This window comes from Salvia splendens, chromosome 1, assembly GCF_004379255.2.
Source record: "Salvia splendens isolate huo1 chromosome 1, SspV2, whole genome shotgun sequence".
NCBI classification, from domain to species: domain Eukaryota; kingdom Viridiplantae; phylum Streptophyta; class Magnoliopsida; order Lamiales; family Lamiaceae; genus Salvia; species Salvia splendens.
The window spans coordinates 33,089,858-33,161,946 of NC_056032.1; the positions used below are offsets into that span (position 1 = coordinate 33,089,858).

Here is a 72,089-nt window from a genome sequence, read left to right on the forward strand (position 1 = left end):
AAATGTATGCAAACTGGTTAAATCCCTCTATGGATTGAAACAAGCGCCGTTGCAGTGGCACTTGAAATTTGATAACGTGATGTTATCAAATGGATTTAAAATCAACGAATGTGACAAATGTGTCTACATTAAGAACACTGATAATGGATACGTTATAGTGTGTCTCTATGTTGATGATATGTTAATCATGGGTAGTAACACCCAAGTGATTAACGACACGAAAGCCATGTTAAAGAGAAACTTTGACATGAAGGATAAGGGTCTAGCCGATGTAATCCTTGGAATGAAAATTCTAAGAACATCCGAAGGAATCACCTTAACACAATCTCATTATGTTGAGAAAGTATTAAAGAGGTTCAACGCCTATGATGGCATCCCGGCTAAGACGCCTATAGAGCTCAATGTTCACTTGAGCAAGAACAGGGGTGAGCCCGTTGCACAAGAGGATTATGCACGGGTCATTGGATGCATTATGTATCTTACTAATTGCACTCGACCCGACATTGCTTGCGCCGTGAACAAGTTGAGCCGTTATACGAGCAATCCAAGCAAAGAGCATTGGAAAGCTCTTGTAAGAGTTTTGAGATATCTCAAGTATACTCAAAATCATGGGCTACATTTTTCGAGATACCCCCCGGTACTTGAAGGGTACTGCGATGCAAATTGGATATCCGATAACAAAGACTCACTTTCAACAAGTGGATATGTCTTTACTATTGGGGGTGGTGCTGTCTCGTGGAAATCCACGAAACAGACATGTATAGCCCGATCTACCATGGAATCTGAATTCATAGCTTTAGATAAAGCACGGAAGAAGCCGAATGGCTTAAAAACTTCCTTGAAGATATTCCATGTTGGTCAAAGCCCGTGCCTCCAGTGTTAATTCACTGTGATAGCCAAGCAGCTATTGGGAGGGCAAACAGTGGCTTGTACAACGGTAATTCTAGACACATTCGTCGACGACATAATACCGTGAGACATTTGATCACAACAGGGGTGATTACAATTGACTACGTGAAGTCATTGGATAATCTAGCGGATCCGCTAACCAAAGGGTTAAATCGTGATCAAATGAATAAATTGCTAGAGGGAATGGGTTTGAAATCCACAAACTAAAGAATTGTCATAGTGGTAACCCAACCATGATGACTGGAGATCCCAAGAACTTGGTTCAATGGAAAAACTAAGCTATGAGAGTTCGTGTGAAACACTCATCTATATCTATTCCCTAGAAGAGCAATAGAGTGTTGAAAAACTTGCCTAGTGGTGAGGTTAAGTCTATGACTTTTAATGATCCCTAAAGGATCTCGTTGAGATGAAGTTCTCAAGGAGACCGAGTATGGCAAGATACTTAACGAGGAATCACCTATGTAAGTGTGAAGTGGGGCCGCTTCAAACAATACACTTATGAATCCAAAGTGGTGTCCAAGGCCTGAAATGGACACAAAACGTGAGAACGGATGAGGTTGAGGTGTTTAAGTGTTAACATCATTGTCTCGGTGCACGCTGTGGAGGAATAGTTCAAAGCATCGCGCTACTAGTCCGCATGTGTATCCGATGGTGTTGACTATGGAGGGTTCAAAGCCAAAAACTACATATCCTTATGCTTACATACCTCTTGAGGGTTGAGCTTGTGTCTGCATACATATGCATTTGAGCAATTTCCACTCATGTGGGGGATTGTTGGAATCGTGCTTAGTCAAAGGATTTTTGACTAATAATAAATGGTGTAAGACATTTAATTTTGTGAAATTAAATGCAATAGCGTCGATCTACGTTCCGAGTAGATGACCGTAGTATATTCACTTTCTCAAATCCGATTCCCGGTGAGTGAGAAATAATATATTAAAGTTGGTCACAATAAAGCTAGAAATGAGCTATGTGAAAAGACTAAGGGATTAATTAACTAGGTGTTAATTATCCCACATCGGGGATGATAAACTTCTTTGATGAAGTATTTAATCAGATGAATTATCATGTGTAATAATTATCGTGGAATAAGACGGGTGACAGAGCCCACACGCGCGCACACGCGCGCGCCGCCGCCGCCCGCCCGCGAGCCGCGAGCCGCGCACCGCGCACCGTGCACCGTGACCCGTGTCCCGTGCCCCGTGCACCGGGTGCCTTGTGCCTTGGATCTTGGCAATTGGTCTTTGGGTGGTCTTTGGGCTGGTCGTTGAGCGTGGTTCGTGCCCCGCTTGTTCTTTTTAGACCAATCCAAACTCCACGCTATCCCCGTCGGGTCTGGTCCACGTCATGGTCCCGCTGGACCCCGACGCATGACGGGAGACAAAAGGTTCCCGCTGGACCCCGACTTACAACGGGAGACATAAGGTCCCCGCTGGACCCCGACGCACAACGGGAGTCAAAAGGTCCCCGCTGGACCCCGACCCATAACGGGAGACAAAAGGTCCCCGATGGACCCCGACGGGTCCATGGTGTATCCCGTCGTGTAGCGTGTCCAGGTGCGTCGTGTCTCTTCAGCTCCCACTGGCTAGTGCACCAGTCAATAACCCCCGGCGGTTACAGTCAAGCCATCATGGCACACATAATGGCTGTTGACTCCATCAATGCCCTGCAGGTGGACTTGGCCTATAAATAGCCATGCATCCATTGCATTCTATACACAACATACTCAAGCATTTTGCATACACGCTCTCTCCCTCTCTGCATAAACTTCCCGTCGAAGCTCTGCCCCCGCCTCACTCCCGTTCGCCGGAGCTCTGTTGCTAGCGGTGCTGCTACTCCAGAGACGAAGCCGTTTTATCTTTGGGGACGACACGCCAAACCGAGAGCACTACCGGGGCGTATCTCGTCTTGCGGAAAGAGGACTCCTCGACTCGGCTTACCGCTTTCCACAAATTTTTCCGTGTATTTTGTTCAGTTATTTTCCGTGTAATTTCCTTTATTTTCCATTGTAATTTCGCCCGGCAAGTTGTATCTCGATTTTCACAACATATACTATTAATTTTTACTTTCAATTAAGCAAGTTCCATCCATTTGAGGAAATCAGGCATGAAAATTGAAAGGTACTGAATCAACAGCCACAAGCTAAAATTAGAGTACATTAAAAATTGGGTACTGACTGACTGAATTCTAACTGGCAATGCAATTTCGATTATTTACAATATCTAAATCTTAAAAAGAATGAACAAATTTTTAAAACATCATTTGACTAGTTGCCATCTATGAAGCGCCTAAGTCTGTGCTTAGCCGTCGAAACATCTTTCTCCAAACCCAATTTCTCTTTGAAGTTAAATCCACCAGCACTGTCTGAATCAGAAACAATCAAATCCTCAGGCCTAACCAAATGTGTCTCATTCTTCGAGCTTGGCGCTTGGCTAAAATGCGATGGCTGCGGACTATTCATGAAACCCACATGTGGCGCGCTGGGCTCGGGAGTGGTGTTAACCCTTTGTTGGTTCCCGGGATTCTGCAATTAGTTAACAAATGTTAGCTATGTAAATGCATTTGATCTGCACATTTTATATGTGCATACCTGAGTACTCCGTGAAGACACAAATTGCAGAAATTGGAGGATCTTGGTGGAGCCAAGTTCTGTGCAGTTCTGCCAATAGTATATTGCTAAGTTCCATGCCCTCTCTCTAAATTCGATTAAACTTCTATCGATATCTGTTTCGTGCCTTGACACATATGGTCGCAACAATCTATCATATATGTATCCGGATCCCTACCATAACATCAACAGCAATTCAATTTCACACCAATAATGAAACAATCAAATTAAGACTTTCTTACCTTAGTTTTGGGATACCATAGGTATATGAAGAGCGCTAATTTCATCTCTCCATACATTGGCAACCTATACAGAAAACAATTTTGATTTTGTGTCATTTTCTACTAACGTATAATCAAGTTAAGAGAGTAGATGTTGTCCAGCTCATACCATGAAATAAATACATCCCCAATCCTCTCAAGAATTGTGATAATCGCAACAAGTATCCTGAAAACATAAATTACTGGACATTAATATTTTTGTTTGGTTGAAAATTTGGAGTCAATTATTGCTCCAATATGAAGAGCAAGTCATTATCTTGAAAGGGAAATGGTGATTAAAGTGCTTAAACTAATTAGACCAAAGCTTGTTGGGTTTCAATTTTCATATTCAAGTGGTAAATATTTAATAGGAATAAGTTGACCAATATAATTAATCAGAAGCATGTGAGTAGTTCAAACTTGAAAGCATCCAATTACATTGTTTAATTTATAGGAGAGAAAAAGAATAGGACTGCAAGGATGAAAATTAAAAGGAAATGTTTACCAATATTGACACCAAAAGCGCAGTTCCGGAATCTCAACTCTGTTTTTCTCTACAGTCTTGAAACATTGAAAAGCAGGATATGCATATCCTAGTACCAATCTGCAAATTCCACAAATTGTTTCCAATCATTGCACGACGAATTTCATATTAAAGAAGAGAATATAAAAAAGTTACATTAAGCAACTGGTGACGAATTCTCCAATCATCTTCAAATCACTGATCGGAGTAGTTCTGAAATAGTCAGAGAAAGCAAAAAAACATTACATTCCTGAAATCTATGAAGATCAGAAGATACACAGTTCCTCCAATCGACACCACACCACACCACACGCAACTCAAACCCAATTTCGAAACTTTGCAATTATAAAAAATACCAAAATTTCAGTTATCTCTCGGGATTGAACCGTGGCGGGCTTCAAATTAGTAGTATGAATCAAAGTCGCAAAAAGTGGGGGAGAAGAGGTGGAAGTTAGTTATGAACGTGCGTATGGATGTATGTACTATGTGCGTTTATATATATATATAGAGAGAGAGAGGTGGTGTGTATGAGTTGGGATGATAAATAATACTCCACATGTGAACCAACTTGGAAGTTATAAGAGAGAGAAAAATGAGGGGATTTCTTGTGATGAATGCCTTATTATTTAACACGTAATTCTAGCTAAGATTTGAACAACTCCAATCTCTTCAATTCTTCAAACCATTCACTAAAACCATCAATTTTAGTGAAATTGCACAAACTTTCAAATTGTCTAAAATATAATAGATTTTATATTCGGTTAGGTTTGTTATTTCTCATTGCGGATCAGCTTCGGTTACAAACTTAAAAATTGTCTAAAATTTGACAAATCACTATATTCGTACACGATTCTATTTGGCGCTACTAATCAACTTGGGTTTCTACATGGTATCTTATCCTTGCACAAACTAAAAAGTGGTCCAACATATCGCAACGGTTTCACGGGTTGTCCACGAAAAATAAGTTTTAATTAAAAATGCCTTATTTGGATCGGGTTGGGAAATAACAAACAGAATGTAAAGTTTGTAATATTTTAGACCAATTTTAAAATTCGTAGGAAATACTGGAATTTGGCCAAAGTTCAAAGTTTTAGGACCACTATCCCTTTATTTTAATGAATTGTGTCATTTTAAACATTATTAAAACCAATAACGTGTATATAAATAAGAAAAATTGAAACTTTATAATTTAATATTTTAATTCCAAAATTTATAAGACTAATCCAAATTTAATCAAATTTTATAATTTAAATATCTATGAACCTTTTATTTTATAATCCATTTTGTAATATTTAGTTAAATCCATTGCACAATGAACACTCCCATTTTTTCCAGTCATCAAAAAATTAATGTGGCGTTCTTCATTGGAGAGAGTGTTGCCAAACTTGCTTTGACATTATCTCAGGATCTTCGATTTGCGTATGAGTATAACCGTTCAATTACAATCGTTTTATTTATTTAATATAGAGGGAATGTCATTTTTGGTCCACGAACTATGCCAAAGTATCATTTTAGGTCCGTGAACTTTGAAAATATCATTTTAGGTCCGTGAACTTTGAGTTAGTATCATTTGAGGTACTTTTTACTACTTCCAAGTTTTTTTGGATGAAAATACCCTCAATACCTTAAAGTGTATATATTTTTAATAAATTTATCATATACTCATAATTTTATAAATATCTTTACAATATATTTTTGACAAATTTTCTAAATATAATTTGACCTTAAATATTATCACTTAATTTTGTGACATGCAAGTAAAATTGCTTCTTCAATTTTTTATATTATTTTTTAAAAATTAAATAAAGAACTTTTCTTTAATAATAAAAAATTGAATAAAGATCTTTTCTTGCATGTCACAAAATTAAATGATAATATTGAAGGTCAAATTATATTTAGAAAATTTGTCAAAAATATATTGTAAAGATATTTATTCAATTTTTTATTATTAAAGAAAGTTCTTTATTCAATTTTTAAAAAAAAATTAATATAAAAAATTGAAGAAGCAATTTTACTTGCATGTCACAAAATTAAGTGATAATATTTAAGGTCAAATTATATTTAGAAAATTTGTCAAAAATATATTGTAAAGATATTTATAAAAAATATGAATATATGATAAATTTATTAAAAAGTATATACACTTTAAGGTATTGAGGGTATTTTCGTCCAAAAAAACTTGGAAATAGTAAAAAGTACCTCAAATGATACTAATTCAAAGTTTACGGACCTAAAATGATATTTTCAAAGTTCACGGACCTAAAATGATACTTTGGCAAAGTTTGTGGACCAAAAATGAGGTTCCCTCTTTAATATAATAGCACAAACAATTGTCATTCATCTTATTGTTGACCATAATGCCATCACTAGTTTCGAATATTACGGGTAATAAAATTTTTGTAATTTTACTAGTTTGACATTATTAAACTCTACAATAAGACTTCTCGACATATATTGACTATATGCGAGTACATATAATTTAAATAAAAGAGTATTTTTCCTTTGGGTGTGAAAACTTATTGTGGGTGAATGAGTCAAAAAACACAGGAAGTGGAAATGTTCGAATATACGATGGTGAGTTGACCTCAGAATTGGTCAGACTTTGGAAATTTTAAGGAATCGACAAATCACAGATGTGACGGTGGTGGATTGTAGTTGGAAGATGGATAAATTGATGAATGGGAGTGGCGAAGCTTCCATGGCGGCGACGAGTTTCATGGCGAAGCTTCCATTGTAAAGATCTATCAAGAAATACTACTCCCTCCGTTCCTAGTTAATAGAGACATTTTTTTCGGCACAGAATTTAAGAATAGTGTGTTAAAAGGATTGTGAAAAAAGTAAGAGAGAATAAAATAAAAGAGATGAAGAGAGAATAAAGTAAAATAGAGACTTACTTTTTGCTAAAACCATAAATGACTCTATTAATTTGTAACTTCCCAAAATAGAAAAATGACTCTATTAATATGGAACGGATGGAGTAGAAGAGAACATTGAAGCGTAAGTTTAGTGCTATGTAATTTGGAAGATAATCTGAATAGCAACAATTTCAAAATATTTAAAGACGAAATGAATCCTATGAGCACCGGTAGGGCTTAGGCCTATTTTTAATCCTTTTTTCAGGATTTCATTTTATTTATAGGGCCTATCTCTTTATAATAGAAGGGTCTATCTCAATGGGATTGGGTATTTATAGGAGAAAATATAGAACAAAGAAATTTAAAAAAATTAAAAAGAAAAGGACTGATGATTGGTCATATCCTTGCAATGGAGGGCCGATCATCGGCCATTGGAGATCGGCCAAGGCCGTGATATTGAGCATATGGGGGGAGGAGGAAGGGGTCGTTCATCGGTCCTTCTCCTGCAATGGTGAGCCGATGAGGGTCGATCTCAAGGCCTAGAGATCTGCCCTTCCATTATGAGTGCTTTAACTAATTAAAACTAAATATCCTAAACAATATACAACTGAATCATGGAAACGGATATCCTAACAAAATGGAACAAACTTGGACTACTTAACTCTACCAAGTGCCTTTGAAATTATGTCGTTAACTTGATCTTCAATTCTTATATTCTACAAATCGATCTCTTGATTCAAAATCTTTTCTCGAACAAAATGGTGATGTACTTCGAGCATGAAATACTCGATTTTCAGCAAGCTTAAAAGCACTTTTATTATCACAATGAATCAACTTGAATACTTCAAGGGAAAAAAAACTCTTGGACGAGCCTCTTAAGCCAAATATACTCTTGAATAGCCATGGAAGCTTCCACGTATTTAGCCTGACAACTTGAGAGAGCAACTGTTCTTTGTTTTTTGCTGCACCACGAGATTATTGTTGATCCTGTATCAGAATAATACCATGTTCTAGAGCGTCTATAATTATTATCATCAGCCCAATCTGCAAATCATAAAATCACTCAATAAGAATGATGTTCCTCGCTTATAATGCAACCCAAAATGCAGAGTGCTCTTGATGTAGCAAAGATTTTGGTATACTAGATGCAAATGTGTTCTTGATAAGTAAACTAGAATAAGTTTCAGAAGAATTCTAAACACAAAATTCAAGATATTGAGCAACTTTACGATATCAAGCACGCGAAGCTTGCTTGAGATCGTACAATGACTTCTTAAGACGACATACATAGTCTGGAAACTCTTTCGAAATAAATCCATCTGGTTGTTCCATAAAGATATCTCTATTCAAGTCTCCGTATAGAGAACTGCATTCTTCACATCTACTTGCCAAAGTCTCCATCTTTTAAAAGCATCCAATGAAATAATGGTTCGGCTTGTTGCCATTTTAGCAACATGGATGAACGTCTGATCCTAATCTAGACCATATTCTTGAAAAAAAATCAAGAGCAATGAGACATGCTTTATAGTGATCAATTGTGCCATTAACCTTTTTCTTCAATTTGAAAACCCATTTACAGTAGGCGGAAAATCTTTTGGCCTCTTAACAAGTTCTCATGTGAAGATTCTAATTAGAACCAGAATTTCCTCTTTCGTTGTTGCGACCTATTTAGGATTGCCTTTAGCATCAATATAGGATTTTGATAAAGCATCGCATGATTATTCCATTAGAAAGGTATAAATCAATAAGTAAAGAATTACATCAACTTCACAGTCAGCTAAATGATTGAGGGACCTTCTTTTGTCAATCATACCTTCAAGTTCCAACTTCTATTGTCTCATATTGCTGCATATTCTCTTCAGAAGAAGTAGCGATGTGCCCCCTATCACCTGATGCAGCATCGCCAAAAATGGGCTAAGATTAGATGAAATTTATCAAAACATCATATCACGATAGACAACAACTTTAGAGTTAATAATGGGCCGATCTGCATTGGATTTTCGGCCCAATACATTTTCATTGCCAATTCTGTCTGTTAGCCACCACCGACTCACCAACCGGATTTATTAAACTAATTGGGCTTTTCGTCATCACCTAGCGCTTAAAACAATTGGGCTTTTCATCATCAGATTTCCTGTACAAATCTTTTTTTCTGGCAAACATATTCCTCTCCCCTCCGATAGCCTCCCTCCTTCAGGTATTTTGACGGATCTTTTATTGGATTCGAGTTCAAAGCTTTTCTGCAGAGCACACTATGGAAATTTTGCTTGCTTTGATTTCAACATTCACTGTCTCAATTTTTGTATTTGGCACTGCTCTTTTGTAATGATACAGTTTCGGTTAACCGAAATCTTACCGATTGCTATTTTTCACTTATCCAATTGTATGTTGCAAATCGATTAATTGCATATTGCAGTGTGTGATGATATGACGTACTTCTTATATCCTCTTTCTGGATTCATTTCATTCATGCCAAGCTCAGTGATTCTTTATTTCCTTAACTTGTACTACCTCACTCCCATTTTTATGTTAGATGCTCATTTTATCTCAATTGCTATCACCCTAATTGTTATCAATTTTAAATCTCTCCTCCGTATGATTGACCCGTGATTCCTTGGTCTTGTATCTCAGTCAGCTGGTAGGCACACAAGCATACAAAAACTTATTTGGATAAGGTGAAGTGAAGGAATCCCACATTGTCTCCTGCCCCTTCCCTCGAGGCTCTGATTGGAAGCAAGAATGGGTCTTCTCAGCATAATCCGGAAAATTAAGCGCAAGGAAAAGGAGATGCGGATTCTCATGGTGTAATAACCCCTATCCCATCCATTTTTCTGTTTTCATTGTCAAGAAAGTATAGACTTGAACTCTAACATTGTAGTGATTCACTTACTATTCTTAATTTCTACTCAAGTGGTCTTGATAATTCTGGAAAGACTACAATAGTGATGAAGATTAATGGCGAAGATACTAGTGTAATCAGCCCCACACTTGGGTTCAACATCAAAACCATGGTTTACCAAAAGTATGCTTTCATCCCTTGCGCTTTATCATCTTGTTGTGCTTCATATCAAGATAGTGTGATTAGGAATGGATGTGATATTCTTCTTAGGTACACTTTGAACATATGGGATGTGGGGGGGCAGAGAACCATAAGGTCTTATTGGAGAAACTATTTCGAGCAAACTGATGGGTTGGTCTGGGTGGTGGATAGTTCGGATCTGAGGAGGCTCGATGATTGCAAATACGAGTTGGATAATATTCTCAAAGAAGAGGTGTGTATTCTCTTTTATTGGCCAATCATTTCTGTTGTTCATATCATGTTCCTCCAGTATCTCTTTGTCTTTGTGCATTTTATAGTGCTAAGCCTTTCTATAGTCAGTGGTTTGTCCACTAATCCTATTCCCCTTGAATCTAGAATGTGTTATAAGGAACAGGTTGCTTATTAAGTCCATGGATGCTGTTTGTACAATAAGATGCTTGTTCTAGCACTATGGCATCTCTATGTAACATAACATGACAGTTCGTATCTGCCAGTACTTTATTATACCTTATGCAGTCATCGTGTTTTCCATATTATGTGATCTCATCTTCTTCTTCCATTAGGATATAGCTTTAATTCTCAACATAAAATCAGAACATGCATTTCGTAGACATGCCTTTTGTCATGTTTTATGCCCTTTAACAAAAAGAATCTAGAACCATGTTTATCTTATTATATTTTGTTTCATCAAATGAAGTTCTGCTCCCTATTCGGATGTTTTCCTGATTGGTTACTTTTAATTGGGTTTTTTCTGTATCATATTTCTACAGCGATTATCAGGAGCGTCGTTGTTGATATTTGCAAATAAACAGGATATACAAGGTTCGCTGTCACCTGATGAGATAGCTAAAGTAAGGAATTTGCATCTGTTTGAATTTTAATCCATTTGTCTTAATTTTGATGCTTTTTCAACCGAACCGAGTATGTCTGCTTTTGGCACGAAAGGGGGCATGGATCTGATAATATTTGTGGAAGAATTCTTCTTACTTCTACTCCCTTAAGCAGTAAGTTTAAAGTGCTGGAAAATTAAGGAGTGTTTTATTTTCCTCAACACAGATATTCACATTAGATGTGATTATATTTTGCAGGATGATCTTTTATTCAGTGCTTTTTCCATTAAATGGTCTATGCACAGTCATTTTAGTCTGGTACAAGTAATAGGTGATTATCTCGAAGATCTACAGATGACTAACTTTTAGTTTATTAATTTTTCATATTGAATAATAATGAGCATCTGTTGATATGTTTTATTGCTAATTCTCTTGATGGAGGTCATCAAACGTCTTGAGTTTTACTAGAAATGACTATATTTCTTTATTTTTTTGGCCCTCGAGTTTTATTTTTTTTCTTGTTTCTGATTTGACTTAGATTTCATTGCTTCATTAAGGTTCTAAACTTAGACGCCATGGATAAAAACCGGCACTGGAAAATTGTGGGATGTAGTGCATTTACCGGGGAAGGGCTGCTCGAAGGGTTTGATTGGATGGTTCAAGACATAGCCTCGAGAATTTACATGCTTGATTAAAGGCAATTGCATCGACCTCTGGCCTCTCTGTTACTCGTGTGGAGTGCTACTCGAACCCACAGGTAGCGGCCTCAGATTCCTCAATACAAAAAAATTATGTTTCTGACGAGATTTGAGACATGTATTGAAAGTGGATAGAACCTGGCTTCTTGTTGTTTGCTGTAATTCAAATAGGGAAGAATGTAGCAAAGCTCCATCTGTTGAAGAGTTTGGTATCGTTTTTGAGTTTGAAACTTTAAAAGTGTTTTATCTGATTTTGGAGAAATGGAGGTTTTTTCTGTGATAATGCTACTTGAAATTTTGCACTTTGTAAACTCTTCATGATCATATATTCATAGTACACTCTCAATTTAGATATTTTTGTCTTAAAATTTTGGAATCTTAAAACACATTGGACGTCAACTATTAAGGTTATTTTTTCTTATTATGAGTAGTATTTCACTCCACTCTTCTCTCACTCCTAATTCCTAAAACCAACAGAGTTCTCTTTTTAGTACTATAATGTAATTTTTGACTGAAAACAAAACTCAAATAACAGTGTGTGACATTTCGAAGCCGCGCCAGGTTGTAAATTATAACAAAAAGAAGAAATTAAGAATAATCTTGTCTATAAGTTGTCTATAGAATAATATTATGTTCACAATTTCGTTATTAACATTTAGATTACAAATATTCCAAATGGTCACATGTTCCGGAAAAAATAATCTTGAAATCTCACTTGATAAGAGCATCCGCAGCGGTGGCGAAAGACGCCACCGCCGTCCGCGCCGTTGGCAAGGCGCAGGACCGCCGCCGCTGCAGCCGCGCCGCTGGCACGGCGCTGCTCGATGTATCGAGCACGTCCGTGCCAGCGGACGCAGACGTGGCGCGCTCCCATTCGTCAACGGCATAGCCGTTGTGTTTAAACTTTTTTTTATTTTTTTTTTAAAAATCGGTATTTAATTATAAATAATGCTAAAAAATAAAAAAAAAATATTTTCCAAATCCCAAAAATATGGCCGTTTTTTTCCCGTTTTTTCTGAATTTTTTTGTTTTTTTTTTATTTTTTTTTCCCCAAAATCATCTATAAATACACACATTCATCATCCATTTATCAATCCACAATGCGCGATACTCGAATCCACAATCAACTACAAGAAGACCTAATCAACCACATGTGGGCGAAATTCGGCAACGAGTAGTGTCATTTTTAATTTTTAGGATTTTAATTATGTAATTTTTAATTTTTAGGATTTTAATTATGTAATTTTTAATTTTTAGGATTTTAATTATGCAATGTTTAATTTTATTTGTCATTTGTAATATTTATTGTGGGTTTTAAATGAATTTTAATATTATGGAAATGTTTTTGTGTAATTGAATTTTATATTAATTGTGCTCGTCCTTGCGGAAGAGCACAGTTGTGGGTGTTGTGCTCTTGCCAGAGAGCAGGCATGAATAGTACCGCCCGGGCCCACAACCGTGCCGCTGGCAAGAGCACGGTTGTGGATGCTCTAAATTTTTGGCGTAGTGCGGTAACGTTTGTTTTTGTCGTAATTGTGAATAAGATTGTAAGAAATGAAGCTAGCTAATGCATAATAAAAATAAATAAATGACCTCACATAGTTGTATTTCCTGTGTCTCATTAGTATTGTTATAGTAGTATTTCTTTTAGACACCAAAACTAAGAAATACTAGTAACTAAGTAGGGAGGGAATCTAAGTAGGAGAATTGGGAAGGAGTAAAGTAAATAAAAAAAATAAAGCAAAAGAAAGTAATTAAGAGAGAAAATAAAATACTAAGAAACATTAAGTGTGTTGTATTTTGTAAAAAATGGAATTGATCCTTTTGTAATGGGATAGCCCAAAAGGTAATACTCTCTTTGTCCCACCATAAATGACTCGTATTTCTTTTTGAGACATTTCATTGAACGTGAGTAAATTCCTTTTTTTAGCAAAAAAATATAACACAATTACTCTCTCTTACTTAATTTCTTTCATTCTATTTTATTCTATCCCCTACTTTATTTTATTTCCAATTAACTCTAAATATATCTTCTTCACTCTCACATTTAAAAGAAATGTCTTATAGAGAGTATGACCAACAGCTTATTGGGATGGAGGGAGTACTATTTCCGCAGTTTATAAAAAGAAAGAATCAATTAAGACTGTGTATTAATTCCCAAAAACCTCATTACGATTAGAACCTTAAAACTGAGCGTTTATAAATTAAGATAATAAACATAATGTAATTGTGTTGTATTAGTGGGATTGGTGGCAGTGGCAGATGACAAAGAGAAGCTTCCTAATCCGTGAAATTAGATCCATACGTTGGTAATATTAATAATGAAATAATTAATCCAGATCATCATACCTTAACATTATTTTAAATCAAGTAGAGTATGTGACAAAAGAGAGACACCGAGTTTGAACGCATAAAATCCCCACATGTGCTCTATTTATACAGATGGATCCTCCCATATTTATTAAGATCCGTTCTTCCCCTCCATAAATCATAAAACTTATTAGGTCAAACCAATCCGGCGCCGCCATGTCCACAGGCAGGAAAAGGTACACGCTGAGGTCGATCCGCGTGAGCCTCGGGTGCAGCAGCAGCTGCCGCCGCGCCAAGGTGTTGCAGCCGAAGCCGCGGCGCTACTCTTGGCGGGACAACCACTCCCACACGACTAACACTACATTTTCGTCCTCAGAGACAAAGAGGCTGGGAGCGGTGCAGGGGTTCGGGGGGACGAGCGTGGCCGTGGAGAAGGAGTCGGACGATCCGTATCTGGATTTCCGGCAGTCGATGCTGCAGATGATTCTGGAGAAGGAGATTTACTCAAAAGATGAGCTCAAGCATCTCCTCAACTGCTTCCTGCAGCTCAATTCTCCTTACTATCACCGGATTATAGTCTGCGCCTTCACCGACATCTGGAACGGCCTCTATTCCCTCTCCGCCTCGCCCTGCCCTCACCATTAGCCTAGCCTAGTCTTCCTTTTGCATAAACACTTTCGGTTTTCACAGCCTTTTTGACATCACTTGTAAATTGTTGCTGCCTTGTCAAAATTTCTGTGAAAATTGCTTAATGTAATTTCACTCTGTAACCGACTTTGCTTCTCTTCTTTCTTTAATTCTACTAGTATTTCTCTTCTTCAAAGATTTAAATGAATAATAGTGTTTATACGTTAAGATTTGATTAAACGGTACATTAACTAATTACTACTAGTAAAATTTTATCCAAAAAAAACCAAAATATGATGATTTGATGAACATTTTTACATAACAGGTAAAAGTAAAAATTGGCTGTCGCCTGCCTGGCCTGTGTGGGATGGCTACTGTCTTCACCAATATTTTTATACACTTCTTTCTACACACAATCATTTCAAAACTTTGTCATATGTAACTTGGTGCTTAGAGCTTTTGACATAGTAGTAGAGTACTACTTCTACTATTTTATTCGATTTTCAAAACCCATTCTCGAATAACTGATGTTGTAGCAATTCTTTTCTTGGTCTCTGGTAATGCAATGCAATGCAAAAGAAATGTATGCCAATAATTTCTGTGGATTTGTCCATAACTTGGAAGCATTTTGGAAATACTAGTAGTAGTAGTAGATAATTTTGGTATTGATAAGGCAAATAATTAAATTTGGCGGTTTTATGCGTAGAAAATTATTCATCCTGGGTTTGCGCTCTATATCAATTTGTTTATGACTTTATGTAGTACCGACTTGAGTGGGAAAAGATAGACATTGGGATTTGGAATTTGATTGATTGAAAAGTAAAATAAATGTACTAGTCTAGCATCAATGGTCTATACATGTCCCAAAAAAATAAAGTAAGAAATGAAACGAAGATGAAAGTGTTTTCTTAGTAATAGATCTTCTTGATTGAGATAAATTAAAAAAAAAGTGAGTTATCTTTAATTGAATGGATGGAGTACTACAATACCGTTACTAGAAATTAAGATACTGACTCCACTTCTTGGATGTAAGAATTGAATATTCTTTCTTATTCTAATATGGTTATCAACTGAATATTTGGAGTGGTTGACAATTTTTATCATTTAAAGATAAGAGCAAATCAAATTAGTTGAAATATGATGTATATTTCTTTGTGAAAGGATAAATTTAGAGGCAAAAGTGGGTAGAACATAAGTTGAAAATTTAAATTTGTAACATAAATCCATATATGATGAGTATCATAGCACATTCACTCCCATTCTCCGCTAGTTATTATTGTTGAAGATTATACTCCTTCTATCCCATGTGAACATGTAATATATTCCTTTTGAGCATATGTTTTTAGATAATGGTATTTAATGATTAAATGAAAATAAATAAAGTATGAATGAGAAAAAAGTAAAAAGTAAAGTATAGGAAATGAGATAAAGTAAAAGAGAGATAGAGTATTACTTTTTCATCATAAAAGAAAATATCTGATCATTTGTAATATGACAGTCCAAAAAGAAATACGTCTTCCTCACTTGGAACTTAGGAAGTACTCTCTCCATCCCTCTCTCCATCTCATTGAAGATGACTCACTTTCCTTTTTTGATTTGTCTTAATCAAGATGACTCATTACTAAAAATATAAACACCTTTCTTTCTACTTTATTACCTCTCTTTTATTTTACTCTCTTCATTTTATACACAAAATAAATTTGCATAAATTGTTTAGCCATCCAAAGAAGGGTCTTCCGTCTTCCTGGCCGGAGGGAGTATACATGAAAAAATGTGTGTGTTCATTATACGAAGCAAAAATAATTATAAATCAAAACAGTGGAAATCTTCTTGCATCAGAGTCATATGATGACTGATATTGAATGCTTAATTCAGATGATGTGACGTATGAAATGGATGTGATGTACAACTAATTTAGAATTAAAGATTAGAAATCAAGACGTTCTGTAGAGTAAGTTTTTATTGGTATTCTAGTAAATACTACGTATCTCTCGAGTCAACTGTTCCTTATAAAATTAATCCATTCCACTCGAGTATTTTCTGCTCCAACAATTACTGCACTCTCCAATAGTCCTCCCCCCCCCTCCTCTTTTTATAGGAAAATGGAGTACTCTATAAAATTAAAGGTCTTATCATAATAAATTTAAAGATCTCATAAAAATATAAATATTTGAAATAGTATTAGAATTAATAAAACATTAGTAAATTAAGAGGGAAAGAGAATGATAATTAAATTAATAATTAGTGATGGATAATGAAACTCACATTATTATAAGTGTTTAATGACGGAATGGATCTCTTGCTGTGGCAAAATTACAGCACGGGATGTTGTGGAACAAAACGCACCCTCTGGAACATTAAACGCAGGTAAACTTCTTCTCCCTTCTTCTTTCATTTTCTATTAAGTGTTTATTATTTTTTTATATTTGCTAATATTCAAAAATAAAAGTATAAAAAAGATAAAATCAAAATGTTGAAAAATATAGACAAAGTCGGAATAAAAAGCAAAAGAATGTAAATGGGTTTCTAATATTTAAAATATAATAAACGCAAAGAATATAGTGCTTATCAGAAAATGATAATGACTATACTTAATAGAAAATGAAAGAAAAAGTTTACCTGCGTTTAATGTTTAAGAGGTTGCGTTTTGTTCCACAGCATCCCCTGCTGTGATTTTGCCACAGTAGGGGATCCATTCCCGTTTAATGATTGGTCCTAGTTATATAAATTGTAAATAAATTGTGTATGAATCCATAAATAAAAATGCTTATATTTTTATGAGAGGAAAAAAAAAGAAAAATACTCATATTTTTATAAGATGAAGGGGGTACTTTTGTACCAAATCAAACAAACTTTTTTTTTTGTTACTGCATTACCATATAACCATTGTTGCTTATTTATCAATTTTATTTCTTTTATTACTGCATTACCATTACTGTTTTTTATCAATTTTATTTTCTATTAATATATCAAGTACAAACACTCAAGGACAAGAAGCACAACTGCACAAGTCCAAGTACTTGAATACATTTCACTAAATTAAGACATATATCCCATAAATATTGTGTAGTGGTTAGCTAGTTATTGCTCCCTATAATTTTATCGTTCTTCTATTTATTGTCTACTTTCATTTTTATTATAAAAATGGTAAGTAGGTTTCATATTCCAATGACTCATTTTACTCACATTTTATTATACAACTAATATATAAAAAATTATTTCACTAAAAATTCACTTTTCTTTATATTTTTGAAAACTTGTATCCAACAAAGAGTGGACTAAAGAGGGATGACGAAGGGAGTAGTAATTATTCTACTTAATATACATATACCATGTACATCACCTTTCTTGTATACTGTTGTTTCTCTATGTGACAAGAGAAAAAGAAATAAACAACAATTACAAATTAATAAAATGAAAATTTTCAAACCACCATATTTGATCAAATTTTGGTTTATCCCTCACTTTTCAAAATTTATATGACAAATCAAGAAGTTTTAAAAAAATTCAAATATAAAAAAATGGTGTTTTGAAACAAAAAAAATTTGTGATGTCAATTAAGAATTAAAAAATATACAAAATAAAACAAATTTTTTTAGTCAACCGGAACAAAATGAAATTTTTTGAAACTTCATTATTTATTATTTCAATTTTAAAAAATACAGGACAAATCAGAACTCGATGAATATGTAGGCAATTAATGCTTTATGGAATTTTCTTATTCATAATTGGAAATATAATGGCTGGAGGATCAAGTGATTTGGTCCTTGGAAGCCATAATATGTAATAGGAGTAGTTTTTTTTATCCACTATGGACTTATTCAATTTATTTACTATTATTAAAAAATATCTGTGATGTAGATAAGTTGAAACCAAGATATCTATGTCTCACATGTTAAAACTTAAAAAGTGAAACTTTGTGAAACATGAATGTTAAGTTATAGTACAACATAACAAAGTTTGTATTGTAAAAGGTTTGAAATAACTCAAACAAGGAAAAAGTAAATTACTCAATTTATATGATGATACACTAAAGTTGTCACTCCACTATGTATTGTTGTTCATAGACATTCAATCTAAAAATCATATATATTAACCTATTTTAAAATTATTTAAATGACTTTTTTAGGTACTTAGTTTTATCAAGAACAAGATTCTCACGTGATCAAAATATAGTTTTAAAATCTACACAATATCTTAACTTATACTAATACACCATAAAGTTAGTTGAATAAACCCTAATTATAAATGATTCTCAATTATAAAAGAAATTGATGATTGGGTTGAATAGGGCATAGACGTTGAAAATCCCCTAGTACAAGCCATGGCCTAGATATAAAATAAGGTTCTATAGCATTATTAATTTTCAAGTACATAAACACACCATACATAGTAATGCAAAAGCCACTTTTCAACTGACTTGTTACTTTACCACCAATCAAATAAATCCCAGTTTGCTCACTTCTCCCCCAACATTTTGTCTTAAACATTATTCATTTACTATTAATTGTTGCAAAATAGAAAAAAGAGAGGGACTAAAAAAGGCAAAAAGTTGACAAATGTGCTAAATCTACTTTTCTGAAATGATAGTTCATTTCTTATCACATCTCTGTTCTAGCGTATTAGATTAGTTGAGAACTCATCTTGTTGGCTAAAAACTAGACAAAATAAAAGAAATCTTCTTATCTTAATCAAATCAAAGGAGATATAGATTGGTTAAAGAGATTATACTAATATGGGACCATATATATAAGGTTGCTTTGCTCTTATTTTTGTGAAGTGAGATGTTGTGACTTACAACAACATATCATGGGTGTGAATTTTCAAAAAAGTTGTAACAATTTATTCATCAAATCAAATCTTGTTATATATACTTTAAAAAAAAGAGTACTGACAAGAAAGATCATCCAAAATAGTGGAGTAACATTTAATATTGGGGAACAAGTAAACCCAAGTCTTTGTCTTCAATAATTAATGGTATTCAAACTTACTAACATAGTGGAGCCTTCAAGTTTGGGTTATATTGTACTATTCAATTTATGAGTTTTTACTTTTTTATTTTTTACTATAATATAGGATGGCAAGTAAACATAAGTACTTGGTGGTGTTGTCAATTCAAATTACAATTTACAAGCTGTAATAAATGTTTGTTGGAGAGAAATAATAAATGTGTCTGCAGCATATATGTGTGGTCAGTTTTATCATTTCAATCCTTCACTGATGAGGCAAACTTGGAAGTTAGAGAGCAGTGATGCAATTGAAAATATTGAAAGCTAAATAGATTTCATGATTATTATCTGCAGAATAATATAGTGATATATCTATATCGTTTTCACTTGCCAAATGAAGAGTATATTTGTTGCTTCGTAAAAACCATCAAACATGTCAAATATTTGTGATTTTCATGTTTCAATCTGTGCCAGTCCACACAGTAATATCATGTATGTACATATTTTTATTATTAATAATGTGTGAAGAACAATAGTAATTGTTTTAAATGAAAGAAACAAAATTTGAAAACGGTATACTATAGTCAAGGTCTACTCTAATTCTTGCAGAATGTGTCATCGTAAAATCGTGAAACACATAAATAACATGAAGTGGGCCTATTCTTTTTTTAAATTATTATTACTACTACTACTGCTATTATTATTATTATTATTAAAAATATTATTATTATTATTATTATTACTCCATCCATCCTATAATAGGAATCACATTTGATGAGAACACATGTTTTAGGAAATGTAAATAATAGTGGGTTGAAAAATTAATGGAATATAATGTCTATTTTTTTTATATTAGTTTTATAATAAAATGTAAGTGAAGTGAGTCGGTAGAATGTGCTCTTTTTGTGGAATGGAGAGACTATTTATTAATAGTCACTCTTTCTAAACAAACATCAATTTTGTGTTGAATTTTTATTGAGCCATGAAAATCTACTAGGAGTATTAAATAAACTTAACTTGTTTTCACGCAATTCATGTAGCACGCAGCACTTTATTTTGGTAGGACTCCAGACTCCAGTGCATTTTTTGCTTTGAGGTCACTAATCTCACGTGGAGATTCAATAAATGAACAGTATTATTAACTGCGTAAAACTATGAATACTTTTACAATTCATAAATTCAGATCTTTTGCTTGATCACTAAAGAAAAAAATATTTTAAAATCATTATTTAATGGACATCCGCATTAAAATTCGGCACTAGTTTTATTTTAGTCCCCAGTCCCAGTTTGAATGGGAAATTGATTGATGAATGCAGCATTGAATAATTTTATTTTAAAAATTAATAGTGTGCTGGGTCTCGGCCCATTCTTAGCTTGCATTAATTGCTCTGATAAAATTTATAGTAATGTCAAAATTACTGCTCTTTCACATTATAGTATGGGTCCAGTCATTAATATTTAAATAAAGAAATTAATAACTTTCTACATTTATACCATTATGAATGACAATTGATTAAATCCTTTGTTATCTTACGGCATTTAGAGTGTCCACACTAAGCGGAACAACCACGTCACAGTCACAAAAACTTATCCGTCTAGTCAGCACAGCGGCAAAAAAAATTGTCCGTCTAGTTATCACAAACTAAATTAAGAAAATGTCAAAAAAAAACATTTTTGACCGCCACAACGGTCTCTGCGGCTCACAATAGGCAGCCGCGGAATTGCCGCGCGACCGCCCCATCCTCGCCGCCTCCCCGGCGCTCCCTCGGGCAGCAATAGGCACTGCCGCACTGGTATTGTGGACACTCTTATATAAATATATGGTACTGCCCTCTTATTATACATACACACATGACATGAAATTAAATGGTCAATTAACAAAACTTTTCACTCAATTTGCAATATAATACTCCCTCGGTCGATAATAAATAGTTTCAATTATGAACTATACAAATTTTAATGAGAAATTTCTCAGTAAAATAAAAGAAAAAAGGAAAAAAAGTGGGTAAAGTATGATAAAGAAACTTCTTATTTTTAGAAATGAGACTATTTTTTGTGGATATCTAAAATTAGAATATTTTTTGTGGACGGTGGGAGTATGACTTTGAAGAGTTGCATTTTGCTATCTTTTTTAATATCTACGGAGTATAACATTTTGTATTTTTTTTTGGAGATGTAAAATTCATGGTCGGCGATATGCGAGTCAAACAATGCCGTGTAATGTGCATAAAACTGGCAACGCAGAATTTGGAGGGTGTGAGAATGCTAACTGAGGGCCGCTGGAGAGGTGGGGAATGCACTTGTGGTGGTGGTGGTGGCCGGTGGGTTTTGGGGGAGATGAGGAAGTGCGAACTTTTTTTTTTTCTTAAATAATTTCCAACTCTATAAATACGACTACATCTTCTCTTATTCTTGATTTACAAACTATTTTCTTAACCACGCAACAAAAATTTACCAGAATGATGTTGATCTTGACCTCGATCCAAATGAGCAACAACAACTCAATGATTTTTTTTTGCGATTTAGCGCGATTGGTTAGATGGAGTAATTTATTATTTACACTATTAATTAATTTTATTTTATAAACTTAATGACAATTCAGAAAATGGAAAACTAATTTAAATTATTGTATGAGTACCTTTATATAGAATTGTAGTGTATATATGAGGTTGCAGAAGTTTTGACTTAGTTTACATACATTAAGATTCAAAAGTAATGTTGATATAGTTGAGTTGGTAGCATAAATTGGGATATAAGACAATATATAGATTGGGGATAACATTACTAAAGAATTTTTTTTTGAAATGTTGTACTTGCAACAAAATAAAAGGACTGTGGTCAAATTCATTGAAATCACATATATGCCTAAACAATTAACATAATTGAATAATTTAAGGGTAGTTATTGATGGGTTTAAAGAGAAAAAAATGATTAATTAAAATAACGACAAATAAGATATATTTAGGTGATTATTTTGATTAATGAACAATAAATAATTTACATAAAAGACATATAAATCCTATTACATGAAATTCTACGGAGAGAAGTTCGTACCGTCAAGAATTCTCCAAATAATGGAAGTCACTTGCTACTTGTCCACGTGGTGATCTTTAGAACTTAACCACAAATCTTCCTACTATATTTCAAACTCAAATTGTGATCTTAGTGTGGAATGAGCTTGTTACACCCTAACCTTTCTGACATACTTACAACTTACTCTTAAAAAAATTATTTTTATTAGTGGTTTAAATGAGCCACAACTCAGCATATATAATTTCTACCTTTTTATTTCACATCACACAAATATAAAACACATTCTTTCACCAACATATATAACCATAAGCAATAAATATCATAATTGATTTCATATCCATATGCATATGCCTCTCTGTTCTTCTTTATTATTCTGTGACAAATCAAACATGGTATCTGCCCGGGATTTTCATTGTATACGACCCGAAGGTCACTTTTAATTATTTGACCTTTCCGCGAAGGCCCCTCTTTGCATTTTTGATCTTTCCACGAAGGCCCCTCTTTGCATTTTGACCTTTCCACGAAGGTCCCTCTTTGCATATATTTTCATTGGCCTGTAGGTCCATTATCATTGTGTATGACCCGTAGGTCTATTTCCATTATCATTGACATCAGATCATGGGCAACATTGTCACATCTCTCTTTAATCCAATGATGCAGATAATTCTAATGCTATATAAAAACATGTCCATTGCACCATTCACATATCCATTTCTCATTCCACCAAATGATTCCAACACAATATATAAAACATATCCATATTAGTTTCACACTATATAATTCAACTACTCATTCAAATTCAACACATAGTAATCAACCGCATAACACATGTAAAATTAAAAATATGGTTTATACATACCTGATAATCAACAGAAAATCAACTCTAACTCCCAATTCCTTCTCCTAATTTACAACTTTCGATCATATGCTCAAACCATGAATTTATTTCTTTCTGGATTCCATATTTTCTTCTCTCTGTCAATTTTCATTTTTCCTTTTTATTTTCCTTCCTCCTTTCTCTGGATTTTTCCTCCCCATTTTACCATTGAAAACTAATATCCATTTTTGTCTAGCAGGATTGTCCATTTTATAAAATATAAGACCGACTTAGTCGGTGTGAATGGATTTAATATATTTTTCATTTTTTTCTCTTCTTCAAGATTATATTAAATTATTACTTTATATTGCACACTAATTAATAAATATGCATACGTAGCCGTAGACATTTACCAAAATGTCATCTCATTTACAAAAGATGTGTATTAAGCATACATACATGTGTATAGATACATATTTTCATGCGCTCTTTCTTTTTTAAATACACATATGTAACTATACATTTAATATATTTAACAACCATATATATATATATTAGCTAATCTAAAAAAACCATAACTTGGATGCTTTTAATTTTAATTCCACGTCCTATTTATTTCACTGGGAAAAAGATGTGTACAGGTGCATGTATAAGAATTTAATCTCTACTATTCTTATTTTTCAACTTACTACACATTTACTAATATTTATTATTTTGATATTACTGCATGTTATAATAACAAATATTTTAATATATATAAATAATACACATTACTTAATTTCTTTATTAAAGTAATACATCTATTAATAAAATACAATATAGCATAATAACGTATCCTCTTCTGATGATACCCACTTAATATATCTATAATATTAACAATAACATAATATGCTATGACAATAAAATATGTCAATTTGTAATATGATACATATTTTGGGTTAGGGATGTCACAGAGCTTATAAGACGGAATCCCATCTCTAAAAGAAGAGGAAATTTAAACTTCTTCTGCTATAGGGAGACGAAATTATGATTACGAGTCTTTTCCATCTAAAAAAGAAGAGGAAATTTCTACTTCTTCTGATATAGGGAGACGAAATTATGATTACCGAGTCTCAGAGCTTCCGTCTTTCATGTATTCACATATTTAGTTACTTTGGTTGAGATTAGAGATCTATGGATGTTTGGACTTAGGTCACACTTGACTTTTAACTAATTAAATTAAGCCTCAATTGAATTCAAGCCCAAATACAATATTAGTATCAGCCACTACAGTGAAATAATATTGATTTATCGTCTAAATTCGAGATTATTATTAGACTGTTATTCCAACCTCTCGTGATAGGTTGTCAAAATCCATCTAGCTTGTGAAAGACTATTTATCTTATGCAAAGAGCAGAATGCATCACCTTCTGTGGTGACATGTTACTTATCGGTCTACTAAGAAGAAAAATTAGACTTGTTTATTTTTTATACATTTAAATATAATAAAAGATTTTTTATTCAGTAAATAGAAAAATAAATGAAATTCTTTTACAAAAATACAAATACTCTGAAACTGCTTTATATTAGTAGTATGAAATTGAAATAGTTACTTCCTTAATCCCAAAAAATAAGGATATTTGGAATGACACGATAATTAATGCATAATTAGTAAAGTAAGAATGATGAATATGGATAATTAGAATAGTGTTAGTGGATAGTGAGACCCTCTTTATTATTAGACCATCTTTATCGGTAGTAAGAGGCCGATTGCCACCTCATTTACATAGGGAGCATTAAAAAGAAAAAGAAAAATTGAAATGGGTGGTCTTTCTCTCTCATAAACTACGGTCTGTTTCATAGCAACCTCGAACCGCCTAGTTGCCTTACTATTTTATTTTATCAGCCAATGGGATTTTGTCAAATGGCACAATCTCATTAGTTGATAGTTTTTTTAAAAAAATCTATAGTATATCTTTAATATATTAATTATATTAAAATATTATAATAATTATACTAAAATTATAATTTTTCATCCTCGATAAATAGAGACCACATTTGCTATAGTTTGTCATAAAAAATATCATCTTTTCTCCTCCTATAATCCTTCTTCTTTGATACTACAATTTCATAGTATTTTTTAGTTTCCGTTGTTGCTAACTATGGAGAATGATGAGAATAATATATTTCCCGATTTTCCAAATTTCTATCCTTCCCAAAATATGTTTTTTATATGTTTATTTTTATAATTCTTAGTTTTTCATTTATAATTTTTTTATAAATTTTATTGTACGCTAATAAATATTTCATGTACTCCCTCCGTCCCTAATAATTAGTCACCATTTGACTCGGCACGAGTTTTAAGAAATGTAATAGAAAGTGAGTTGAAAAAGTTAGTGGCGTGTGGGTCCTACTTTAATATACTATAAGTTTTATAATAAAATGTGAGTGAGAATGAATTAGTGGAATGTGGGCCCACTACAAAAAATCGTAAAAGTAAAAGGTTTATAATTTTTTAGGGACAGACGAAAATGAAAATAAATGACAAATTTTCAGGGACGGAGGGAGTAAAAATTTTATTGTTAAAAAGTAAATATATAATGGTGTGGTTGGACGGTCATCGATAAATCTTTAAAAAAAGTGTAGTTGGGATGGATGAATATTGATGATGTCGATGATGATGTGGAGGAGATAGACATGAATTAAATATTGAAAAAAATGGAAGGTTGGGTTAAGTTGGGTGGTTGTTGATGAACATAGTCTTAGTGTTGAATGATGAGTTCTAATGGTATAAGTTATAAATAAATTAATTTATAAACTTTTCATAATTGATAATGAGATATTTTTATTGGACGAACGAAAAAGAAATATCATAATTTTTTATTGAACAATGGAGTATCCTTTTAGTTCGTTAGTGTATGTAGGGATGTCAATCCGGCCGGCCCACCGGGTTTCTTGCCAATCCTACTCGGGTTGCGAGTCAATCGGGTGCGGGCTAATCGGGTTGTGATATTTTCGGGTTACAAAAGTTCAACCCTAACCCTAACATCTCGGGTTTCGGGCTAGCCCGGCGGGTCAATCGGGTTGATGTTTGCATTGATGTATGTGTAACTTGATGGCTACATTGCCATATTTCCATAATAGGATAAAAAGGACATTCGAATTGATTTTATTCTGAGAATAGGATAATTGCTCTGGCGTTATCAAACAAACGTTACATTACATAGTTCTAAAACACTGTTTATCATCATTTTCAGTAAAAATAAAAAAATGAAATATTTGTTTCTTGGAAATGAAAATTTCATTAAAGAGTCATTACTGAAAATGACCCAAGCAAGTACTTAATATTCGTGAGAAATAATAAATATTTACTGTTTTCATCATTGAAATGACTACTTAGGGATTGTCAGATCTCAACTTGAAATTTTCAATGTGCTTTGGTCGTTTATTTTTAAATTGGAGAATTATCTGTGGAGTTCATAATTTACTGAGAGACGAAAGTTAGAGGGAAATTTAATAATTTATGAACTGTTATCATTGAAAGTAAAGTACTAACAAAAATATAAAAATTCAAAGAAAAGTGACTAATTACAACTCTCTTGTGTTTTTTTTTTTTGGTAACAATTAGGAGTACAACTCTTTTTTCAAATCGTCAGAATAATTGTTTTATTAATAAGTTTGGTTAGCCAATTAAACACTTTTATCAAGCACCACAGTAATCAATTAATTTTTAATGCTCGATCCGGAGAGGGGCTTTTATCCACTTAAATTATTTAAACAATTTCAAATAAATTTTCTTATGCAGAACCACACGCATAATAAATTTTACATTAACATTGTAGATTGGGCGATACATATGTAATGAACTAGTATTCAAATCGTGACAATAATGGTCAATAGAACAAAAAGATATATACTACTTATATTCTTTTACTACATTGTACATTAATAGATACACTTATGATTATTGAAGATATTTCATTCGGTACTTTATAAAAATAAGTTCTTGATATTCTTAACTTAGCCGTGTAAATTTCAAATTTAAACATGCTTTGTCTTAGTTTCGAACTAAAAATGAGTTTGGAACAAGTTCACATTAAATTTTAGATTGGGCGATACAAATATTGTGTGTTGGTTGCACCACTATATCTCCAAACAAGGTGAAAATTATACTCTACTATCTACCTCGATAAAAAATAATCATATTTGACCATTATGAGATATCCAAAAAAACAGTCTCATTTCTAAAATAGAAAATTTCTTTCTCATGCTTCCACTTTTTCTCCTCCCTTTCATATTTTACCTACTCCTACTCCTTTTCCACTCTCTCTTGTTTACCTACTTTTTCCCTCCATCTCTTACTTAACTAATTTTTCATTAAAATATGTGTCGTTCACAAATGAGACTATTTTTTACGGACGGAGAAAGTACGTACTATATACTATACTATACCACAACTATATGGAATGAAATCTTATACTACTAAATTAATTATTGTAGATAATTTTTTTACTCGTATTTGGTTACAATCGTGTTAATTTGAAATCTTTCTCAAAATTCATCCCAAGACTCTCTAGAAAAAAAATACTTCCGTTAATATTATCACTAAGGGCATCCACAGTGGGGCGGACGATAGGCCGCCCGATGCCTCGGGCGTGCCATCGTCCGCCACTGTGGGTGCGCGGACGATGGACGATGCGTCGTCCTCGCCCGACAGATAGTCCGCGGAGGAAGCGCGGACGATAGGGCATCGTCCGCGCCATCGTTCGCCCACTGTGGGCGACGCGGACGATGCAACGCGTTTTTATTTTTGTTTTTTTATTTTTAAAATTCGAAAAATTCATTTATATAAATACCCCTACCCCACCTTCATTTGTAACATTTTCATTCGCATTTTCACTCGCAATTTACACTAGAAAATGGATTTCGGTGATTACTCAAGTCCCAATAGTCCGATGTTTGGAGGTGGTGCATGTTGGCCGGGTACACAACCTGAAGAATATCGGTCGTTCGACCCCGACACGCAGTACGATCCCGAATTCAGTACGGATTCGTAGGGTCTGTCTGACCTCAACTTTTTTTTATTTCTAACTCGTGTAATTTTTTACTCAATGTAGTATTTGCCGTTTTTAGTTAATCGTTGTGTTTTTGTAATTAGTTTGCATTATTATATTTGAAAACATTTAAACTAATTAACAAAACAATAGTAAAACCTATAGGGCACCCCACTGCAGGTGAAAAGGTAGAAGGATAAAATGCTGACGTGGCGGTGCATAGGGCTGGCTTTAGGGCGCGCCTTAGGGGGCCCCACTGCTGATGCCCTAATAATAAAGAAAATTAAAAGATGGAGTATATAATATAGTAATACACATCTCACACGATCAACTTTAGAGCACCCACAATCGTGCTCTTGCCAACGAGCACGGTTGTGGGCCCGACGCCACTATTCCTGCCTGCTCCTAGGCAAGAGCACAACACCCACAACTGTGCTCTTCCGCAAGGACGAGCACAAGGGTCCCACCATTCTATTATTCAATTTAAATAAAAACATTTCCATAATATTAAAATTCATTAAAAAAACCAAAATAATATTACAAATTACAAATAAAATAAAAAAGACATAATTAAAATCCTAAAAATTAAAAATTACATAATTAAAATCCTAAAAATTAAAAATTACATAATTAAAATACTAAAAATTAAAAATTACATAATTAAAGCTAAAAATATCCACGTGGAAGACTATTCATCCGGCGGCACTACCCCCAATTATTTTTGGAGACCCAATATCATGGCCGCGTGCAATCGAAGTTGCGAGGGGGTCATAGTTGACCTATCGGCCATATTGAGTTGGGCCAAAATCCCCCACAACGAATTGGTGGGGGGTGGAGGTGGCGCATAGGGCACGAGAACGGGAGTGGGTTCGGGAGCATCGCCGGATGGAGTCGCAGCGCGACGGCGGTTGGCCGCCACCTTCTTCCTTCCTTGCGGTCAGCGTTGAGAACCGCTCGGGCTGGCGTCGGGGCTACCCAAGTTAGCTCCGGCGAGTTGGCTACCACGTCTTCGGAGCCGGCGTCGGATAGAGATACCGACCTTGACCGTTTGAAGGAGCCGCTAGAGGAGGATGTTACTCCTCCCCTATACTTCGGATGCGACCGCGTCTCCTGCCAAATGTTGAGGTACTTGAACGCCTTGTAGTTCATGGATTGGTAGGTGTTCATCGCGGCAGAGATGACGTCGACCTCGCTCCAGCCGCTCCTCGCCGACCGCCTTCCTGGAGGTAATACTCCTGGAACTTGCTAATTTCTTCGTTGGCTCTGTAGATGGCGTTGCGCACCATACTCTCGTTGCGCTCTATTATTCCCTCCGGTCGGTTTTCATTGTACCGACGACAGATGCACCACCAAAAGTGATCGCCGGATTGGTTCGTTCCAACCTCCGGATCTTCGGAGATTGACAAATACGCCTTGAACAATTGCTCCATATCCGCCGGCGAGTACTGTGTGCGGACACCGCGAGTAGGAGGAGTCGGAGTTTGGGAGGGGCGGTCGACCTCGCTCTAGGCTCGGGTGTCCACCCGTATCGCCCTTCGGGGGCATCTTGGTCGTCGATTGGGTATGACCGGTAGCCACCCGGAACGCCCGAACTTTGGGTTTGAGGAGAGGCCGAATATTCCGTTTCCGGACTAGGAAACGGTTGTGAACCGAACCAATCGGGGTTCCAACCGTGGGAGCCCGGAGGGTGATCGTCTTGGCCGGACATTGTTATGTTGTATGTGTGGAAGAAAGATTGAGAATGAAGATGAGAAAATGTAGATGAGAATGGAAATGAGAGAATGTAGATGAGAATTGTGTAGTGTGGCGTGAATTATTGGGTGTGAAAGTTGGGGTATTTATAGATGAAAATGTGTATTTTTGAGGGAAAAAAATAATAAAATAATAAAAAGTGGGTAGAAAACGGTAAAAACGGATATATTTTCTTTGGGAAGTGGAATTTTTTTTTTATTCGGCTTTTTTTAATTAAAAATCGATTTTTTTAAAAAAATAATAATAATTCAAAGGCAACGGCTATGCCGTTGCCCAATCACAGCACGACACGTCATCTGCTCGCTGGCACGGACGTGCTCGATGCATCGAGCAGCGCCGTGCCAGCGGCGCGAGCGCAGCGGCGGACGAGGTCTTCCGTGCCGCTGGCACGGACGAACGGACGCCGTCCGTCCACCGTTGCAGATGCTCTTTATGTATGTGATAATGAGTTTCATAAACTTTTTTCTTAATCGCAGTACTGCGGAGAAATTGAAAAATATATGATAAAGATCAGAGCAGAAAAAATTAAATAAAAATGTAGACCAATGAAGTGAGAATTTCCTACTGAAACTATATATACTTGATTGCTCTGTAATACGCAAAAAAAAAACAGCTAAATATTTATTTTATTAAATGAGTTGCAGAAGCACAAGGGTTTAGAAAGTTCGGCTCTCAGACAAGAATCTTAAGCTCGGAGATTGATGCCTTGTTTCCAAATATGCCAAAAAGAATTTGAAAATTGATAATTTAAAATGTAGTACTCCTGTTTACTAGTAATAAACTAAAAAAAATATGTTGGATTTTTTAAAGTGTTCTGATCACTAGATTTTAGGAAAAACAGCATAAAAAGTGGAGCATTTTGTGCTGGTATGTTTCCATGAAAATTCAGCTCTAATTTTGCCTCAACTTGTAATATAATACTATTACCATACAATCCTATCTTAAGTTGGCATATTTTAATTTTATTTAGTTCGTAGTTTTGGAATCATCCTAAAAATGCTATCTTCGAGCTTCTCTCCTGACACAATTTCTTTTTTTTTAAATCATGTTATCTATGAGTCATTTAATCTATGTATATTGATTTTGTTTCGTGTTGAGTGAAATTAGAAGTTCACTACTCCATATATAATAAGAAGATAAAAATTTGTCATGCCCGCACGGGCTTAACTCAGTTGGTTCCTGGGTGGTAGATTGTCCCTAAGCAGACAGGATCGAATGCTGGCAGCCGCAGTGTGGGAGTTTCACCACTGTGGTGGCTCCTTGTGTGCTGGTTACCAGTGTAAGTTCCTCCCACCTAATGGGCCGCTGAGGTACCGTGTTTGAACCCCTCCATAGCGATGTCGGGCCGGGTTATGGGGGCGCCTGGGGTGAGCGAATCACCTTTTGTCCCTAAGATAAAAATTTGTCATATTTTGATCATATACCTCCAAAGCTCGACCACTACAAGGAAAAAGACAAATACATCAACTATATTTTAGGGATATTGACATCTAATGTCATGAAACTTTCAAAAAATTAGGTTTTTCCCACGAACTTTAAAATTGACAAATAATATCACAAACTTTACCCGGGTTTATTTTTTCCCACGGATGAAAAAATTCATGTTATTTTAATAGATTGAAGAACAATTTTGAAGGGTGTGCTTCAAGAAAAACCATCTTCAAAGATTGAAAAACTTGAAGCTCTCAAAATTGTTGTCCAGAAATTACGAAAAAAATCCGTATCATAATATTATTTATGGAAATTTTTTCATTGGTGAGAAATAACAAACTCGGGGTAAATTAATCTAAACCATACTGTAACATATGACCGGTATCTCAGCAACATATAACTCAGGAGTGATTTTATTAGGGCTTACTGTTTAGAATGTAATGTTAAATTATGTATATAAAATTTGAATACATATTCACATGAATATAATTCAAAAACGAGAAACCAACAAAAATATTTATTGCATTTGCAGTATAGATCTGATCTCAGTTGTGTATCAAAATTTGAATTTGTTTTTGTCATTTTTATTTAAGTGGTGCAAGATAAATAAGGACCACCGAAACTCGACGGCAACATTCCCTCCCAATCCATCAAAACCCATTTTTCCTTTTGGAAAATTGTTTAACAATGTGAAATAATTGTGGACTTCAATTTGGACTTATTATTTAAATTAGCTGGGCTGATTTTAATTGATGGCCCGTTTATGTTTATTGGTGACCCAATCCGGATTTGGCTCAATACTTAAATGGACGTTCCGATGGCTGCCACGTATGCTATCTCACGCGGATCATGACAATGAGCCGTTGGATCTAGGGTGTGTTTGTTTGTTGAGTTATACTTGACTCCCCAGTCTATTCACTTGCCTATCTCTCTCTACATGCTTTCTCTCCGGCTTCTCTTTAGAACTTTCTCTTTATCTCTCTCTGAAATGGCTTCCGATCTTTCTTCTCCGGTGACTCCTTCTTTGTTTTAGTGAGAATCGAGTGTGCATCTCTCAACTCCTGTGTTGATTAAGAGATCTCTTTGGTTTCGAACGGTTGAGTTCGATTCTGGCTGTTTGGTGGAAGATCTTCGGTTGATTTCTTAGATCCATGGGATTTGTGTGTTCTTGAAGCCTTGTGGCTGTGGTGTGAGTCATTTGATGTGTGAGGTGGCGGCTACTGTGTTGTAGTAATATGTAACCTTAGGTTTTAGGGTTTGATTGTTTCACTGTGCTCCCTTGTGATTTGTTGGAGAAGATTGAGGAGGTCCTTAGCCCTGTGCAGTCGTGTGTGCGACCTGAGCCATATCCTAAATCTTCTGTCCTATTTTGTTCTTGTCTTTCATTTGTTGTTTAGATCCGTAAGGATCTTGGATATTGTGTTACTAACTTGTGTATTCAGTGTGCAGGAGATTCACAGTGTATAGCTCGAGATATTCGATCGGTTCCAGATCCTATATAGGCTAGGGTTTACTATAATCTTGTACTCGTAGCATACGATTCTAATTGTAACAAATATCTTGTAATTGGCTTGTTCTTTACTGAGATTAGCCATCTCGGTGTTGATCCATTAACAAAAAGAGGTCCCAATAATTAGTGAACCTGAGTGATCTGATCTCTACAAACAAAATAAAAACTAATGCAATCATACGAGTTCCGAACTAACCGGAAAAGGGAAACAAAACGAAATGCAAATAAATAATGTCATCTTAGCTAAAGAAAACAAGTTTGTAAAAAGGACGTCAGCTGGTCTCTTTGTTGGTTTCCATTTTATGGTATGACCTCATTTCTGGGTTCCCTAGTTTACATATAGAAACATACAACTGAATCTATTTTTTTCCAATAATAATTTTGGATATTTGGCATCTCAAATTGCTGGTTGACAATAGATAATGGCCCGAGATACAATCTCAATTTGAAGAGAGGACCACTTCAATTTCTAATGGGTAAATTGTCAAATAAATCATGAAAGATGGTTAAATTCTTGTTTGTCCCACACTTTTTAAAACATTAAAAACAAGTCACGAGAGATGATTTTTATCGCAATCATCTCATTCTTCTATTTTCTGGCAAATTACACGTTGATGTGGCAGCTAGCATAAAACAAGTAGAGAAAATGTCGTTTCAAACTTAATTACACAATATTGTTTTACCCAATGCCATTTTATCCACATGTTTGACATTAACTTCCGCGTCATTGATTGCGTAATTCACCGAAAAAGGGAAGGATATAATATATAATTGAAAATTTTCACTCTCACGATTTTTTCTTCATGTATTTTAAAATGTGTGCGACGAGACAAGAATTTAATCATGTTTCATGATTTATTTCATAGAGTGAACTACCTCAAAAGTCCCTAACTTTTCCGTTTGTAACACTGCAGGTCACTAACAAAAAAAAATAGCCAGACAACCCTGACCTTAAAAATAATCACATATTTTGTTTTTTCTGACAAAAATACCCTTAAGCCCTACAAGAGCATTCTGGTCATCTCAGTAAGAATGCTGACAGCATGCTGCACGACATCTATTGTTCACACAATGTTCCTGACATATGTGATGGTAGAGGATTTGACATATTTTTGCAGCATCCTTTCGTATTCTTCACCTCTACCTATTCCGATGCACATATACACTCCGTTTGAAACTTTACAAAATTTCAAACAATTCACAACTTCATTCCACACTTCACTCCCACACCCGCCTAAACACTCACTCTCTGTAAACCCTCCCTCGTTGAAGTCTCTTGCATGAATAGCGCCAAAGCGGAAGCGAGCTGGGTCCTCAGGCGCATCCTCCTCGCGTAATTCGTCTCGGCGTAAAAATGATCCTGCACCACCACCACCGCCATTGCCACCGCGACTATATAGACATGTACCGGAGGTCATCGATGTTGATAAAGAAACTTGGGATGCCCGAGATCCTGAACTGGATTTTTCTATATTTGAACAAAAGAACTTTAGAAAAATAAAATAAAATCTGATGAAAGATTGATATGAAAATATATACTATCTACAACCAGAAAATCAGTTGAGAACAAGATCACAGTATGTTAACGGTGGATGGATTTCTAGTTATTTTCACTGTGATTCGAAGTTACTTCCTTACAGTTAGATGTTGTGCCACTTCTAGTCGTTGCCCCCTTTGGTCGTTAGTGTACTTCGAATTAATTTTCCTTATCATTAAAATCTTGGTAGCTTCTTTCGATCCTCAGTTAAACTGCTGGACTAGGGAAAAGATGGCCACAGGACAGAGGCTTAAATACAAGCTCAGTATAGGTCTGTAAGTCTGGGTAGGTCTGCAAGTTAGTATAGGTCTGTGCAGAGTAGGTGTACAAGTTGGTGGCCATTTGACTAAAACTCCCTTAAAGGCATTCGGGCATTTTGGTCCGAAAATGGCTACAAATATACGATATGTGATTATGTTTTAAGGTTAGGGTCGTCTGGCGATATTTTTTTTGTTAGGGACTTGCAGTGTCACAAACGAAAAAGTTACAGATTTTAAATGTAGTTCACACTATTTCACAATGCCATTTCCAATGATACTTACTTGCCAATTTTGAAACTCATGAGATTTTACTATATTCAATCTCCCTATTCTTCTATCTATGTCTCACAATTTACATTATAGTTTCCAAGATGTTTTGTGTAATTACCAAACAATCTTGTGTGGTTGCGTAATTAATTATTTCGCCATATTTTAAAACGATAAATTTCCGTTCATTGAAATTGGACTTCAAATCATCCAATGCAAATTGCAGAAGATCTTAATCTCAATTTCAGAAATTAATAAATACTAGTATTACATTAAACACAGTCGTGTAATCTTGAGGGTTTGCAATCTCTCCCTCTCTCTAAAACTAAAACTAAAACTAAAACTAACTTGACACGCTACGCGTGACTAAATTCTGATCGGAAAAACATTCCGATGAGGCGTCGGGGGCGGAGACTTCGTCGTCGTTTTCCAGCGTAGACAAACCAGGACTGATCGACGAATACGTGGCGGTGGAGGAAGAGAAGGAGAGAGGCGACGTGAAGGAGTAATGCGCGGAGCATTGGTCGTCGATTCGCTCCGACTCCGACGCCTCCCGGAGAGAGAGGTGAATCAGCAAATCGACGAATGCTCCGACGATGTAGCCGTGATTGTCTTTCTCGTTGAATCTGAGGTAACACGTCAGCAGCTCCTCGAGGCATCCCCAGCTCTTGAGGCCGTGCGCCTCCACCATCTCCGCCATCGAAGATCTGAAATCGAGGAACGGATCGTTCGAATCCATCGCCATCACTCTCACGCCGTCGCCGTAGGGGAACGCCTCCGCCTTCGCCGCCTCCTCCAGGATCGAGCTCGTCTCGCCTGGATCGAAGAAGAGGCGATCGGATCGGAGGCCTCCGATCACGGCGGATTCGTCGGGAAATTCGTCGCGGCGGATGCTGAAGAAGGAGTCCGGGGTGGCGTTGTCGTCGAGATAGGCGGAGTTGATGGTTTTGTAGAGGTTTGTATCGGCGTTGGCGCGGAAGGAGAGAGTCTTAGGGCTGTTGGAGCATGGCCACGGCGAGGTCACGGCGGAGGCGGTGGTGCCTTTGAACAGAAACGGAAATTTGTTTTTCTTTACCATAGAGACAGAGAGAGGGAAGGAAGGAAGGAGGTAAGTTTAAGTTCAATCAATGGAAGGTTTTAAGTTATGAGGAGTGGTAGGAGAAGCTTAAGTGGGGTCTATATTTTTTGAATATTTTTTTTGTTTATCATGCTCATGTATGGATACAGACAATATTAATATCAGAGAGATTGTGAATACAGATTGATTTATAAATTTTGTGGATTAAATTCCATGAGATATTGATTTTTCTTAAAAAATGTGCAGTATGGTATTATTGGATATATATTACAATATGCATATGTATAGTGTATACCACACTTTATTTGGTTGAAAGGGAGAATACATAGTTTTCAGTACTTCCATCCATAAATTTCCAACAATTTTAAAATTTTGTAAGTCCACTAATAAGATGACCAAAATCCACTTTGAGGTCATTTTGGTATGTAGCAGTTATTAAAATAAGGAGTACTAGTACTAAGATTTTAGATTTGGACAACAGTCGTTCATATTATGTCACCATATGTTATGTACACATTAATTTCATGAAATACGAAAAATGATAAAAGTGGCGGCAACATTACAATTTAATTAATTATGACCAGTTACAGGGTTGTTATATAGTAATTGCATTTGTAATTCCAGAATTGCTAATTGGTGCTCATGTACTCCTCCGTCCACTATTAAGAGTCTCATTTCTTAGTGACACGTGTTTTATGAAATGTTAAGAAAAATGGATGAAAAAAAGTTAGTGGAATAGAAGTCCCACTTGTATATATTAGTTTTAAATAAAATGTGAGTAGAATGAGTTAGTGAAAGGTGGAACCCCTATTACCATTTATGATAATAGTGAACCGAAACTCTTATTTACGGACGAACTAAAATGAAAAATAAGACTCATATTTGCGGACGGAGGAAGTCCTGATTAAATACTACTAGTAGAGATTAGTAGTATTTGGTGAACTTGAATATATTGGTGTCAATCACAAAATAAATTATTGTCGATTTGATGATGTATGATGTCAATCACAAAATAAATTATTGTCGATTTGATGATGTATTATTGCTTGGGTCGGGTTTCTCCATTATTAAGAGAAAGAGGTCCAGATGCCTAATACTTCCTCTCCTCCAAATTTTGTCTCACTTTGACTCGATACGAGTTTTAAGAAATATAATGAAAAGTAAGTTGAAAAGGTTAGTGGAATGTATGTCCTACTTTTATATATTAATTTTATAATAAAATGTGAATATGAACGAGTTAGTGGAATATAAATTTCACTATAAAAAATAGTAAAAAGTGAAATAAGACAAATTATGTGGAACGAACGGAAATAAAAAAAATAGGACAAACTTTCAGGGACGAAAGGAGCATGTGAAAGTACTGAATTTTCCAGGTAGATTATGAAACACATATGGAGTATTAAATTGAACAAAAAATTGTCCGACTAAGGATAGTTCTTTACCTAATGGACTGAATTGCTACTTAGTCCCTCGATTGAAAATCTGTCACATTTTTCCATATCCGTCTGTCCCACAAAATTTATTCCATTTCAATTTTCCATTTCCGTTCATTCCATATTTCACTAACTCATTCCTCATCATATTTTATTATAAAATTAATATATAAAAGTAAGACTCACATTCAACTAACTTTTTCAACTCACTTTTCATTAAATTTCTTAAAACCCGTGACGGATCAAAGTGGGACAATATTTGGAGGACGGAGGGAGTATATATTTAAATGGTGAAGATTTGAAGGTATGTTTATTTTGGTGAGTATTTCTAAATTTGTGTATATAAGTAAAGGAGAGGAAGTGCAGCGGCAACTAAATAGTGAAAGCTTTGGTGAATCTTAGAGCATCCACAATGGGGCGCTCGAAGGCGCGCCCGATGCGTGCCATCGTTCTCGGGCCATCGGGCACTATTGTGCGTGCCCGGATGATGCGACGCCCTAAGCCCACGCCCTATGCTTCGTCCGCGGTAGAAGCGCGCCCGATAGGCCATCGGGCGACATTGTGGGCGACGCGGACGATGGCGCGCCCGATGGCACGCATTTTTTTATTTTTTTAATGCTAAATTCGAAAATTTTGTTTAAATACCCCTACCCTACCTTCATTTGTAACATTTCATTTCACAATTCCACTCTTGAAACTCACATTTACTACGAAATGGATTCAAGTCCCAATAGTCCGATGTTTGGGGGTGATGCGCGTTGGCCGGGTAAAGAACCCACGAATATCGGTCGTTCGACACCAACGCGCAGTACGATCCCGAATTCAGTACGGATTCGTATGGTTTGTCTGACATGGAGCCGTCTCCAACCCGACCCGTCGCCCCCTCCCGCCGCCCCCGCTGCCACCCCATCCGCCTCTGCCGCCCCGCCACAAAGAAGCGGAACCGGCACCGGGCGTACAAGGTGCCACCTCCGGAAACGAATGAAGAGTACGCCCCCGGGAGGACGAACTACCAACGGATGAAACCCTCGTCTTGGCGAGGTGTTGGTGGATATTTCGGAGGACCCGATAATTGCGAACAACCAGAAGCAGCTTGCGTATTGGGAGCGCATCGCCAAACGCTACAATAAGGCGAAGCCCTCAAGCGCGTACAAGCGTCATAGGGAGCAGCTCCGCAACACTAGGACCAGGTGAAGAAGCTAGTCAAATTGTTCGCGACGGAGTACGAGAAGTGCTCGAGGGAGCAGGGAAGCAGCGAGAGCTTGAGCGATGTGCGCGATAGACCGCTATTGTCGTACCAGTCCATATACGGCGACATCAAGCATTTCAACATCTGGGCGCTCTTGAGGGACAAACAGAAATTCCAAGGCGGGATTCTGCACACCGGTGCGACAAAGAGGACGAAGACCACCGAACCTGGTGGTTACACGAGCAGCGAAAGCAGAACTCGTCTGGTGGACCTCAACCGGACGTACGCGGAGGATGAGAGTTCCGGCACACCGATGTCCTCCTGGCGTCCCATAGGCGTCAAGGTTGTGAAGAACAAGGGGAAGGCGACGGCGACGGTGACATCATCCTCGACCGCCGCCGCCCCATCGCCGATCCCGGCCCCGAGCCCGACGGCCGCCGCGCATGTGGAGTTGGCAACAACCTCGATGGCGCGGACGTTGTTGCAGATGCACAAGGCCCTCGAGAAGTGTACGGACCCCGCCAAAGCCGAATACCTCCAGGGGTTGATCGATGAGTTGCGCCGGAAGTTGGGAATTTCGTAGATTAGCCAACTTGAATCGTGTAACTTTTGTTTAATCAATGCAGTCTTCACCGGTTTTTATTTAATCGTTGCATTTTTTTAAGAGCATCTCCAATGCCGGTGTCAAAATCGCGACGCCGATTTTTCACCGACGCCGGTTCTGACGCCGAACCATTGGAACCGGCGTCGGCGAAATCGGCGTCAAAATCGGCGTGGCCATGCCGATTCGCGCGATGACGCCGATCCTCACGGCGCCATTGTGGGTCCCGGATCGGCGTCAAACCGGCGTCAGATTTTATTTTTTATTTTTTATTTTTTTTCTTTTGAAAACACTATATATACGCGCTTTGAACGTCATTTTCATTCGCACCACTTGTTTTAACGAGTACTCTCTCTCTACCTTACTTTGTGTACAAGATCAATTTAAGAAATGAGTAATGCCGGTGGTAGTGGTGGGGATGCGGATGAGTACAAGCGTATGATCAACGAAGAGCTAGATGCCTATACGAGCCGTGAGGTTGATCGATGGATGCAGAGTTATATGCAGCCGGCGGAAAAAATCCCACGATGATCCTCAAGGCCGTAGCTGATTACCGGTTGTGGATTTGGCATGCGTATTTTGGGATAGCCGGTTCGAACAACGACCTAAACGTCCTCAACTCGTCGCCCCTTTTCAATGAGCAGTGCCAGGGCGTCGGTCCGGCCATCAGTTTTGTCGCCAACCGCAACCAGCATGATATGGGCTACTACTTGGCGGATGGGATATACCCTAGGTGGCCCGTCTTTGTGAAGACGATCCGGTGCGCATCAGATGCGAAGAAGGCCTACTTTGCGACGCGGCAGGAGTCGGCGCGAAAGGACGTGGAGCGCGCATTTGGTGTGCTTCAGGCTCGATGGGCTGCAGTTAAGGGACCAACGCGTTTGTGGAATGTCGACTGCATTGCTGATATAATGTACGCCTGTATTATCATGCACAACGTGATTGTCGAAGATGAAGGTGTACAACTGACTGATTGGGCCAACGACGATAATGAGGCCGGTCCAAGCCACGGCGTCGCCACCGCCAACATACGAGGTGGGGTACCTCACGATGAAGAAGCCCTCCTCCAAGCACATGCCGACATGCGTCAGACGGAGGCTCATATTCGACTCCAAAAGGATTTAGTTGAAGAGTTGTGGGCGCGGAGGATTGCAAGGCGTTAATTTTTATGTAAATTTATGTAATTTTTTTAAATGTAATTTTTTTAAATGTATTTTTTTTAAATTATTGTACTTTTTGAAATTTTAATAGTATTATTCAATTTAAATGTATTTGTCTCGTAAATTACATTCCGTATGTTGATACGAGTGTAAATTAAATTATATAATTGTTATTAGTGATGTGGATAGGTAGTGTGAAGGCTATGTGAGGGCTATTTGATGTCCAGTTGATGTGGCAGGAGAATTGTAGTGCTGATGATGTGGCAGTGTGAAGGCTATGTGAGGGCTATTTGACGTCTAGTCTTACTGGAGATGCTCTAATTAGTTTGCATTATATATTTTGAAAATATTTAAATTAATTAACTATATAATAGTAAAACCTATAGGGTGCCCCTTAGGGCGCGCCTTATGGCCTCCCATAGGGCGCCCCACTGCTGATGAAAGGGTAGGAGGATAAAAAAGATGACGTGGCGGTGCATATGACGCCTTTGGGTCCCATTGCTAATGCTCTTATTAATAAAAGTTAGTGCATGCATTAAATTGATTGCCCAAAATTAAGCAAAGTTTGAGGAAATGAAGAGTAATTGTTATTACTGCTTTAACAAGTTTGAACGACAGACTAATAAATAAAGGGCAGTTGAGATCTATTTAATTTCATCGTACTCTCTCTCTTTCTCTCTCATCATCTATTAAATGAAAATTTGGGAGGCTTTCAATTGTCATCAGTCCATTTATTGCCGTTGCCGCCAATCTCCAACGTTCAAAATCCGACCAAAATCAGAGATGGATTTAAATCTACAAGATATCACTATTCCAATTCCAATGCTAATTTGGTAATACAAATTCAAGTTGAGCAATTCAATTCAATGTCAACATTAGAGCGTCTCCATCCATCCATGCTCTTATCCGGACCTATTTTTATTCATTTTTTACTCCTTATTTTTTCCTAAGAGCACAACAGCAACATCCATACTCTTCCGCAAGGACATGCTCAAGGGTCCCACAATTCTATTATTCAATTTAAATAAAAACATTTTCACAATATTAAAATACATTAAAAATACTCGGAATACTATTACAAATTACAAAATTTTTTTTAAAAAAGTACATAATTAAAATCCTAAAAATTAAAAATTACATAATTAAAGTTCTAAAAATTAAAAATTACATAATTAAAGTTCTAAAAATTAAAAATTACATAATTAAAATCCTAAAAAATAAAAATTACATAATTAAAATCCTAAAAAAATAAAAATTACATAATTAAAATCCTAAAAAATAAAAATTACATAGTTAAAATCCTACAAATTAAAAATTACATAATTAAAAATACCTCCGTGGAAGACTAGTCCTCTGGCCCTATCCCCAATATTTTTCGGAGACCCCGTATCATTGCTAAATGTGGATCAAGTTGTTCGGGAGTCATCCGAGACCTATCGACCAAATTGAGTTGAGTCAAAAGGGTCCACAACGAGTTGGTGGGGGTTGAGGTGGCACAAAGAGAGCGGGAGCGAGGGCGGATGGAGTCTCGGCGCGACGGCGGTTGGCCGTCGCCTTCTTCCTTCCTTGCGGCCGGTGTTGGGAACTGCTCGTGCCGGCGTCGGGGCCACCCAAGTTAGCTTCGGCAAGCTGGCTAGCCACTTCATCGGAGCCGCCGTCGGATAGGGATAACGACCTCGACCGTTTGCTGGAGGAGCTGGAGGAGGATGATAAGCCTCCCCTATACTTCATATTTCTACGCACCTGATGCCAAGCGCCGAGGTGCTTGAATGGTTTGTAATGCATGGAATGGTAGGTCGACATGGTGGCCGTGATGATGTCGGCCTCGCTCATGCCGCTCCCCGCCGACCGCTGTTCCTGGAGGTAATACCCCTGGAACTTTTGGATTTCTTCGTTGGCTCTGAAGATGGCATTGCGCACCATACTCTCGTTGCACTCGATGGTTCCCTCCGGTCGGTTGGCATTGTATCGACGAGAGATGCGCCACCAAAACCTCTCCCTGGTTTGGTTCGTGCCTATTTCCGAATCTTCAGATATTTCGAAATAGACTGTGAACATCTTCTCCATCTCCGACGGAGTGTACGCGGTGCGGACCTGAACGTCACCGCCACGACTATGAGTAGGAACACCACGAGGATGAGGACGAGGAGCGTTGGGGTTGTCCTCCGGAGTTTGGGAGCCGCCGATCCCTCCCGATCCTTGTTCGGGTGTCCACCCGTATCGCCCATCAGTGGCATCTTGCTCGTCCACCGGATAAGGCCGATAGCCACCCGGAATTTGAGAACCTTGGGTTTGAGGAGTGGCCGAGAATTCCGTATCCGGATGAGGGAATGGTGTTGGGTTGAACCATTCGTGGTTCCATCCGCGGGAGTCGGAGGAGTGATTGCCGGAGCCGGACATTTTTTTTTGCAAGAGTGAAAAGATTGAGAATTGATGAGAGAATTTAGATGATAATTGTATAGTGTGGTGTGAAATTTTTTGTGTGGAAATGAGGGTATTTATAGATGAAAAATGTGAATTTTGGGGGGGAAAAATGAAAAATAAAGTAAAAGCGGAGAGAAAACGGATATAATTTATTGAGAAGTGGGAAATATTTTTTTTATTTAAAAATAATTTTATAAATTAAATTCGAATTTAAAAAAAATAGAAAAAGCCAACGGCATTGCCGTTGGCCAATAGGAGGCTGCCACGTCGACCTGCTCAGCGGCACGGGCGTGCTCTTATTATCGAGCAGCGACGTGCCGTCAGCGCGAGCACATCGGCGGACATGAGTGTGTCACGCCGTCGGCACGGACTCCGTCCGCCCGGGGATGCTCTTAAGTAGATATTTTTTTGACCACTGTAAGAAAACACAAGTTTGAGAAAATCCCAACTAATTTAAAATGGAAAGAAAATAGAGTTTATATGGTAGAAAGGAAAGATAGAAATGTGGCGGAAGAAGATACAAAATTAGTAATGAATGGATATGATGTGGTTAGGAAAGAGACCTGAAAGCTAAAACCAAATACATTTCTTTCCATGTGCCTTTCAATTTTGCAATCGGAAACATTCTTGCACATTAATTTTGTCCTAAGAAATCCCATAGATAAAGATAATACTATTTCTGGATCATAACAATTGGAGGGTCCATATTTATTTGTCTTGGTTGCATGAGCACGGTCCTACTTGAGTCGAGTCATGCCCGCTTGCTCTTGTTTCATTATATCAATCTGATTAGGATCGTCGTCCCTAGTTGACATAACTTAACAACACAAAATGACCTCCATGTTTTGGTAGTTTCAACCAACATAACAATAAAATGAAAACAGGGGTTGGGCTATGACAGATTAAGGAGCAAACTGTATAAGAAATGGATAATACAAGCAACCCATGCCTGGTGTTCTGTTCCTGCAATGAAGACACATTGGTTTCATGCAGATATCAGCAATCTGCCTACAGAAAACTATGTACTACTATTATTAATCTATTTCAGTTCTGATTAGAATTAGGGATTAGCTTTCGATCAAGTGCTAAGTAACTAACAAAACCACCTTGTCACCATCTTGACTATAATAATTACTTACACTTGCTATAAGTAAAACAAATACTTATAAAATTTGTACTTCCAGTAATAATATTCCATATGTAGAATCAGTTCCAAAAGGAATACTTGTCTTAAACTAACTGCTTATGTCCAACTGGCAACTTCATGAAACATGGCACTCTCCATCTGCACTAATTTTGCATTTTTTCAGCTGTTAAAGTCATTGACTGTAAATACTAGTACTAAATAGGCTTCACCGGATACCTACATTAACAACTCTTGAAGACTACTTAATACTTATGTGATCAGAGTCTTTCAAATTCATTAAATTTAATCAAAATATTGCTATGTAGCAAAAATTAAACCCCTCTAACATAACTTTAATTAGTTCACTCAGACCATGTGGAGATCAAGAATAACATGACATCACTCAAAATAGAACCCTCTTATCTTCTCAGGCGCCTGGTGGCACCATCCCACTGCACGGCCCACACCAAGACACCGTGCAAACGCCCAGGGACGAAACCGGAAATACTAATTAGTCGGTGCTGAAATTTAATAAAATAATAATATTATTAAAATATTCAAAATAATAATACTAAAATAATAATATATATAGGAATATTATATATAATTTGTTTGTTTTGTTCAATTATTTAAAATTGAATCAAACCTAAAATTAAAATATATGCAATCAAATTTAGAAGAACTTATATTTTCTTTGAAATCCGAAAACAAGTGAGCATGGATATAGAGAAATAAATCAAGTTAAATGATGTATTAAAATAAAAATACATCTATAAAAAGAGGTATTAGAATAAAAATTATATAGTTGTTGTAAATCAGTTATTTATCTTTTAATTGATTCTATGCCTTTTTAAATAATGAAAACTGATTTAAAATAGTGAAATCTATGAAATTGATGATTAGATATTCGAAGAAAATTGTGTGCTAAATAACTATAGTATTGTACTTGAAATATTTTATCCATGATATATTAAGTTTAAGGTGAGGAGGTTGAAATTACGGTGTTGCAAATTTTATAGTAGTATTATTTCAGGAATTAAAATTTGGACGATTTGGTGACAAGTGTCCAACTCTTGATTGAAAAAATGAAAATAAAATGGAAAGGAAAAAAAGTAAACTAAAAGAGAGAGCAAATTGGTGAAAAGAATTTCTCGGCTTGACAACGGTTGTTTACATTTGGGCTTGTTTAAAATTTAATAGAAAACAGTCCAACAAATACAATAGTAAAGTTAAGGCCCAACAGAACTAATAATACACGTGAACTGAAGCCCAATTATAATCATCTTCTTCCTCAAATTTTTGTGGAGAGATTTAGGAAAAATGGACTAAATTCACAAGTGGTTCGAAATTTAATTTTAAATTCGCTGACTTTTCAGAATATAAAATTATGACGTGCGAATTTTTCAGAATAAGGAAGTTTGAAATTTATCTAATTTCTTTTCCCTTTTCTTATTATTTTTCTCACGGTATTTATTATTTGACCAAACTATCCTCTAATATTTGATAGTACTTATTTTATATTAGTACTACTAATTTTGCAAATCACTGTGGTGAAAAATAAAGCTCCAATTTTTCTAGCTTGGTTGATAATGATCAATTGATATATGTATCATAATGACTGGAGCTTCCATATTCTATTTGGCTATGCTCGCCGTCAGGTTCTCCCTCACCTTATTTCTCTTCCTCTACGCCAAATCCTGTCTGTTCTCTGTTCTGCCACCACCAACGCCATCTCATTCTCCCTATCTGCCTCCAGCCTCGACTGAGCCCTCCCCTTCTTCCGCTTCTCCTCCCGACGAGAAGAGATCCGTGTTGGAAATCGTGGTTCATCCAAGATTCCATGATGAATGGAGATTCGTCTGTTGAAGAAATGAATTTGAGGGAGGAGAGAAGGAGAAGGGCTTGGCTTCCGATTGCAGAAAACTAGTGCAGGAGCAAAGGTGATTAATTAATTTGTGTATTCAAATTAGGTGTGAAAATAGAAGTAAATAATATCAAAATTGTTGTGAAAATATTAGAGGATATTTTGGTCAATTTATTAATATTGTGAGAAAAATATTAAGAAAAACGAACAGAAAATAGATTCAAAAATTTTAAAATTCCTTATTTTGAAAAATCCGTGTGCCACGGTCGAATATTTCGAAAGGTCAACGAATTTAATCCCAAATTTCAAAAGCCTGCGAATTGAGTCAATTTTTGTGTGTCGCAGACTCAGCATCTTACTGTAAATATTTTGGACTCAGTGCCAAGGCGCCGGGGTGCCAGAGCAGAGGGAGACCATGGGTGGAGGTTTCCGTGACCGGCCAAGCCTCTGCTACAGCGGTGGCTTGGCCGCTGGTGGTTCCGTCCCCTCATTCATCAAATGCTTGTGGCCTATTGTGATTAAGAAAAGAAACTAGTAGTATAGACGAGGAAATTGTCGAACATTTTTGGATTTTAAAATGATTTGATAGAAACAGCAGGAGAACAACATAGCATCAAAATGTAGTTTGAGAAAAATTGAACACATTCTTAGCATCTTTTGATATTGTCATGTTCTTCTTTCAATATCTACGTTGATATAGTTCTTCTGTGTTTTATGTCATTGTCATCTTATTGATTTCAAAACAACAAGATGATTTTATCATATGAATAGAGCATAACTGTCTACACAAATTTTCCATAAAACATTTAGGAGATGTCGCCCACTTTGTTCGGATCTAAGTTTTCTGCATCCGATCCATGAAAATGTTGTAGGCATTCATATTTTTCCATGAATGTGACATTGATGTAGTGCTTAAGCAGTTTTAGCTTGCATTATTCCTAGAAAGGGTTTTTGTAAAGATCAATATTGATGAACAAGATTTGGAAGCTACTAATCTCAAGAACACAAATTTATGAAAAGAAACTTTTATTCAATGATTCGATCGAAATTGAAGATACAATGTTGTATATGAATACAACTTTCAGCTCCTTCTCAACTAACTACTTTCTAACTAACCGAAACAATCCAACAGCTAGCATTACATCAACTAACTAACATGCATCGGACGGCTCAGAATGCTCTATGCATAACTCTCTCATATCAGTTGAACAACGAGCTTGATTAAGCTCCATGCATACCCTGCAATCAATCATACAACATTCTCCACCTTGATTGAATGCTCAATCTTCTTCCAACCTGTATATGCTCACCAAAGACTTGCATTTTTCGAACTTGTCTTTGATCAGTGGCTTTGTTAACATATCAGCCGGATTGTCATCCGTGTGCACCTTGAAAACCTTCACTTCACCCCTCTCTATGCCTTCTCTGATGAAGTGCAAATAGACGTCGATGTGTTTACTTCTTTCATGATACACTTTGTGCTTTGTCAAACACAATGCGCTATTGTTGTCACAACCAATCGAAATAGTTGATTGCTCGAAGCCAAAATCATTAGCTATTCCCTTCAACCAATAGCTCTCTTTAACTGCTGCAGTTAGAGCCATAAACTCAGCCTCTGTAGTTGATAGCGCAACTACACTTTGAAGACTTGATTTCCAGCTTATAGCTGCTCCAAACATTGTGAACAAGTACCCGGTTTGTGATCTTCTGTTATCAATGTTTCCAGCAAAATCAGAATCACAAAAACCAACTACCACATCACCTTTGTACCCATCATCACTTCTGAACATAATACCAAAATCTCCAGCCCCCTCAGATACCTCATCAACCACTTGAGTGCCCTCCAGTGTTCCTTTCCATGATTGGCCATATATATGCTAATTACACTGATAGAGTGGGCCACATCTGGTCTTGTTGAGATCATAGCATACATTATGCTCCCAACTATATTAGCAAATGGAATATTTTGCATTTCAGCAGCCTCAGCCTCAGACTTTGGTACCTGCTGCATTGACAATTTGAACTGTTGGGTTAATGGGGTTGCAGCTTCCTTGATATTATCCATCTTGAACCTCTTCAAGAGTCTTGATACATAATCATATTGATTCAGCCATATCAGTCTTCTCTCTCGGTCTATGACAATATTCATTCCCAATATTCTTTTGGCTGGACCTAAATCTTTCATGTCAAATGCTGCTGTCAAGTCATCTTTCACAGACTGAATCTCCTTCTTGCATGCTCCAGCTAACAGCATATCATCCACATAAAGTAAAAGGTAAGCAACAGGCACACCGGTCTTCCTCTTGATATACACACACTCATCATACAGAGACTTCTTGAAACCACAAGTTACCATGTGATCATCAAATCGCTTATGCCATTGTCTACTTGCCTGTTTTAACTCATAAATGCTCCTCTTGAGCAAGCAAACTTTCCTTTCATCTCCTGGACTGATAAAGCCCTCGGGTTGAGCCATGTAAATGGTCTCTTCAAGCTCACCGTGCAAGAAAGCGGTTTTGACATCGAGTTGCTCCATTTTCCAGTTCCTTTTAGCAACCACAACAAGTAATATCCGAACAGAAGTATGTTTCACAACTGGGGAAAATACCTCATTGAAGTCTACTGATAAGTCGTATTCTAGGTCTTGGTTACTGGTCAGTATAATGTGCATAATTGGAATATATTCTGCAAAACAGTTGCTAAAGTGTGCAGGGAAGTGTTTTAGCCAGTACGAGAATGTTCGGAGAATTCAAGTGAAAAGGGCGTCGGGATGTTGTTATCCTGACCAGTATGCATGCCAAAAAGGCTCGAGATGGAGAAGAAGGATAGCTGGGAAGATCAGCCGCAAGCAAGGGGGCAAAAGAGTCATTTCATGTTTGAAGTCTACCCTAAAAATCAAGGGAGGCCGCCCTATAAAAGGAAGCCACTTGGAGAGAGAATGATCATCAATTAGTTAGTTAACTCATACGCTTAGTTAGCAATCTCTCTTCGGTAGATCACTCCTTCAGCATTATCCTTCGTAATTCTCGTTCCTCGCCACAGCCATGGTCACTTGAAGATCATCAGTTCACCGGAGTTCCATTCTCTCGTTCCAGTCAGCGTGTCTCACAGTGTCAACAGTTTCATCGCCCAGAGTGACAAACAATCTTTATTGCTTTCTTAGTTAATCGCATTATGTTTTCTTAGGATTGGATTTGTTGCACTTTAAATATTTGCTTACTTTGAAGTATTAGTTGTGATCCAAACGTTTTATTGAGTATGAAGTTGTTTTCCAGCATCGGTTCATGTTTAATTTCGCTTCTTTCTGCCCAGATAGCTTAGATCTAGCTGTTACGGTAATTTCCAGTGTGGAATCGCATGTTTTAACTTCTGTAGTTAATTTCTCTGAGTTTGCAAGTCTAGATAGCTGTTAGATTTTAGATCTGAATTAGTTAAGTGTGAAAACCCAGTTTACGTGATTTCTGCCACCCTGCATGTTGACCAGTAAGCATAATTGCAGTTTCAGTGTTCGATCTTTAGATTCGAAGTTTTTAATTGTAGATCTGTGTTCTTGAAGTTGTTAATCTGTGTTTTTATGGTGATGAATCTGGTTTTGCTGATCTGATTTTATTTTCATGTCGAAGAAGACAACATCTCCATCCAAGTTTGGGACCCCTTTTGCTTTTTAACAACTTTTTACTTTTGTCCTTACTTTTCAGCTGTTACTTTTCAGATCTGCAGGTCTAGTCACCTAACTACCTCTTTTCCTCTGATATTCCGTTTAGCCTTTTATAGTAAACTCGTACCTTCCACATTTATTAGCCAAACATCATGTTCCCCACTCACACGTACACAGCCGTCGGTTTAACATCTCTCCCGCCTCCTAGTCAGTAGAGTACCACCTTAAATTCCAACCTAGATAAGTCTCAACCCAAAGCGTGGTAGCTAACCAAACCTTCCAGAATATCACCACAATCACTCCAAATCGTCACCATCTCTGTGGGATTCGACCTCTACCTTCACTATACTACCCAGTAGAAGAGGGTTGAGGAATTATTGATACCAGGTTCAGGATTAGCTGGGGCTTGTTTTATCCTGATCAGTAGGATACACCTAGGCTTGAACGACACATGACGCAAACCTGCTCTTTCATCTACACCTTGTTCTTGTGTAAATCCCCTGGCTACTAACCAAGCCTTGAATCTGATGTGATCCACTTCAGCCACTGACTCAATTTTCTTCTTGTAAATCCACTTGCAACTGACCACTTTCCTTCCTTCCACCCTCTCAACAAGTATCCAGGTGCCATTTTTCAGTAGAGACTCTATTTCTTCCACCATAGCTAGCATCCACTTATCTGCCTCTTTTGAATGAATTGCCTCTCTGTAAGATGCTGGCTCATTGTACTCCACCTCCTCAGCAACACAGACATCATAAAATAGCATTTCTGAATCAGAAAACCGTGCAGGAGGTTTCACATTTCTTCTCCTCACTCTATCTCTTGCAAGCTGATAATTCTCAAGTGGTTCTGAACTAGCAGTTCAATGTCCAGAATCAGTGCTGACTTCCTGGTCTTTGTCAGCATTTTCAACATCAGGTGATACTCCAATTGGCTCCACCTCAAAATCAACATTCCCAGATTTCTGATCAGCCTTGGCCTTGTCTTTGAGAAATGGCATCTCTGACTCCCAAAAGATCACATCTCTGCTGACTATTATTTTTGCATTACCAGGTTCTATGCACCATAGCCGGTATCCTTTCACTCCACTTTGGTAACCAAGCATGATGCATCTCAGTGCTCTGGCGTCTAACTTCCCTTGCCTCACATGAGCATAGGCCTTGCATCCAAACACCTTCAGTCTGGAATAATCACCAAGAGAGCCGTGCCATCTGTAATCAGGGGTATCACCCCCAATGCTTGTAGCTAGACACATATTCAGAAGTTTGACAGCTGTGGAGGCAGCCTCAGCCCAGAATTTCCTTTCCAAACCAGCTGATAGCAGCATGCACCTCACTCTCTCAACAATGGTTCTATTTGCCCGTTCTGCCACACCATTTTGTTGTGGGTTCATGGGGACCGTTCTATGCCGCTTAATGCCTTTACTCTTACAGTAATCATCAAACTCCCTTGACAAATATTCCAAAACATTATCAGTCCTGAGACACTTCAACACAACTCTCTTCTCTAGCTCAACTTCACAACACCAATCTGAGAATTTCCTGAAAGCCTCTGATTTCTCCTTGAGTATGTAGATCCAAATCTTCCTCGAGAAATCATCAATTATGGTCATGTAGTATCTGCCACCTCCTATGGAGTTTACTTGAGTAGGCCCCCATAGATCACTATGGGCATAGTCTAATGGCTGAGTAGATAGGTGTTTTCCCTTTGGAAAGGATAGCTTCTTTGATTTTCCAAGCACACACTCTTCACACTTCAGTTGCTGCTTATCAAAGGTTGTCTCCATAGCCCCCTTTCTCACAAGCTCCTTCATACTCCCCTCAGCAGGATGACCTAATCTCATGTGCCAAAGCATTGCATCTTCTGTCACCGAGTTAGCTTCAGCCATGGGAATCTGCACTTCTGCCAACAGATAGTATAAACTCCCTCTTCTCTCAGCTTCCATCACTTTCTTTCCTCCCTTACTGACTATCATTTTTCCATCAGAGGAAGCAAACATACACCCTTTTCTCTCCAGAAGTCCAAGAGAAATTAAGTTTCTCTTTGCCTGAGGAATGTATCTAGCATCAGTAAGAGTTCTTGTGCAGCCATCATTCATCTTTAACTTCACAGAGCCAATTCCTTCAACTTGGCAAACTTGATTGTTGCCCAGAATCACTGATCCAGTGCTCTCACTAAGATCTTGAAACCACATCAAGTTGGAACTCATGTGAAAACTACAGCCCGAATCCATAATCCAAGATCCACCAACTCCATTTTCCAACACATTCAGAATCCGATCATCTCCATCATCATTCAAGCTGTCAGTGGCATTTACCAACTTTTCTCCAGATTGTGCTTGCTTCTTTTTCCAAGCAAAACAATCCTTCTTTAGATGTCCAGGTTTCTTGCACCAATGACAAGATCTACTCTCTTTCTGATTATTCTGGACATACTGATTATTCTGGACATACTTGGGAGGATCATGATCCTTCTTGAAGGGTCTGCCTCGTTTCCCATTCCTTCTTTGTGGAGTTCTTTAGCTCTCACAACAGTTTGCACCTCCACAAACGTGATCGCCTTATCTCTCCCATACAATATAGCATCTCGCAATTGATCAAAAGATCTAGGAAGAGCATTTAACAACAGAATGGCCTTATCCTTATCTCCTATAGCTACATCAATATTCTCCAGATCATCTATTGATTTATTAAACTCTTCCAGTTGTTCTAACACCCCTCTATTCTCCAAGAATTTGTAGGAATACAACCTACGCTTCATATACAACCGTTTGGCCAAAGATTTCGTGAGATAAAGATCCTCTAACCTGGCAAGAATGCCCGCAGCAGTTGTCTCCTTTGCCACCTCCCGTAACACTTTATCGGCGAGGCACAATTCAATCGTGCTATGGGCTTTGGCCTCGATCTCGGCTTGCTTCAACATAGCCTTCTCATCGAGAACCCCTTTTTCCTTCGGATCCTTCTGCTTCGTTTTCAAAGCCGATGCAAGCAGTTGCTGCGTCAACATTGCTCGCATTTTCATTCTCCATAATCCGAAATCATTGGTGCCGGTGAATTTCTTAGCTTCAAGACGAGCTGCCATCTTCAAGAATCGCGATTCAAAACCTTGCTTCGATCCTCAACTCAGAATTTGGGGAAAACAACAATCGATTCCGGCAGACGGCGCCAATTGTGATGATCAATATTGATGAACAAGAATTGGAAGCTACTAATCTCAAGAACACAAATTTATGAAAAGAAACTTTTATTCAATGATAATGATTCGATCGAAATTGAAGATACAATGTTGTATATGAATACAACTTTCAACTCCTTCTCAACTAACTACTTTCTAACTAACCGAAACAATCCAACGGCTAGCATTACATCAACTAACTAACATGCACCGGACGGCTCAGAATGCTCCATGCATAACTCTCTCATATCAGTTGAACAACGAGCTTGATTAAGCTCCATGCATACCCTGCAATCAATCACACAACAGTTTTACCCTATTACTCTAATGAGTCCTTCGAAAAATGCAAAGATAGAGTGAATGTGAATGATTCCATACGTTTTGACATTTGGATATCTCATGCACGTTATGTTTTGCACTTGGCTTAATATCTGTTTTGCCGTTTGGCATAGTAGCTAGATTTCAGTCAAATATTGGCGAGTAACATTAGATTGTGGTAAAGAATATACTCATTTACCTAAATAGGATTTAGGAGTATATATTACTCCTTTACTAGACGCCGATGTTCTGCCTTTGCGCAAACCAGTGATCGAGAGTCAAGGAACTTCACCTCGAATTATGTGTTCACCTCAATAGGTGGAATCCTTTTCATGACAAAATATGAAACATAAATGGATCATGGGCTCAATCATGGTGGTACAAGGTGATTTCTTATTGTACCACGAAGAACAAGTGTGCCTACGACAATATGCCATCACGAGCTCGATTTTAAATAATTCATCTATATAAAAACAAAACAATAATTTAAATATAGCGCCTATTTTTATTTAAAAAGTATTATCAAGAAAAATGATTCATGTGAACATAATTTCTGTGAATAATTCTACATATTACTATCATGTGTTTAAAAATATTAAAAAAATCTGTTAGGTATTTACTACTATTGTTTATTTAAGTTCTAATTAACTACTACTCCTACTGGACATGATAGTTAAAGTAAATAGGAGTACTATTTATTACTCCCTCAGTTCAATAATAGTGGAATCATTTTGCTATTTTGGTATGTCCCATAGTAGTGGAGTCATTTCCTTTTTTAGTAAGAGTGAACTACATAAATGGTACATGATCTCTCATTTTCGCAGGTAAATGGTACATGAGATTTATTTTATATCGTTTTTGGTACCCCATGACAAAAATAACCCTAGGTACCGAACATGTGATTTTTTTCTTATGAAAGATATTTTTGGAAATTTCAATTACCAAACATGTGATTATCTTTTCTTCCTTTCTTATTTCTTTTTTTCTTATTTAGTTTCTTCTTCTTTCTTTTTTCTTCATTTTCTTCTTTCTTTTTAGTATTTTATCTCCCTTTCTTCTTTATTTTTTCCCCTTAGTTTATGTTTCTTCTTCCTTCTTTTTTCTTTTCTCTTCTTTTTCTTCTTTCTTATTAGTGTTTTATACATACATCTAATTGCATTCATAATATAAATTAAAAATAAAATGCCTAATTAAATTAATTATTTAAAGTAATTAAATCAATAAAATATTTTTTATTAAATTATTTTATACTCATTTTAAGGTTGAAACACCTAACTAAAAATATTCAACTCTTTATATCATTATGAATACAATTCACAATGTTAATTTTTTATTAAGGCTATATTGATTAGTTACCAATTCAATGTAAAATAATAATAATAATAATAATTATTACATAATATTATATGATTTATAATTTATATAATTATAATATAATTATTTATAAATTACTACTAGTTTTTAGTATTATGACAATAATATTATTATAATAATTAAATACAATTATAATTATAACTAAGTATATTTGAATAATATTAAAATATAAATTAATTATTAATTTATATCATTAAAATAATAATATTAATATTGATTAATAATAATAGTATAGAGAGTGAGGAGAATGAGAGATGATATTATAATATCACTTTTAGTACTAATTTTATGTATGCCCAAAATATCCTCTATGACATAAATGGGAAAATGTATTTGTTTAGAGGGCATTTTGGGATGGAAATTGTATCAGGTACCAAAAATGTGATTTATAGGTACCGAAAACGATATAAAATAAAGATCAGGTACCATTTACGTGCGAAAGTGAAAGGCAACACATTTCTTCTAACTTACTTTACTCTGTCTTAGTTCACTCTTTACTCTTTAAATAAAGAGTGAACACATTTATGTAGTTCACTCTTTTTGTAAAAGGCAACACATTTCTTCTCACTTACTTTACTCTCTCTTACTTTATTCTTTCTTCATCTCTCTACCTTTTTTCTTTCCCACTTTATTCTTCATTTACTTAACTCACTTAACACATTTTTTCTTAATATCCGTGCCCAAAAAAATGCCTCCACTATTATGGAATGAAGGAATTAATTAGTATAATAAAAATAAGATGCATTGAACGGTATGATCCATAATTTTTTAAGTAACACTAATATTTTCTTAATAAATTATTAATTGAGAACATATCAATAATAATCATCATCATCATTATCATTATTACTATTAAATATTATTCAAAAATTTAAAAATTACATTAAAATTTACTTAATAAGTTATTAACTGATAAAATAATAATAGTAATATGTCTAAGCTTTGTTTATAATTTATTAATACTTAATAATAATAATAAACATTAGGAAAAATATCTAAGAAAATGCAGATTTTTAATTACTTTTCTTATTAAATAAACAATTAAATTACTTCCATAAAGTAGAAATATTTGGAATAATATGAGTTAAATTAGATAAAGTAGGAGAAATAGTAAAAAAGTTATACTACTGCTACTGCTACGGCTACTAATTGAGCATGTTCATTAAAAATGAGGTCAAGAAAAAAGTTTAAACAAAAATAAAAATAATATAGTAACTCAAGTATATGCAACTATTTGTTAAAGAGTAAAGGCCAAAATTGGTCCTGAACATATAGCCATTTTACGATTTTGGTCATAAACATTATCTTTTGGATTTTTTGGTCCTGCACATATGGACATTTGATCATTTTGGTCCTGCACATATGGAAATTTAATCATTTTGGTCCCCCGTCAACATTTTCGTTAAAAACTAACGGTCAACATTATCTTTTGGATTTTTTGGTCCTGCACATATGGATATTTGATCATTTTGGTCCTGCACATATGGAATTTTGATCATTTTGGTCCTCCGTCAACATTTTCGTTAAAAACTAACGGTCAACGGCCGATTTTTGACTAAAACAATGGGTTGGGTCGGGTCGTGTTTGGGTCGGGTTTGGGTTACACGTTAAGAAAAAAAATAATTATTTTTTATTAATTAAAAAATTATAAAACTTTAATTTTTAGTTATTTTTGTTGATTAAAAATATTATAACGACTAAAACATGATGTTATTATACGATTTAAACATGATATTACACAATAAAATAAAAAATTACCAAATTAAAATAATCATTTTTTAATCAAAATAATAAAATTAAAGTATATTAATATTAAATCTATATAATAAAATTAAATAATTAAAAAATTATTTTTAATAAAATCTAAGCATAATATTTTCTTCAAATTCATGAAAAAATTAATTAAAAAAATACTATACTTTAATTTTATTAATTAAAAAATATTAATTAATTTTTTAAGAATATTATGCTTAGATTTTAACGAAAATATTATGCTTAGATTTTAAGAAAATATTATTTTTTTCTTAACGTATAACCCAAACCCGACCCAAACACGACCCGACCCGACATGACCGTTAGTTTTTAACGAAAATGTTGACGGAGGACCAAAATGATCAAAATTCCATATGTGCAGGACCAAAATGATCAAATGTCCATATGTGCAGGACCAAAAAATCCAAAAGATAATGTTGACCGTTAGTTTTTAACGGAAATATTGACGGAGGACTAAAATGATCAAATGTCCATATGTGCAGGACCAAAAAATCCAAAAGATAATGTTTAGGACCAAAATCATAAAATAACTATATGTTCAGGACCAATTTTGGCCTTTATTGTTTGTTAAAATATAGACTGAACTGAAAAATATCGAGGTTTGTACATTTTCTTTTTCTTCTTTCCCAATCGCCGGCGCTGGCGTTCACGTTCTGCATATAATGCTCAGGAAAATTTTACCAATTAAACACTGTTTTTGACGGTTATTAACCCCCTTTGTACAATTATGTTGATTTTTTCTTTTATCGGGAAGGGCGTTTGAGATCTAATTTTGAGATTCATGAGAGTAGTTTCCCTTTGATTAGTTATTTTTTTGGAAAGTTATGATGAAAATTGAGTTAGCCATGGATAAAATGCTAGTTTTATTGCGGAATGTCGTTTATCTCTCTCGTTTTTTTTTTATGATTTCTGGCTGAATCGCTTGTGTTTGTTGAATGTTGATGAAGTCATGAAGTTTGTTAGTGATTTTGTGAATTCAACACCGGCTTTGCATGTGGTGATATGTTTATGCCTGTATTCCCCGCCCCGACCCAAAATTCCCAAGTTTGGTTTTGCAGCTGGACTAGAAATACGTTGTATTTTATGTTTGTTAATTCTAAGAGCTGAATTATGTCGTTGTCCAAGTTATCGGAAATCTACATGATATTGGCAGATTTTATGGTACAATGGGCATATATTGTCGTTCGATTAGTAATAGCGGTATTTATTTGGACTCTCAGTCCTGAAGAATATTGGTAGTCTGCATCAATGTTTGATATCGAGTACAATGTCATATATGAGAACTGGTGATCGATTGGGGGGGCCGAAGATGATGCCAAGAAGTGAATTCGAATCCCTTATCCCCCCTTATTTTAATACCCCATCCATTTTAGATTAAAACTTTAATATATTTTTGGAAAACTTCATTAGAGAGAGAATTTCCCCCTATGATGTGTGGATGTCATCTTTAGAATTCGATAGTAATGCTATGGTTGAATTGTGATTGAGCCACTTCGTAGAAGTATGTTTCTAATTTAGCTAGGATGGAGCTTTGTAAGGGGTTGTCCATGGTGAAAGTTGCCAAGAGTTGCCATGATCCTTTTGGTGGAGGTTCTTTGGTTCTATTGAAGGTCACTTATTCAAACACTTGTTCTTCTCACTTGCTGTCTTCCATGATTTTTATGCTTGTTTAAACTTTTTGTTGGATTGAAACCTCTATCTTTTGTGATGGCTTTTGTTGTTCTTATAAGAACAAAGTCTCGGACTATCTAAATCACACAATGATTCGTATCATTGGGAAAATTTTAATTGATTCGTGCTGGCACTACGCAGAAGAAAGAATGCCAAAACAGTGTTGTGGGCTAGTAGCATAGGTCAAGTATAGGCATCTAAATGGTGTAGCATTGCTCAAGTGTAGATATCTCAACGGACAGTATAATCTTCATCAGATGTTTTTTTGGAGCTGCATTGTTGAACTATGTAGCTATTATGGATAATTTGAAGAAGCATGTATAGATTCACGTCCCTTAAATGGAATTTTTGCTTTTCCTCATTGTTAGTATTGTTTGTTCGCATACCTGGTTAAAAGGGATATGACATTTTTTTCATCTGATATAGGTTACATTACAGGGAGTATAAATTGTGGGAGATTTGATTTCTCAAATCCTTTAAGTATCATCATTCTCGTACTAATGTGCGCACTCAACTCCATGTCTATGGACTATGTGTATAGTAAAACTTTCCCATGCTTGTAATTTAACCTTAAGAATGTTGTCATGCATATTATTCATTTTCATCACTAAGTTATTTTATCTTGTGAACCTTATAAAACACTCCATGGACAGAGGATATGAGGTGAATCAGTTAATCTGTAATTGTCCAATTGGTGGCCTCTAGCCTGGAAGAAACTTTTAAGTGGAGGTTGAATAAGCTACCTCAGGACCAGCGTTAACATGTGCGTGATGATTTAACTAGCTCCCATCTTGACAAATTTAATGACTATTTGGGGAAATGAATCACCTTCAAAGGACCATCCTGGGTGCCAGAAAAAGCAATTTTGGAAGACGACCAATGCGAAAAGCAGGTTGAGTGTCTATTGTAAATCTAGCTAGATCATAGGAGGCAGCACCCAGGAGCTGGTAGTGTTTCTTTTAATGTCAGAAAAGTTATATGGATATATTAACAACCTCTTGTAATGATTGAAGTTCGCTGAGAGTGGAAGTTCCTCGTGAAGGTAGGAGCGGAGATTTCAGTGGTATGAAGAGGGACATTGAAAGTTAGGATCAAATTCATGCAAAAAGTGCTTTCACACCATCATCTTCATCCCACTCTGTTTACAGTGATGCCAAACCAACAGTTACAAATTATCATTAGATTCTTTGGTAGTGACAGCAAAGGAAAACCCTGTCATTGTTTTCTAGGTCAACCAATGCCTCATCTTTTCTAGGTCATCTACTTTAGCAGAATTTGTGTTTCTATTTTCTAATTGTGGCTGCAGTAATCTGGATTGATTGGTAGCTTCATTAGGACATACTCCCTCCGTCCTAGAAAGTTTGTCCCACTTCCTTTTTTTGCACTCGTTTGACAAAAAAATATAAAAAGTTAAAGTCGAGGGAAAGTAAAGTAAGAGAGAAAATAATCTAAGTAAGACTATTCTCTCTTTTCTATTATTTTCTCTCCACTTTAACTATTTATTACTCCCTCCATCCCCAAAGAATATGTACTTTGAGTTCGACGCAAGTTTTAATGCATAATTGGTAAAGTAAGAGAGAGGTAGAGAGAAAAAGTAAATAAAGTATTGTTAGTGGAGAATACGTCCCACCTCATTAGAGAGAAAAGAGTTCTAAAATTAGAAAGTGCATATTCTTGTGAGACGGACTAAAAAAGGAAAGAGTGCATATTCTTGTGGGAAGGATGAAATATAATTTTTTGCAAAACGAATGCAAAAAGGAAGTGGGACAAACTTTTTGGGACGGAGGGAGTACTTTTTTCCTCATGGTGGTGGAATACATGAATTGATACTTTTGTATGTGCTGAATTTTCTAATAACTATAGGAAAAATGCAGATAATATCATTCTGAATGGTTGGGTCCTCATTCTCTGTTAGTTGTCATTCGTTACAAAGAAATATCTAAGATTTGTAGATGATTTGTGAGTTTCAGTGGGAAGTGAGTTCTTAATATCAAAATATATGCATATTGGATAATGGCAGCTTTTCTGATAAATAGGATTTGAATTGATCAATGAGATCAGGTTTCTCTCGCTTCCTTTTCTTGTAAATGTGAATGTCTTGTGTCCATTGTTTTATGATGACATGAACCTTTGCACTTGAATATATTTGCCATTATTATTGCCTGGAAATATATTTATTTTATTTTTGGTAAGTGGATCTGCTGAGATAGTAGTACTTTGTTGTGCATTATTGAAGTTTGTTTTATCGTCAGCCAATTAAATCTTCATTGTCAAGATCGTCTAACTGATAATTTAGTCTAGTTTACTACTCTAACTTTGTTTTTGTGCAATTTAAAGGGAAATGGGTGAGGTCAGCTGTGTAGTTGCAGTTTGGATGTATGTTGAAGAGAAATTAATTTCTGTTATCATCATTGGTATTGATGCTGTATGTTAGTATATTGTCCTCTTCGGTTAACTTCGCATCCTTTGATGCTTTTACCTGTATCTTGTACTGTAATTTTGGTGGTTGACTTGAGGCTGTTCCAAAGGGAGGGTTCACAATGTTTAAATGTTGTAGTTCTAAAACTACAGCTGTCATTAATTCACATACATACATACATACATACATACACTTGTATGTATTGATTTCTCTAATCAAGTAGTGAATGTTAATAGCCAATCACATCTGGCCTGCATCCGGTTAAAAAGATAAAAGGAAAAAAGAAAGTTTTATGAGGTGATTAGTTAAGAAATTGTCTTAATAATTTACATTTGGAAGTAATAGATGCATCATGCATATCACATCATGGTAAGCAGAAATGATGATTCTACATAAATGATGTGCTTGTCTGTTAGTTGTGAGTTTTCGTGATACAGAGTAGGAATAGAAGGATGATTCTTATTGATGTATACCTCAAAACTATTTTGTCAATTGAGATGCATTATAAAGTCCACTATTCACTGGGCATTCATTTCACTGTTGCACGTCTTGGGTTGCATATGTTGTGCCACATTTTTAAATTTTTATATTAGAATAGTATTTTGCAGATGGAACATGGGGTATAGCGTGAGATGAGGCAGCAGGGTTAGAGGTTTCGTGGAAAAGGGAAAGGAAGGAAATAGAATTGAATAGGAGAACATGCACCTCTTTATTTAGGGAGGATTATGACTAAGGCAAGATTGATTGTGAAAAACATATATAAAAAGCTATATGATGAAGAAGATTTAAATAGAGATAAAGAGTAAGAAAGGGTGGATTTGCTATTGAATTCAATTTGTATTTATCCTATGACGTAATAGGCTCATTTTTCTCAACTGTCTCAATTACTCTTGCATTTATTTGGTTTTAATGATCTCTCAAAATCTAATATACTTCCCTTTTTTTTCAATTCTCGAACTACCCCAACCTCATTATGAAATTACACAGTTGCCCTTTTCATAACTAACGTATTTGACCTCATAATAATATCCTCACATGCACAGCCGTGTGGGTTTGCATCAATGGCTTTGCTTAATTGTAATATTGACATTCAACTACTTGCTTTAGCTTAGCTACATATTTTCTTTGGCTATTGAATGCGCATAAGCTTAAAATTTGGTGGTAATCTTGTCATTGTTTCACAATTTGACTAGGCTTTATAGATTTTATTGCGTTGTGGTGGCTTGCTCTCATTGGTTTCTGAGAAATGACAGTGGCAATGCATGCTGAAAAATTACCTAACATTTTTATAAGAAAATCAGGAACATGAAGATAGGTTTCTTCTGCTAAAGATGGAACAAATCTCACCCACCAACATCGCTGCCGCTATAATTAAGGTGAGAAACGGACTTAAATAAACAAGGGAAATAGCAGTAGTAAGGCTCATGCTCCTTTGAAATTACCTCCACCTACAACTGGAGCAGGAACATGAATCTAGAAATTGCTGCTGCCTATTTGGTTATCATATTTGGGGTGTATGGATATTTGTTTTCATTTCATCAATATTTTTGGTGGTAAGAGCTACTAGCATGTCTTCTTTGTCTTCCTGGCAGCGGTGTCGTGGATGACATCAAGCAAAACAGTGCTCTTGCATTTGGGGCATCTGGGGTCCTCCTCCGATAGCATCACGTACATGAGGCACCTAGGGCAGCCCACCAGCATCATCGAAGTGGCCTCCGGGCTGGTGGAGTACTGCAGCGTCTCGTTCAGCTCGGAAGACACACATGAGCTCGGCGGAGACACGGTCAGTGATCTGGTCGGGGACTCCACCCGCCTTGGTGGCGACAAGTTCAGCTTCAGGTCAAGTTTCTGTCCGTTCCTTCCACTCATCTTTATAACTCCTGCCTTATAGATAGATAGATAGAGCTAGGATCACCTGTTCAAATATGCATAATAAAACAACAATATTAAACCAGAAATGGAAGAAGATAGGATTTAAAAATAAGATATACCTAAGGATTGATTGATTGATTGAGCTAGTATGGGATTGGATTCTTCAAGTTTTATAGGAAGAACACCACTAACATGGGGTTGTTGAAGAGGCTGAGGAGGTTGTTTTGGACTTGCAGGGGCATATTATATATAAGAGGAGATAGATGAGATCTCTTTAAAGCTTAATTAAATTATGCTGAGGGGGTGGGGGGTTAGTGGATTTGAAATCAATTGTAGAAGATGAGCTAGTGTAAATTGAGAGCCAGGAAATGTATTAATTGTTGGAAAAGATCCCAAGATGGTTGCAGAAAAGGGAAATTTGTAGTAAATATTTTGCAATTATGGCCGACATTCATTGCCTACACTAAACTATTCTTTCTCTATATTCAAGTATATATGTAAATTGGATTTAGGGGTAAGCAAAATCATAACTAATTAGGTTTTTGTCGATTTTTAATTTTCTTTTGGAATTTTTTTATTTATTCAACCCATTGTTGTGGTCTGCTCTTCAGAAATATTCTGAAGAATAAAACAGACTTTATAGAAAAATCTGTATTTGGTATAGAAAAATATGTAGTGCATGTCATATTGCATCAAATATATCTATACAGTATTTATAAGACTTTATATATAGTACATGGATGAAAGCTCAGCAGCTATTAAAGCAAATAAATTTCTAACAAATTCAACAACAAAAGTACGAACTCTGAAGAGGGATCTTAAATTCTTGCGTAGGTAAGATGGTGCCATATATAAAATTATTAAAAGGAATTTAAAACCCAGATTTTATTTTGTTATTACCCAAAATATATTTTAAATTTTTTATTATACATATTGCATAATATCATTGACCCATTTGGCTTTTTGTTTATTGTTTATTTAGTGACGTGTTCATTATATATATATGGATTAATCGCCGCCTGAGTCATGATGTTAGCAACTTAGAATTATTTATCAATCGGCCCAATACAATTCAATATCTCATTTATTGTGATTTATTATACAAGTTGAAATTTTGAATTGTCTAGTTTCAAGAAATGATTAATAAGCTGTATTTATTTAACAGGCATCAATTTAAGTGGGTGATTTAAGGAGATGATAGTGATCTCCCTTTTCTGACGCGCGCATATACCTATTTTTCATTTTCTTTTGGGAGGCTTTCATATTATAGTAATATATTCTTCTGGATTTCTTTCTCAAAAAAAGAAAGCTAAAATAAATTAAAATTCAACTGAAAAAATAAAGTTTGAATTGTTGTTTGAAACTTATTTGGTAAACCATCACGGATCTCTTAGACATGTCAACTTTGGTACCAAGATAATTAATGTGTTGTTATCGAGAAAATGGCAAACTTGAAAAGTAAATTGGTGCATAATGTTGAATGTAATGAATGTTGTGTATAAAATCAAAGATGGGATACCATCTCAATTTTTCCAAAATCTCCATTTAATGGACAAAAATTGTGATGTCAAATGTTTCAACAATTTCCGCAGCTGAGGACCATAACTGATGAAGATTGTGATAAATAAATAAATAATGATAGCAGACCAGGACATCGAATTATCACCAATTTTTTGGTTGAGCTTGCTGGGACATTAAACAAATCAATGACTTCTTGAAGCACTTTCGTGTGCTCAGATCAAGTGGTCACGCCTATGCGAACTATTTCGAGCTGGGGCGGACGCAGAAATCATCACTTGTAAGGGCTATTTATTTAAAAAAAATTATTTAAACTATATTCATGTATAATTTAGCTCATGGATAAGGGCTTTTGTATAAAAATTTACATAAAATTGGTTTAAATGTAAAAAAATTACAAAGGAAAAATATAAAAAAAATTATGTTTATTAAAGGCTTAAGCCCTTACTCATTTGTATGTGTGTCCGCCCTTGGTTCTGAGTACGAAGTGCTATGAGTTCCCGAGCAACCGTTTATGCTCGCTTGGTTCCACAATTCCAAGTACTTTATGTGCCTGGACTTCCGAGCACCTGTGTGTGATCAGAAGTGTAGTTAAAATAGTGTATGTGCCCGAACTTTCGAGCATCTGTGGGTCTCTTACTTTACCAACTATGTATAATTCACGTGCCGTCCCATATCATTTTTTTGGGACGGAGGGAGTATTAAAAAGTAAAAATAATCAAAAAAAGAAACAAATTAAACTAAAATAAGTGTAACACAACCATATCTGCCTAAGGTCTTCTCCTGCCCATGTTTACAGTTGGTCAAGCACCTCTCTAAATCCAACTTGAACCCAATCTCAAATCCAAGCCCCTTAGCTCAAGTGGTTGAGGAGGGTGGCAAGCATACCGCGCCATACTGGAGGTCTCGAGTTCGACTCCTGGATGGCACAACTTGGGATTAATTTCCCCTGTGAGCCTAAACTAGGCTTGTTGCCTTGGGGCTTGGCAAGCTTGCGGACCTGGACCAGTCAGAGGGAGGCTAGTTTACGGGCCTGGCCAAGGCTAGTTCACGGGCCGGTGCCGGCTGGGGGGGCTAGTTTCCGAGCCATGAGGGGCTGGGGGAGGACTTGTTCGCTTGCCGAATGTATCTCGAACTCGCAAAAAAAAAAAAAAAAAAAACTTGAACCCAAACTCAAACCAAAATCATTGGGTTCTTAGGTTAATCCAATAAAGAGTCAAACGTAGTAAGGTTTGATCCATACCCATTTACCTAAATTTGTGTGTGTTTACGTTGGATTTTCATATTGTGTTGAAAAATTGCAAACTCTACTTGAAAGAATAGATTTTTGTTTTTCAATTCAGCAACCACACTACTTTTTTTTATTCTGAAAATATCTTTTCTTTTCCCCTTTCCTGTATTTTTATAGTGTAAAAGAGTGTAAAACCAACACTATAATATGCATGTGATTAAAAAGCAGAATTCATATCATTATAATGTGTAATAAGAATAAGTGAATACTAATTCTTTAGCAGTTTTGATGTGTTTTAATTAAATGAAGAGTTAATAGTCTAAATATCATCTCACATGTAATTCATAGTTTGTGACCAAAATATTGTGGCTAACATTAATTTCTAAAACGTCAACTCTCGAGGAGCAATATATATCACATTAATATATATATATATATATATATATATATATATATATATATAGGGTTGTGATCAATGTCGAACCAATTTTAAAGACCGAACTAGAGACCAAATCTGGGCCATTAGATCTAGTTTTTTTGATGAGATGTGGTGCTGTGTAAATTTTTCGGTCTTCATTACAAGCCCATTTTACTTCATTGTATAGATTTATTACTTCATTCCGTACGTAATACCGTGAAACTACAACATGTTTTTACTTTCTTCCAGTAGGTTTTGAAATGATTCAACATATGTTTCATTTGAATTCATTGACCTGAGTTTTTACTTTATTTACATTAAAAAATGCAATTTATTCAAGTGCGTTTATTACTACATTCAGAAACGTTATTACTTCATTGGATAAGGTTTTTACTTCATTCCAGTAGGACTTCACATACTTCATTCCAATAATTTATTGCATCATTCCATGTGTTTATTACATCATATCAGCGTTGTGGCGGTGGTGATAGATATTGTATAGAGAAAGAACGACACGCGACGGCGAAACCGCATTTACGTACTGGAATGAAGTAATAATCCTACTGGAATGAAGTAAAAACCTACTGGAATGAAGTAAAAACCTACTGGAATGAATTTAAATCTTTGTAACATGTTTGTATGACTTATTTACCTTCGGATGAATTAAAATAGGCTCGTGATGAAGGTGAAAATAAATTATAAATTTGTGCCTCTCATCCATAAAAAACTAGATCAAAAAGCCCTAATTTGGTATGGTTCGGTGGTTCGGTCTTTAAGAGTGGATTTGTGAATAATGGGACTATATATATATATATATATATATATATATATATATATATATATATATATATATATATATATATATATATATAGGGTAGTGATCTATGGCAAACACCCCTTAAACCTATAACTAGAGAACAAATCATAGCCACAAGATCAAGAAAATCAAGGGCTAATATTAATACATGTAATTTTATAATTTAAAGGAGAAATTGGTTCTCTCTCAAACAAATTTACTCCACAATAACAAAGCGGGGGTATAATGGTCATTGACAGCTAAAATTAGGTTACGTCATTGCAAATTCAATTCACTTGAAAGAAATCGCTTCGCGTCTTCTTCTCTTCTCCTCTTCCCTCTTCTCCAAAATCAATTAGTATTACACAGATCCAATGGATTTTGTAATATGTTTGGATTATCCTATGTTTATTATCATTTCGGATTCGGATTTTTTGCGTTTGGAATTTCAAAGAAATATCCGAGATTTTCGCCCTCTTTTTGCTGATTTCCTTCAGCTTCAAAACCTTCTCTTCTCTCTGGTTTCCAATTGATATTTTTAGTGTTGATAGATCAAAAAAGGTCATTGATGCGAAATTGAAGCGAAAATCAGATGGAAAGCATGCCTCAGTATCGGAGAGAGGTGAAATTGCGATTCAGAGGTGTCGGCATTGAGGAAATTGGTGAAGATGGAGCGGCGGAGAGCGGATGCGGCTCTCGCGGAGGTGGAGAGAGAGAGGTCGGCCTCTGCCACGGCCGCGGAGGAAGCGATGGCGATGATTCAGCGGCTGCAGCGCGAGAAGAACTCGATCGAGATAGCAACCAATCAGCAGTGAAAAATCATCCAAATCTGATTAATTATATAATTGAAGAGCTATATAATTTAAATTTCTCAGCGATGGTGGATGATGCTTTTCCTGCACCTTAATTACATATTCATTAGCTGATTAATTAATTACACTGTTGTTATTTTTGTAAGTGTGATGATGAACCGATGATGATCTTAGTGTAAATCTGATGATAATCAGATAATGGAAGTGTAATATTTTCATTATGGAATGCATCAGTTTGTTTGTCCTTTCTTTAATGGTTTTTTTTTTGCATGTGAGCTTATAGTGATGTGTTTTGTTAACAAGAGTGAAGTAAAATCATGCTAATATTGATGTGTTTTGTTAACAAGAGTGAAGTAAAATCATGCTAATAGTGATGTGTTTTGTTAACGAGAGTGAAGTAAAATCATGTTAATAGTGATGTGTTTTGTAAACAAGAGTGAAGTAAAATCATGCTATGAGTGATGTGTTTTGTTAACGAGAGTGAAGTAAAATCATGCTAAGAGTGATGTGTTTTGTAAACGAGAGTGAAGTAAAATCATAATAAGAGTGATGTGTTTTGTAAACAAGAGTGAAGTAAAATCATAATAAGAGTGATGTGTTTTGTAAACAAGAGTGAAGTAAAATCAGAATAAGAGTGATGTGTTTTGTAACTAAGAGTGAAGTAAAATCGGAATAAGAGTGATGTGTTTTGTAAACAAGAGTGAAGTAAAATCAGAATAAGAGTGAAGTAAAATCAGAATAAGAATAAGAGTGATGTGTTTTGTAAACAAGAGTGAAGTAAAATCACAATAAGAGTGAAGTAAAATCAGAATAAGAGTGATGTGTTTTGTAAACAAGAGTGATATAAAATCATGCTAAGAGTGATGTGTTTTGTAAACAAGAGTGATATAAAATCATGCTAAGAGTGATGTGTTTTGTAGACAAGAGTGATGTGTTTTGTAAACAATAGTGAGGTAAAATAATGCTAAGAGTGATGTGTTTTGTAAACAAGAGTGATGTAAAATCATGCTAAGAGTGATGCGTTTTGTAAACAGGAGAAGTAAAATCATAATAAGAGTGATGTGTTTTGTAAACAAGAGTGAAGTAAAATCATAATAAGAGTGACGTGTTTTGTAAACAAGAGTGAAGTAGTTATCAGTGTATCTTTTTTAGTCTTGCTACTGCAAGTAGTTACATTACATATATGCATGAGATTGTGTATATGTTGCAGCTCCTTTGCTGCCGTAATATTAATTGATTTTTCATTCTGAATTCTCTGATCAGTTATGAATAGTTTTATTAGGTGAATACTAACCAGCTACTATACCACAACAGTTGGAATTTGATTGAGCAAATAATTCTTCAATCACTCCTAATACTGTACTCCATAATGTACTAGCTACAGTAGCAGACACAATTAACCGAAATAGTAATAATTACTTAACACTAATTGTGGGTATTATACGATTACTAAACTACTATTATACACCATCACAAAAGCAACCTATTGTGACCGCACTAAATTGGCGTTTGATAGGAATTAAATGCGCAAATAATCCATTGTTGTATTATAATCTCTCTATCATAATGTCGACAGTCCACAACTCCACCTTTCTTTTACAATCTTCCAACAAACACTTGAACAACTCTCATCTCTCATTCAATATCAATGAATGAGTGCGGCGTTGATATGGTGGAGATGATGAGCTCGGCGGCGGAGCCTACATCGTCGCCGCCTTCATCGGTGAAGAACAGCGAGTCGCCGGAGGAGAAGGCCGAGAAAGGTGGCGTTGTGGTTTCGAGCTATTGGGTAATTTCGAGACCTAAGATTACGAGGGAGATTTGGAAGGAGATTTGAAAATCTGGAAGGAAATCTGGAAGGAAATGAAACGTGATTTTGAATTTCATAATGTATTTTCCAAAAATACCCTTGGCCTATTTTAGATTATTAAAATAAATAATATTTGTTCCATTAAGATGTGTGGCTGAGATTTGTTCTCTAGTTATACACTTAAGATTAGTTATATCTTGATCACTAACCTATATATATATATATATATATATATATATATATATATATATATATATATATATATATATATATATATATATATATATATATATAGGGAAGTGATCAATGTCGAACCCTTTTTAAAGACCGAACTAGAGACCAAATTAGGGCCCTTCATTTTTTCAATCTTGTGGCTAGGATTAATTTATAAATAAATTAATATTTTATTCAATTAAAACTTGCTAAGGGGTATTTTAGGAAATCAATTATTAACATACATAACGTTATTCTCTTTGTCTCAATTCTCACACAATCTTCACACAATTCTCGCAATTCACGATCATAATCTTCTTTAATCTTCTTCAATCTGCCGTCCACGATCTGCACCGATCTTCTTCAATTCACGTTCAATTCACGATCTGCCTTAATTTCACGATCACGATCTGCCTTCAATTCACGACCACGTTCTGCTTCAATTTGGCAATATTCCGACTCTCATGGAGAATATCGACGATCTGACACTTATTTCTATACGCAGCGTGATTCTCGACGATCTGCTTCTCGTGATCGTAAATCTCTATCTTCGCCTCTCAATATTTCTCAATCGTGTTGCAATGTTTATCGAATCGTTATTCAAATCTGAATATAAAGCTTGAGAAATATGCACAATGAAGCCTGGCGTGAAGAACTCCGATTATTTTGTGCGTGGGTAATTCCGATTTCTTTTGAAGCTTAGATCTGAATTTCCATGGAGAATTCAACATCCCAGAGCATAGAGCATGGATGATATGAATGATCTAAAAAAACAGGTGACACTTTTTCTGATATAGATTCAGATTCAGATTCAGATCCAAAGCTAGAAGAAGAAGAAGACAACTTATTTGAAGGTTCACGTCTTTTCCGATTAGTTGTATTGGATACATGATGTGTTTTTAATTTTGATGAAGTTTTTTAACCAATATGATGGAAAATCTCTTGTTGAGCCTTGTTGATAAATATTTTTTTGATTTTTTATGTCTGCACTATACACAGATCAATAATGAAGTAACAATTCATTTGAATGAAGTAATCAATAGGTCGAATGAAGTAACAAAAACTTAACTATGTTGTATGCATAAGTTTGCGTATAGCTGTATACCTAGTTGAATGAAGTAGCAACATGTTCGAATGAAGTAATAACATGTTGGAATGAATTTAATACCGGTTAATTAGAAATGCTAATCTGAAGTGTATTGTATGCATAAGTGCGTGATGAATTGTACTTTAATGAACTAATTACCTAATAGAACGAAGTAATAACATGTATGAATGAACTTAAATTCAAGTTGAATAATCCTTTTTGTTTGTTATGAACTAATCTTCTCAATCGCTGCCAAACACAGACACACCAAACAGTGGCGGACGCAAGAATTTTACTTTGGGGGCCCAATTTACCATTAACAATTGCGGAATATTTTTCGATATTTGCTAGTAGTCATGGCATAGATTTAGTAAGTTGCGAGATACATAGATGAATAATTGTGGATGATCTACAAACACCAATTGGCACTCTTCTTCATACAAATTCAAATTTAGAGGTACAAGAAGACGACTACTCATTTGAAAGATCACGGTTTTTTCGATTCATTTTTTTGGATAACTGATGTGTTTTTAATTTTGCTAAAGTTTTTTAACACATCCGATGAAAAATCTACGGTTGAACCTTGTTTATGAATGAATTATGTTTAACAAAAGATTAACAATTTGTATATTTTTTATTTTTTCACGTTTGTAGTAATAAATAGATCAGTATGAAGTAATAGATTATCTGAATGAAGTAATCACCAGATTGAATGAAGTAATATTAGCAGCACTGGGAGGAGGAGGGGGAAGAAGAAGAAGAAGAAGAAGAAGAAGAGCATTAGTAAATTATTTCACCAGTAGGTTTCATTTGATTTTTTCACGCTTTTAGTAATAAACAGATCAATATGAAGTAATTTATTTCCAGTAGGTATTACTTCATTTTTGTAGTTTTTTATTTCATTACAGTAAGTTTATTACTTCAGTTCATTATCTAATAAATTTAAAATGAAATTGTTTTTACTTCATTCTAGTTGGTTTTTACTTCATTCAAGTAAGTTCATTACTTCATTCCAGTACGTAATATATTGAAAATGAACAGAATTTACTTCATTCCATATTACTTCATTTAAATGAGTCGTTACTTCATTCAAACAGGTTTTTAGTTCATTGCATGCAGTAGGTTTTCAAATGATTTAACACATGTTTCATTCGAATTCATTGAACTAGGTTTTTACTTCATTCCAGTTGGTTTTTACTTCATTTCAGTTGATTTTTACTTCATTCAAGTAAGTTTATTACTTCATTCAAGTACGTAATATATTGAAAATGAACAGATTTTTACTTCATTAAATACTACTTCATTTAAATGAGTCGTTACTTCATTCAAACATGTTTTTAGTTCATTGCATGCAGTAGGTTTTCAAATGATTTAACACATGTTTCATTCGAATTCATTGAACTAGGTTTTTACTTCATTCCAGTTAGTTTTTACATCATTTTAGTTGATTTTTACTTCATTCAAGTAAGTTTATTACTTCATTCCAGCATGTAATATATTGAGCTAGGTTTTTAATTTATTCAATGTAAACAATAGTATAATTTATTCCAATAGATTTATTACTTCATTCAAAAACATAATTACTTCATTGAACTAGGTTTTTACTTCATTCCATTCTAGTAGGACTTCAAATGCTTTTATGCATATTTCATTTCTGCAGTGTCCACGGAAGAGCTTTAGCTTCAAAAAATCAAAACTCTCCCCAATTGTTAAACAAATGGATTGAGTAATCAAACAAACTGCATCACCTTTTCTGCACCAATCTCAATTGTTAAACTCCCCCAGTAGGTTTCGTTCGATTTTTTCACGCTTGTAGTAATA

The 72,089-nt window shown here is 35.7% G+C and overlaps 4 protein-coding genes and 2 long non-coding RNA genes across 12 annotated transcripts; 3 read left to right on the forward strand and 3 right to left on the reverse strand.

Moving 5' to 3' along the window:
- Positions 1-3,016: 3,016 nt before the first annotated feature.
- On the reverse strand, positions 3,017-4,832 carry LOC121798572 (putative HVA22-like protein g). The gene is made up of 7 exons (XM_042197650.1): positions 4,657-4,832; positions 4,457-4,513; positions 4,283-4,381; positions 3,908-3,964; positions 3,760-3,823; positions 3,500-3,691; positions 3,017-3,433 (listed from the first exon to the last, which is right to left on the reverse strand). Exons 2-7 carry the CDS (start codon positions 4,486-4,488, stop codon positions 3,176-3,178), a joined length of 702 nt encoding a protein of 233 aa, XP_042053584.1. The 5' UTR covers positions 4,489-4,513; positions 4,657-4,832; the 3' UTR covers positions 3,017-3,175.
- Positions 4,833-9,367: 4,535 nt separating this feature from the next.
- Positions 9,368-12,006, forward strand: LOC121747592 (ADP-ribosylation factor-like protein 2). Of its 5 annotated transcripts, none has more exons than XR_006039234.1 (6): positions 9,368-9,959; positions 10,067-10,177; positions 10,265-10,427; positions 10,966-11,199; positions 11,284-11,356; positions 11,564-11,724. XR_006039234.1 is itself a non-coding variant. In XM_042141666.1 (5 exons), the coding sequence occupies exons 1-5, from the start codon at positions 9,895-9,897 to the stop codon at positions 11,718-11,720; spliced, it is 558 nt and encodes a 185-aa protein (XP_041997600.1). In that variant the 5' UTR covers positions 9,368-9,894; the 3' UTR covers positions 11,721-12,006. The 5 variants fall into 5 exon arrangements, 1 of the variants encoding a protein (XP_041997600.1); XR_006039232.1 differs by having other exon boundaries at positions 11,583-11,723; XR_006039233.1 differs by having other exon boundaries at positions 10,966-11,356.
- Positions 12,007-14,126: 2,120 nt separating this feature from the next.
- LOC121803104 (transcription repressor OFP6-like) lies at positions 14,127-14,850 on the forward strand. The gene has a single exon (XM_042202812.1). The coding sequence runs from the start codon at positions 14,250-14,252 to the stop codon at positions 14,676-14,678; it is 429 nt and encodes a 142-aa protein (XP_042058746.1). The 5' UTR covers positions 14,127-14,249; the 3' UTR covers positions 14,679-14,850.
- Positions 14,851-35,477: 20,627 nt separating this feature from the next.
- Positions 35,478-36,500, reverse strand: LOC121798584 (transcription repressor OFP13-like). Its single transcript, XM_042197661.1, has one exon. It carries the CDS (start codon positions 36,325-36,327, stop codon positions 35,593-35,595), a length of 735 nt encoding a protein of 244 aa, XP_042053595.1. The 5' UTR covers positions 36,328-36,500; the 3' UTR covers positions 35,478-35,592.
- A 23,205-nt stretch (positions 36,501-59,705) lies between these two features.
- On the forward strand, positions 59,706-67,412 carry LOC121747619. 3 transcript variants are annotated; one of them, XR_006039242.1, is made up of 2 exons: positions 59,706-62,350; positions 66,898-67,412. It is a non-coding gene; the product is annotated as an uncharacterized LOC121747619 (long non-coding RNA). The 3 variants fall into 3 exon arrangements; XR_006039241.1 differs by lacking the exon at positions 66,898-67,412 and adding an exon at positions 63,549-63,722; XR_006039240.1 differs by lacking the exon at positions 66,898-67,412 and adding an exon at positions 62,620-63,104.
- Positions 61,771-62,657, reverse strand: LOC121747613. The gene is made up of 2 exons (XR_006039239.1): positions 62,503-62,657; positions 61,771-62,426 (listed from the first exon to the last, which is right to left on the reverse strand). It is a non-coding gene; the product is annotated as an uncharacterized LOC121747613 (long non-coding RNA).
- Positions 67,413-72,089: the final 4,677 nt, after the last annotated feature.

What these genes read in the sequence shown, in the direction of transcription:
- LOC121798572 (XM_042197650.1), bottom strand. Translation starts at nt 4,488, where the DNA reads ATGATTGGAGAATTCGTCACCAGTTGCTTAAT. An exon ending in GGGGATGTATTTATTTCATG is followed by an intron (nt 3,824 to 3,907) that starts GTATGAGCTGGA and finishes TTTTCTGTATAG; the next exon opens with GTTGCCAATGTATGGAGAGA. An exon ending in TGTCTTCACGGAGTACTCAG is followed by an intron (nt 3,434 to 3,499) that starts GTATGCACATAT and finishes AACTAATTGCAG; the next exon opens with AATCCCGGGAACCAACAAAG.
- LOC121798584 (XM_042197661.1), bottom strand. Translation starts at nt 36,327, where the DNA reads ATGGTAAAGAAAAACAAATTTCCGTTTCTGTTCAAAGGCACCACCGCC.
- LOC121747592 (XM_042141666.1), top strand. Translation starts at nt 9,895, where the DNA reads ATGGGTCTTCTCAGCATAATCCGGAAAATTAAGCGCAAGGAAAAGGAG. An exon ending in ATAATATTCTCAAAGAAGAG is followed by an intron (nt 10,428 to 10,965) that starts GTGTGTATTCTC and finishes ATATTTCTACAG; the next exon opens with CGATTATCAGGAGCGTCGTT. An exon ending in CACCTGATGAGATAGCTAAA is followed by an intron (nt 11,047 to 11,582) that starts GTAAGGAATTTG and finishes TGCTTCATTAAG; the next exon opens with GTTCTAAACTTAGACGCCAT.
- LOC121803104 (XM_042202812.1), top strand. Translation starts at nt 14,250, where the DNA reads ATGTCCACAGGCAGGAAAAGGTACACGCTGAGGTCGATCCGCGTGAGC.